This window comes from Pistacia vera, unplaced genomic scaffold (assembly GCF_008641045.1).
Source record: "Pistacia vera cultivar Batoury unplaced genomic scaffold, PisVer_v2 Contig854, whole genome shotgun sequence".
In the NCBI taxonomy this organism is placed as follows: domain Eukaryota; kingdom Viridiplantae; phylum Streptophyta; class Magnoliopsida; order Sapindales; family Anacardiaceae; genus Pistacia; species Pistacia vera.
The window spans coordinates 26,703-98,791 of NW_022196728.1; the positions used below are offsets into that span (position 1 = coordinate 26,703).

Here is a 72,089-nt window from a genome sequence, read left to right on the forward strand (position 1 = left end):
CACCATTGTAGGAAGCTGATTGGTATTTGATATAATGACACACTACTGGCTGAATATGACCGGTAGTGCATCGATCTAGCTTTTCTCGACTAGATCCACAGTGGATCTGACGGAAAAATGCCAAATCTACGACCAAAGATTTGGTCGTTAATGGCCAGAGCTTTGGCCATAGCCAGTCGTCAACGACGGCCAAGATATGGTCGTCATTAACGACCAAATACGGTCAGATTTGGCCGTCAATGGCCAAATCTAGCCATAGATTTAGTCGAAAAAGGTCATATCGGCGCACGACCGGCAAAATCCAGCCAGTCATGCGCTGATACGGCGACTCAGGCCATCCTCCGGTGGTGGTGGCCGGCTTTCCATATTTAATAGGTGGGTTAGAGGTGTTTTTGTTAACTTTTAATATTTTATTATATGGGTGTTTAGTAAATAAATAAACATAGAGGATATTTTTTTTAATTTTTAAATCTTACATCGTAATACCCACCAAATTTAACTTTATATCAAAATATTATTCTAAAAAGTATAAGAATAATATACCAAATGGACCCTTATATTTTTGACAAATTTTTTTTTGTAATAAACACCAACTGGTTTATAAAAATATCATTAATTTAACCTTCAAAAAACATATTAGCCTCTCAACATTTTTAACAAATTATGGTAAAAACGTGATTCCCTCCAAACTTAAATAGAATAATTTAGCGATTTGTAAAAAAATAAGAGTTAAAGATCGTATTTCTTAAAGCAGATGAGATGATACTTACTACAAAAAGGTCAAACACACTACTAGTTTACTATAAAAAAAAAAAAAAAATCTCATGTTATTAAAACATTTTACTGAAATAAAGTGTTAATTAAATTTGTTAGACCTTTTGTTATTCATGTATCAGCTCATTTTGTTTTCTCACATGACGTCTTTTAGTATAAATTCATCTATTTTGTGTCGAAAGTGTTGAAAACGCCTATATTAGATTTTTTATTTATAATTTTATAAGAGGATATTTTTAAACAGGTTTCTAATATTTACAGGGATATTTTTAATACTTTTTAAACAAAGTGGATGAGATTGTTACTAAGCAATAGTAGAAGAATGAAACGAATCCTTCACTTAGTGTCTCAAAGAGGGTCATTCTAATTGACTCTCGGTTTTCGTTGTATATAAATCTAGAGGGTATAAGGTCATTTCAAGTTTTATAACCTCAAGGTGATTATTGAAATTAAAAAATTAATGTGTACCTGTAGGTAATATCCCAAATTTCTCGGGTAAAATGGTTATTTAATTTTTGTAATTTCAAGGTGATTGCTGAAATAAAAAAATATGGATTTAATGCGGTACAGCTTTCACAATTCGCCGTCACGTTCGATGCAAGCATTTACTGAGTCAAATGATAATGGCCACCATGTGATGGTGCTAATTATCTCGAGACCTTCATATTCTACCTTCGCTCTTTCCATCTTTATCTTCATCATTCACTTCTTCTCTTTCACTTTATTTCTCTCTCACCCCATCAAATGGTTGAACCAGAGGATCTGATTCACGATTATTGGCCTTTCGAATCAAGAAAATCCACTGTGAAAAACATGTGGGATGCGTTGAAAGATGTCAATACCTCCATGATGGGAGTTTCCGGCATGGGTGGAGTGGGGAAGAATACGTTTGTGAAGGGAGTTGGTAGGCAAGCCATGGAAGATCTCTTCGTTGAGGAGGTGGTTTTTGCAGAGGTAACAGAAACTCCAGACGTGAAAGCCGGTCAACCAGATTTGGCAGATAAGTTAGCAGTTGAAAGATTTAAGAAGGGGAAGAAGATCCTTTTAATTTTAGATAATACTTGGGAAGATCTTGATCTGAAGACTGTTGGAATTCCTTCTGGAGCTTGGAGCCTCTTCGGTCAGACGGCAGGTAATTAAATTAATTATAGGATTTTCAATTTTTCTTATATATTTAATTTGTATTGTTGCTTTGCATGTATTTACTATAAATGGATCTTATAATTTATATCTGTTCACATATTTATGATAAAAATTAGATGAAACTTTGGAATATCTATTCATAGGATTTATATTGTTGCTCAATATGTAGATACTGGTCTTTGTATTAGCTCTATAAAGTGTTACAATTGTATCAATTATAGAAAATATTATAAATGAATATAAATATTTTAGTGCATGTTACAACCAATATTTTGTTGTGATAATGATATTGTCTTTTTAAACTTGAACCACTGTATTAAATTCCTGGCTATGTTCCTCAATTTAGGCCTTGACAGAATGAAAAATTTGAATGACCCATGGCTATGTCCCCAAATTTACTCCACATCCTTTGTGAAAACTTTATATTTTTGGGAGCTCTTAACTTATGGTTTTGCATTCCTGTGCAGGTGATGTTATTGAATCACTTGGACTGAATAGACTACATGATGTATGCAAGGAATGTGGAGGTTTGCCCATTGCTATTACTACTGTGGCAAGAGCATTGAAGAACAAGACAAATCGGCTTGAATGAGAAGATGCCTTGCGAGAATTGAGAATGCCTTCCCCAACAAAGTTCATACCATGGCTGGAAAATGGATATTCAAATATTTGGTTCAGTTACAAATACTTAACAGGTGATGAACTCAAGAAAACTTTTTAAATCTCTAGTCTAATGGAAATTGATACTTCATGTCAGACTTCTTCAAACATATCGTGGGTTTGGATATACTTGAAGGAGGTTAACCTTACAATGGAACAAGCGCGAAATAGACTAGATAAAGTGGTTGGTGAACTCAAAGACTCTTGTTTGTTACTTGTAATAATTCATTAATAGATGAGAGATTTTTGTTATTTAAAAATTTTAAGGAGATTTTGTTTTATAACAAACCTTAGGGGTCGATTTTAACCCCCAAGAAAATACTAAATTTGATGAGGAGTGTTATGTAATTTAACGAAAATAAATTTCTGTGCTTTTATTATTTTATTTCAAATGATCAGAATATCACGTGGAACTGGCATTAGCCACTGAGATTGAATTAAAAGCATCAGATATCTCTATGTAACAAATATGAGTCGTTGATCTCCATGTCTCTTTTTCGTGATTAAACGATTACTGATTGGTTGTCGAAACTTGTGACACAAAACAATTTCTTTAATTTGCAGGTGAAAATAAATTTCATAATATTACTCTTTTTTTTTTTTTTTTTTTAACTCTAAGCCTATACCAGGGAAAGTTAAACAGTGAAATTTGCTTATTCTCAAAATATTATTTAATTTCTTTTAAACCTTCTAAATTTATTAATTTACTAACACCCTCAATATTTTTTTATAAATTACAAAAATACCCCAGCAACCCACATTTACCAAATTCCAGCCACCATTGTAGGAAGCTGATTGGTATTTGATATAATGACACACTACTGGCTGAATATGACCGGTAGTGCATCGATCTAGCTTTTCTCGACTAGATCCACAGTGGATCTGACGGAAAAATGCCAAATCTACGACCAAAGATTTGGTCGTTAATGGCCAGAGCTTTGGCCATAGCCAGTCGTCAACGACGGCCAAGATATGGTCGTCATTAACGACCAAATACGGTCAGATTTGGCCGTCAATGGCCAAATCTAGCCATAGATTTAGTCGAAAAAGGTCATATCGGCGCACGACCGGCAAAATCCAGCCAGTCATGCGCTGATACGGCGACTCAGGCCATCCTCCGGTGGTGGTGGCCGGCTTTCCATATTTAATAGGTGGGTTAGAGGTGTTTTTGTTAACTTTTAATATTTTATTATATGGGTGTTTAGTAAATAAATAAACATAGAGGATATTTTTTTTAATTTTTAAATCTTACATCGTAATACCCACCAAATTTAACTTTATATCAAAATATTATTCTAAAAAGTATAAGAATAATATACCAAATGGACCCTTATATTTTTGACAAATTTTTTTTTGTAATAAACACCAACTGGTTTATAAAAATATCATTAATTTAACCTTCAAAAAACATATTAGCCTCTCAACATTTTTAACAAATTATGGTAAAAACGTGATTCCCTCCAAACTTAAATAGAATAATTTAGCGATTTGTAAAAAAATAAGAGTTAAAGATCGTATTTCTTAAAGCAGATGAGATGATACTTACTACAAAAAGGTCAAACACACGACTAGTTTACTATAAAAAAAAAAAAAAAATCTCATGTTATTAAAACATTTTATTGAAATAAAGTGTTAATTAAATTTGTTAGACCTTTTTGTTATTCATGTATCAGTTCATTTTGTTTTCTCACGTGACGTCTTTTAATATAAATTCATCTATTTTGTGTCGAAAGTGTTGAAAACGCCTATATTAGATTTTTTATTTATAATTTTATAAGAGGATATTTGACAGTTTTAAACAGGTTTCTAACATTTACAGGGATATTTTTAATACTTTTTGAACAAAGTGGATGAGATTGTTACTAAGCAATAGTAGAAGAATGAAACAAATCCTTCACTTAGTATCTCAAAGAGGGTCATTCTAATTGACTCTCTGTTTTCGTTGTATATAAATCTAGAGGGTAAAAGGTCATTCAGTTTTATAACCTCAAGGTGATTATTGAAATTAAAAAAATAATGTGTACCTGTAGGTAATATCCCAAATTTCGGGTAAAATGGTTATTTAATTTTGTAATTTCAAGGTGATTGCTGAAAAAAAATATGGATTTAATGCGGTACAGCTTTCACAATTCGCCGTCACGTTCGATGCAAGCATTTACTGAGTCAAATGATAATGGCCACCATGTGATGGTGCTAATTATCTCGAGACTTCATATTTACTTCGCTCTTTCATCTTTATTTCATATTCACTTTTCTCTTTCACTTTATTTCTCTCTCACCCCATCAAATGGTTGAACCAGGGATCTGATTCACGATTATTGGCCTTCGAATCAAGAAAATCCACTGTGAAAAAAATGTGGGATGCGTTGAAAGATGTCAATACCCCATGATGGGAGTTTCGGCATGGGTGGAGTGGGAAGAATAGTTGTGAAGGGAGTGGTAGGCAAGCATGGAAGATCTCTTCGTTGAGGAGGTGGTTTTTGCAGAGGTAACAGAAACTCCAGACGTGAAAGCCGGTCAACCAGATTTGGCAGAAATTTAGCAGTTGAAAGATTTAAGAAGGGGAAGAAGATCCTAATTTTAGATAATACTTGGGAAGATCTTGATCTGAGACTGTTGGAATTCCTTCTGGGCTTGGAGCCTCTTCGGTCAGACGGCAGGTAATTAAATTAATTAAGGATTTTCAATTTTTCTATATATTAATTTGTATTGTTGCTTTGCATGTATTTACTATAAATGGATCTTATAATTTATATCTGTTACATATTATGATAAAAATTAGATGAAACTGTGGAATATCTATTCATAGGATTTATATTGTTGCTCAATATGTAGATACTGGTCTTTGTATTAGCTCTATAAAGTGTTACAATGTATCAATTATAGAAAATATTATAATGAATATAAATTTTAGTGCATGTTACAACCAATATTTTGTGTTGATAATGATATTGTCTTTTTAAACTTGAACCACTGTATTAAATTCCTGGCTATGTTCCTCAATTTAGGCCTTGACAGAATGAAAAATTTGAATGACCCATGGTATGTCCCCAAATTTACTCCACATCCTTTGTGAAAACTTTATATTTTTGGGAGCTCTTAACTTATGGTTTTGCATTCCTGTGCAGGTGATGTTATTGAATCATTGGAGTGAATAGACTACATGATGTATGCAAGGAATGTGGAGGTTTGCCCATTGCTATTTCTATGTGGCAAGAGCATTGAAGAACAAGACAAATCGGCTTGAATGAGAAGATGCCTTGCGAGAATTGAGAATGCCTTCCCCAACAAAGTTCATACCATGGCTGGAAAAGGATATTCAAATATTTGGTTGAGTTACAAATACTTAACAGGTGATGAACTCAAGAAAACTTTTTAAATCTTAGTAATGGAAATTGATACTTCATGTCAGACTTCTTCAAAAAATATCGTGGGTTTGGATATACTTGAAGGAGGTTAACCTTACAATGGAACAAGCGCGAAATAGACTAGATAAAGTGGTTGGTGACTCAAAGACTCTTGTTGTACTTGACGAAATAGGCTAGATAAAGTGGTTGGTAAACTCAAAGCTCTCGTTTGCTACTTGACGAAATAGACTGGATAAAGTGGTTGGGAAACCAAAGACCTTGTTTGTTACTTGACGAAATGACTAGATAAAGGGGTTGGTGAACTCAAAGACTTTTGTTTGTTACATTATGAAATAGACTAGATAAGTGGTTCTTGACGAAATAGGATAGATAAAGGTGGGTGAACTCAAAGACTCTGTTTGTTATTTGATGAATAGGCTAGAATAAATGGTTTGTGAGCACAAAGACTTTGTTTGTACTTATGGTTCTAGTAAACAATTTTGATGTTGCCCTAACGGTTAGCTTTTGGCCGATGGTTGACTGTTGGACCTTGAATTTTTCTGAGTATGGAGGTTCTTTAAAAGTCCGGATAACTTTTCAAGGTTTGCCTACCATTGTTGCAGTCCTCGATTGGTCTCTTGATAAACCTTCAAACATTATGTTAATGCTTGGATTCTAGCAGGATTTAAAATGTTGCTATTATTGGAGAAATGAAGATACTCAAGTCATTTTCCTTAGCCTGCGAGATTCTTGTTATATAGGAGGTGAGTGATAGGCCAATTGACTCCACTAGTCTCGTTAGATTCAAGCAATTGGGGCAACTAGAAGCTTTTGCAGAAATGTAATATCAAGCTTATTTCGAATTAAGTGTATCAGGGGATGTCTATTTAATGGAAATGTAATATCAATGTTGAATGCTCTGCTAGATTTGCATTTTTGTTTATGCACATTCTAATGTGTAACATGTAGAAGTGTTATTGATTTAGTTCTATTTGCATCTATTTTTTTCTTGACTTTATCTCTTTGATTGAAAGAGGGATTGGATTTGATTAGGTCTGTGTTGAATCTATTGACCAAATGAATTGAAAGAAGTGCAACTAAGAATAGTTTCTTCAGAGTTTCATAAAATGATTAGTAAAAGACAGTAATAAGATTGATCAAGTGGTCAGCCCTCATTTATCAGTTAAACGTAGACTTGGGGGTTGGGTGGGTACGGCTAGGTAATCATGAGTAGGATCAAAGGGTAAATTTTTTGAACGGCTAAGGAATTGCACTACCAGTACGGGTACGGACACGTGGGTCACCCGTTTTACATATATTTCACTATTTTTCTCCAAATTTGTTTTAACTTTTTAATATTATGCAACACAACATAAATACTAAAGTAAATTAGAAAAGGGATAGATTCATTGTTTTTATTAAGCCTCACAGCTTGTAAACCATCACACATCAAGTAGAATCAAGTTAAAACAAAAAGAATTGTAGCCACATTACAAATGATAAATAAAATTACGCCAATGCATAAAATAAATAAATAAAAAATCAATTCAAAGGGATTGAACTGATTTTTTCATTCCTTACCAAAGCTCAGTACATTACAAATTTCTGAAGATATTCCACAAAAAAGATGGTGAACATTTTTTAGACATCTTTTTTCAGAAGGAAACACTATCCACAATTCCAGAATTAAATTAGTGGTTGGCAGTGAGTACAAACAGGAAGAGGAGGCAGGGAACAGACACTGCCACGAGAATCCCCACATAACTTCTCTTTACAGGAAACTGAAGAAAACAAAGATGATATGTACAGCGGTGAGGACTTGCTAGCTGTAAGTCTTGGTCACCAAAGTCTACAAGTAGATTCCAAACATAAAGCAATCAATTTGATAAGAACAATCGCAACGTCCAGGAAAACATCAAAATGGAAGGAAAGCAATACATATCTCAGAAGGTGAAAGCAATTGGAGAAGTAAAAGTTGATAAGACCAAATTAATAAGCAGCAACCATTTTATCTACGTGAGAGAGATGCAGAAGCAGACGTTGGGGGAGTTCAGTTCTTGACTTGAGAATGATCCTAATTGCTGAAAGGGACGCAACGTAAATCCCTATTGCATTTTTGGTTTTTTCCCTTTTTTTTTTAATTTACTTGCAATATTACTTGGGTACCCGTGGACCCGTTGGTACATACCGGTCTTACTTTGCCATATTAGTTAAACATTTGTGAGTGAGATGACAACTTAACACACAATTTTTTAAAGGTGTTCATAGAGGGTTCAAACCCCAAACTTATATAATGCCTTCTTGAGTTCAACCAAACCTTCCCTAACTTTGTGGAAAATTTTAAGCTATGATAAATACAGATCGAGCATTAATATTAATCTTTCCTACAAGTTCTTGTTATATTGGGTTGGTACTACATCATTTTGCTTTATTATGCTAAGCAAGCTAAGACAAGGCCTGCTTAGGGAGGATGTTAATGATGTATGACTTCAAAGTCAAGATTAATTAGAGTTAGTTTTATAAACTATAGTTAGTTAATCATAATTAAAGAAATATGTATAAATAGACAACACTCTGTCTATTTTCATTAAGTGCAAAGATTAATAAAACAAAATTCTGGTATGAAAATTTTGTTTTCTTTAGAGACGGCCTGATAACATCACATCATCCTGCATGACACTCAACTACTTTGAAAAAACCCAATGTCTTTGTCGTTTTTATTTTGGTCCCTCTACTATCCGTAAGAGCTTACTTAAGCATAACATCACCCTGCGTGTTCACTCAACCGTTAAATAAAGGGATAAACATACGAAGAGTCAAAGACAAAGCAGTCCACAACACCACTCATTAGCACAACTGTCAAGCTCACAGAAATTAATGGCAAGTTGGCAACAGTGAAGAGAATCAAGCTTGGCCCACAAGGGCTGGAGGTTTCAGCCCAAGGCTTAGGCTGCATGGGCATGTCTGCCTTCTATGGCCCTCCAAAACCTGAACCTGAAATGATCGCTTTGATCCACCATGCCATCAACAGTGGCATCACTTTTCTTGACACTTCCGATTTGTATGGACCTCACACCAATGAAATTCTTCTCGGCAAGGTTCACTCTTTTTCTCTCCTTCTTTACTTTCTTGTGTATGTTGTTCAGTTCCATCACGCTTAACTTGATCATACACCAAATAGGTTTAATTGCGTACATATCCATATATCCATTTGGTTAATTAGCCAATATATATTCTATAAGTATTGGACAAATCTTGGGGAGTTACTGAAGCTTTGTTATGCTGTTTTAGGCTATGTTTTTGGTTTAATATTTGTTTTCTTTGGCTTCGTAAAGGGTTTTAAACTTGATTGGTTTGCTCTTTGGTGTGAACGTTTTCCAGGCTTTGAAGGGAGGGATGAGAGAGAGTTGAATTGGCCACTAAATTTGGTGCCCGCTTTGAGGATGGCAAGTTGGAAATTCATGGCAAACCTGCTTATGTGAGGGCTTCCTGTGAGGGGAGCTTGAAGCGACTAGATGTTGATTGTATTGATCTATACTATATACAACGCATTGACACTCAAGTTCCTATTGAAGTCACGGTATGCCCTTTGTTATATATAAACTTTCAATTACTCTGCTTGTCGATTAGTATTGAATGTCTGAAATCATGTTTACAGTAACAATCTGATGTGGTAATGCATGAGTGTCTTTGTTACAAACTCACATCGGCAAACTCACTCTTCAAAATCGGATTTGTTATGAATTCACTGGATAGATATTGAACTCACCTCTTATAAGGCACCTTTAGAATACTGGCTTACTCTGACAATATAGATCGACGCCAGAAAAGATAATTTTGTATCTAGACCATCCTTCTTGCTCTGACGTGCACTTAGGCGTCGGTGTCCGCATCTGAGCAGGCCAATATTCGGATGATAAGGGGAGGATTAATAAACTACTCACTAATCCCAACTGTTTATTTGTTCTTTGTATGGATCCCTTGTTCTAAACAAGCTTTTTGTTAGGCACACATTTTTGTTCTTTTCTTGTGTGTTTTGAAAGACGGGGAACTGAAAAAACTAGTTGAAGAGGGTATAATAAAGTATATAGGTCTATCAGAAGCATGTGCTTTAATAATTAGACGAGCTCATGCTGTTCATCCGATAACAGTTATGCAGTTGGAATGGTCCTTATGGGCAAGAGACGTGAAGGAAAAGATTGTTCCTACTTGCAGGTAAGGCATATACATATTTTAATGGGGATAATTGAATTTATAAGAGTCAAATAGAAAGAGAGATTATAAAAAATAACCATATGAATTCTAATGCAATTTGGCTGATTAATTTCTTTGGGAACTTGGAATTGGTATTGTTGCATACAGTCCTCTAGGATGAGGATTCCTTTCATCAGGGCCTAAGTTGCTTGAAAACATTTCAAAGGATGATTCTAGACAGGTTTCTAAACAACAATACAATTCTTAATCTTTGTAATGTATTACATATCATTATAGGAAATACAACCTTCCTTGACGTGGAAAACTCGTCGGAATAGATCTTAATTAAGTTGGAATAATACATGTATTCCAACACAAATGGCCTAAGGAAAACGTTGCAAGGGCACATTGGGTTGCATGTTTTCCCAGTACTGTATCGTAACTTGATTTTTTATTCCGACACGATACTAACGTCTAAATAAGCATTTTATTGTGGCTTGTGATTAGGAATAGACCCACGTTGGACTCAATGGGAATTGATGCCCGCACTAAATCCAGTGTAGCCTCAAATTTTTTACTAATTATAAAGTATTTTTACATGTGTAATCTATGTTTGACCCCTTAAATTATTCAAGTTAAATCTAAGTTAATCAACTTTTATATTCCAAATTTTGCAGAAATTACCCAAGCTGCAACCTGAAAATCTTGATCATAACAAGAAGTTATTCGAGTGTGTTACTGAGATAGCAGCAAAGAAAAGATGCACCACATCACAGCTTGCACTAGCCTGGGTTCATCACCAAGGGGCTGATGTTTGTCCAATTCCTGGAACCACCAAAATCGAAAACTTCAATCAAAATATTAAAGCGTTGTCTGTGAAACTAACTCCAGAAGAAGTGGCTGAACTGGAATCTATTGCGGCAGCAGATGCTGTAAAGGGTGAAAGATATATGAGTGGCTTTGCTACGTACAAGAACTCCGAAACTCCGCCACTGTCTTCATGGAAAGCTTCTTGATGCCATGCATTTAGATAGGAGTGTTCGGTTCCGGGTACCCTGCACTTTTTGAAGGAATCAGAACCGGAACCAACGGTTCCTTGAAATTTGGAACCAGAACCGGAACCGACGGTTTCGGTTCCTAGGTACCCAGAACCAGAACTTGTAACAACGGTTCCGGTTTTGGGTACCCTGTAAAATTATATGACCTCCCAAAAGTTTTTAAAATCGTAAAAAAACCCTTAAAAACTTACAAATACCCCCCCACCTGACACTTGTTAACAAAAATAAAATTACAAATTATAAATTTAAAATTACAAACTCCATTACTTTGTAAATGTAGATTCTCAAAAGTTAAACCAACTTACTTTAAATGTTATGAAATATAAATATAAATGTATTCACATTACTTTTTCTACAAAAGTTTTTATTAACCCCCCTAATATTTAATTTTATTTTATATTAGTCTCGGTTCCTGGTTTCTGGTTCCGGTTCCGGTTCCGGTTCCTAACTATAGGAACCGGAACCGAAACCACACAATAACGGTTCCAAAAATTTGAAACCAGAATCTACCTATTGACGACTGGTTCTGGGTAGGAACCAGAACAAAACCCATGGTACTTGCTGGTTCCGGTTCCAACCGGTTCTTTTGAACAACCCTACATTTAGACATGAAAGAGAAGAAATTATTTTACTGTGAGGATAAGTATATTATGTTAAATTACTATGTTTGATATGGATAAGAAGCAGAGTGCAATATTTTTTTATGCAAGTTATAATCATAAACACTTTATCCTGTCCTTTTCACATTTTTATAATGAGTACTCGTTCATTTAAATAATGTAACCCTCTATCATCAATTCAATTTTCAAATTTATTAGTAATTTTATCAATTTAATCTCAAAAAAATAAAAGCTCAAACACACGACGAGTTTACTATTAAAAAAAAAAAAAAAAACCAGTGTTATTAAATTATTTCATTAAATTAAAGTGTTACTTAGCTAGACCTACTGTTCTCCTATTATATATATATATATATAGTTTTTTTTTTGCTATCAAGTTTAAAGTTTGAACGAAACAATTAAAATTAAATATAAGTTTTTGAATATTTAATAGGATTTTCTTTTCAAAGTTTAAAACCGTTGAATTTTGAGGTTTGATTTAATAATAAAATTCTCTTTAAATTTTCTATAAATAACAAAATACTTTAATTATAAATTAATAAATACTTTTTAAATGATCTATTTATTGTTTATTTCTCATGTGAGATAGTTTAGTGTAAATTCATTCATCTTGTTTCGAAAGTGTTATATATATAAGAGGATGATATTTTGAAAAGGATTTATGATATTGGCGGGGATATTTTTTAAATAAAATGGACGAAATTATTAGTAAGCAATAGTGAGAAAATGAAATAAACCCTTCTCTTAGTATCTCAAAGAGGGTTATTCTATTGATTCTTAGTAGCACTAGGGGCTCACCAATTGGTCGTGAGCGTTGAGATGCTTCTGAGTCAAATGAGTCGAGTATACCCATACTCAAAATCCAGCTCTATGCGCCAATCAAGCCCAAATTAATACTCGAACTCGCCCCTGACTCATTAGTTACAAGTCGAGTCTGGGCTCATGACTAGTCAAGCGTGAGCTACTCGACTCGACTACAACCCTATATAAATCTAGAGGGTAAAAAGTCAACTCAAGTTTTATAATCTCAAGGTGTACATTTAGATTAATTTCCCAAACTCAGAGGATAAAACAGTTATTTCATTTTTTGTAATCTCAAGTAGACCTCGCAAAACGGGTGGGTACAACCTAGTCAAACAGGTACAGGTCAAAACGGACTAAGTCTATACGGGTCCAAAATATTGGACCCATACCCTACCCTATGCGGTTACAGGACGACCTGTGGATACCTGTTTTTTCTTACTCCAGTTTTCAAATTTTGTAGTGACACCCTCACAATTTCTACAATTTTCATTTTTTGCAGTTACACCCCCACGATCAAATACATTATACTTCATATTCAATTCAATTCACCAAAAAAATTCACAACCAACTCAATTTCTCATCAATTTAAAACCAACAAACATATAGAAAACAAATACATAAAATCATAAACACTAAAACACAATAACACAAATACAATATTCTAATTACAAAAACACCCTAGACTAACATACAGATAGGGTCGAGGACAGTTCACATGAAAACGGGTCCTAAAATGACCGTTTTCAAAACGGGTACCGCGGGTATACGCCCGTTTTGCCGGGTCTAGATCTGGTTCTCAAGGTGATTGCTGAAATAAAACAAATACAGATTTATTGCGGTCCGATTCGTCGTTTACTGTCAATAATAATGGTCACCATGTGATAGTCACAATTATCTCGGAGCCTTCATATTCCACCATCACTCTTTCCATTTTCATCTTCATCATTCACTTCTTCTCTTTCACTTTATTTCTCTCTCACCCCTTCAAATGGTTGAACCAGAGGTGCTGATTGACGATTATTGGCCTTTCGAATCAAGAAAATCCACTGTGAAAAACATGTGGGATGCGTGGAAAGATGTCAATACCTCCATGATGGGAGTTTTCAGCATGGGTGGGGTGGGGAAGAACACGTTTGTGAAGGAAGTTGGTAGGAAAATGTGTTATGAGATTATTCTCTCTTACTGTCAATTTCAATCTGATAGTTTTGATTTAGAATTTTTTTTTTTTTTTTTTTTTTTTTTTTTTTTTTTTAACACCCCAAAGAACTTTTTGTTTCATCTCTCTGTTTGATGCTTTATAAGTTTGCCTGTGCAGGGATGATGATTATGTCTCAAATCTTCTTCTGTTAGATAACAGCACGCGTATGTTAGCATCCCGACTCACCACTGTAATTTCTTTCCCTCACCATGCTTCACTTATTATTATCTTCCAATTCTTCATTTTAATTTCTTATTTTGTCTAATTTTGTGCAGTATCTGTGTAGAAGAAAACCCGGACATGTTCAATACCGTAACTTCTCATCCCACAATGCCGAAGGTGGATTTTTTATTTTTGTGATTTTCTGGGTAATAATTTGATTCGCTAATGCTCTCTTTGGTTGCAAAGAAATTAAATTTTTTCTTTTTAACTTGATTGATTTGTAGATGAGCTCCCCTTATTGAGCAAGAAAGGGATATATTCTGAAATAATGTGCGGGGGGGTTTGGATCGCTGAGATTGCAACTTATTTTGGTTATACCTTTCATGGGTATGAGAATTGATTGTCGACTAGCTTATGGTATTAAAAGTTCCTGCTATGGAAGGTTTCTTAACTTAATCTTATGATTTGCTAAAATTAGGAGATGATTGGAATATGCAACACACTGTCTCACTTTTGAAATCCAATTATAAACAAATGGGAGCTCATAAATTAGCCCGTTATACAACAGATGGTAAAGATTTGTTTTTTTTTTTTTTTTAATGGCATTATTGTTATGATTGGAGATTGTTTATGGACTGCATCTGATTTTGTAATTTTGGTTTGGAGTGGCAGAATTCTCCTTATGAAGCATTAGTATCCTGGAATTCATGACCCCTGACCAGCAGAGATCCTTTCCAGCATAGTGGGGATGAGTTACCTCAAAGCATTCTGATTGTCGATTAGGAGGTCAGGTTCAATGGTTTGGTGAAGCTACTCAAAATCAAAAGTCAAAACAGAGTGTAAGTGTGCATACTGTTTGCTTCTTGCTCTATAAAAAGGTGGAGAAAGATTAGACATTGTTTAGTGATGTTATCAGTCCTAATTGGTATTATTAGAATGATGTTATAGGTAGCATTGGATATCCAGATTGAACTGTCTGGATTTTGATTTTGGATTTATTGTATTTGTTATAGTGTTCTTTGGATTTCAGATTTTATTTTGTTATAGGGTTTATAATTTCCAATTTTTTCAGGTCTGATGATGTCATGCTTATGTCAGTATGTCGACATCACTGGTCTGACATGCCAGTCAGACGGTTCAAGGGGCCGGGTTACACGAATATTGTTAACGAATATAAATATTTTAGTGCATGTAATAACCAAAATACTGTTGTTATAGTTATGCTGTCTGTTTTAACTTGAAATTTGTATTAAATTCCTGGCTATGTTCCTAAATTTAGGCCTTGACAGAATGAAAAAAATTGAATGAACCATGGCTATGTCCCTAAATTTACTCCACATACTTTGTAAAAACTTTATATTTTCGGGCGCTTTTAACTTATGATTTTGTATTCCTGTGCAGGTGATGTTATTGAATCACTTGGTTTGAATTTACTACATGATGTATGCGAGAAATGTGGAGGTTTGCCCATTGCCATTGCTACTGTAGCAAGAGCATTGAAGAACAAGACACATTGGTTTGAATGAGAAGATGCTTTGTGAAAACTGAGAATGCCTTCTCCAATAAAGTTCACACCGTGGCTGGAAAATGGATATTCAAATATTTCGTTGAGTTACAAGTACTTAACAGGTGATGAACTGAAGAAAACTTTATAAATTTCTAGCCTAACGGAAAATGATACTTCCATGTTGGACTTGCTCAAACATATCGTGGGTTTGGATAAAATTATTTAGAATAATGATATATTAAGTTACCTTTTTTAATATTCCATTTAAAAAAAAAAAAAAAAAACTATTTAGTCATACTTTTTATAGACCAAAATGCCCCTATCTAAAACTATTTTCAAAAATTATTTTAAAAGTACACTAAAAATCCTTAGCTATTGAGTAGGTTTTTTTTTTTTTTTTTTTTTTTTTTTTTTTTTTTTTAAATGTCGAAATTGGGAGATTACAATTTTATGAAATATTAATGGTATTAGCACACCAAAAGGCATCTACTATTTTGTCTCATAGATAGAGTGCATGATATAATTTAATTTTTTTATTTTCCGAATGAAATTAACATGATCTCTAGAAAACATATTCAAACCATACATATAAAAAAAATGAAATTAGTGTTATGTTATGTTTTGCTTTTCTTTTTGTATTATTATTATTCTCTTTTTATTATTTTGGATGTAATAAGAGCTTACATAAGCATAGCATCATTCTCCAAACAAATTCAACCATCAATTTTCTTTTTATATAAATTCTTTTTACGGGGGTTTAATCTACAAGAATGGGAAACTATTCTTACCATAAGTCAAAGTTGATGAATTATCTCCTAAAAACCCTCAAATTGTTTATTCATTTACCTAGCTCCCTTTACTAATAGTAAGTGCTTACTTAAGCTGTCTTCTCAAATTAAAGAGGATCCACAATAACGTAACATAATTTGGATAAACATTAGATACATTCTAGCGTAATGGTTCGAATCCACAATGAGAAATTCTCAAAAGAAATATTTTATAAATTTTATTAATCAAAATTTCAAATAACTTAAACATAATAAGTCTATTTTTAATAACCCTAAACAAATAAGAAATTCAAATAAATAAAAAGAAATAAATTGTGATTATAATTTACAGAAAATTTGTCCGATGTCAAAAAGTTTTACAACGAAGATTAGTCATTTAGATTCGATGCGTCAAAGTTGGATTATTAATGCCAAATATTGGGATAATAATTTTTTGCTAAATATATTTTAGATAAAAGGATTAATTTATAATAATTTTTTATATAATAAACTTTTTGTTACAATGGGTCCAAAGTTGAGGAGAACACAAGAACATTGACGTCGATAATTTTTTAAAAACTCTAAACTCTTTGTTTTTCTTACTTCCGTCCCTGTACTATCCTAAGAGCTTACCTAATCATGTCATCACCCAGCCAACCCACTCAAACACTATAGAAGGCGATGCAAAGGCAAAGCAATCCACACGACACAACCCCACTTCATAGTCTCACTCTCACTCTCAAACTCATTTACTCTACCTCAAAATTCAACCAGAAACACAGAGAAATTAATGGCGACAGTGAAGAGAATCAAGCTTGGCTTACAAGGCCTGGAAGTTTCAGCTCAAGGCTTAGGCTGCATTGGCATGTCTGCCTTCTATGGCCCTCCAAAACCTGAGCCTGAAATGGTCGCCTTGATCCACCATGCCAACAACAGTGGTGTCACTTTACTCGACACTTCTGATGTATATGGACCTCACACCAATGAAACTCTTCTCGGCAAGGTTCACTCTTTTTCTCTCTTTCTTTACTCTCCTGTGTGTTTTGTTGAGTTTCTTCAGGCTTGACTTGGTCATACACCAACTGGGTTTGGATAATGAACAGAGAATTTTTTAAAGTTTGTGTTTTTTGTTTTAGTCTAATTGCTTAGAGTCCATGAAACCATATGGTTGGGAAACGAAGGGGAAAAGATGGATGAGATGATGTTTTCATAATTTAGACGAGGTATTTGATGAATTTTTTAAGCCAATATGTTACATTTTTGGGAAGTTAGTGAAATTTTGTCATGTTGTTTTAGGTTTATTTTTTAGTTGTGGATTTGTACAGGGTTTTAAACTTGATTGTGGTTTGTTATTTGATGTGAATTTGAGCAGGCTTTGAAGGGAGGGATGAGAGAAAGAGTTGAATTGGCCACTAAATTTGGTGTCAGCTTTGCGGACGGCCAGATGGAAATACATGGTGATCCAGCCTATGTGAGGGCTGCCTGTGAGGCGAGCTTGAAGCGGCTAGGTGTTGATTGTATTGATCTTTACTACCAACATCGGATTGACACTCGAGTTCCGATTGAAGTCACGGTTTGCCCCTTGTTAAACTTTTACTCTGCTTGTTAATTAGTATTAGTAATTGAAATCACATTTAGATTGTTATTTGTGCACATTATGATGCTGTTAAATCAGTTTGACCAATTGAACCGCCTGCAGGTAACAAGGTTCCTTTTAAGTTTCTTTCAAATTGAATGAATGAGTGTACTTACACTGATCAGAGGTTCTTCCTCTTTCTCTTGTTCTGTATTGGAAATGTGTGGCCTGTATCCAGGCCTTATTGATGTGTACTGGAGACTACAAGTACTCTATTTAGGTGAGTGTCGATACGGTAGAGATCTGGCCTGCAGCGGAGAATGCCTTTATGTCTGTTTGTTGGTAAGACGAGGGAGATGTTTATATATCATTTAGTTTTGTTCGAGGAATATTACAGACACTATAATTAAAAGGCGGTCTCGCATGAGGGTTATAGTTCATTGAAGGGAGATAAAATATAGTTATAAATGGGACAGTCATTAGGAGTTTCTCCCTTAACTCAGACCCTCTCCTAATCTAAGCTTACTGAAACATGTCCATTCTTGTGATATTTTAATTCGCAGCCGAGATGCTTTTAATTGTCATTCCTTTGTGTTGTTTATAAAATAAAAGCTCATATCAAGAAATTATTCTCTAGTGAAATATTCGTGGGGAAACTCAAATCATCATTGGATCATTATTGATAGCATCTGAACTCACAGTGTAATATTTTTTGGGTTGTGAGCATCAATCATTGTTGACTTTCACCTATATTTTTTACACTAACAATCTGAACTCACAGACTTCAACACTGTGTCTTTTTTTTAACAATTGGCTCTGTTCCTTCTATTGATCACATCTTCTGAACAAGCTTCCTGTGAGGCATACACTAATTTTTGTTTCTTTTCTTTTGTGTTTTGAAAGATTGGGGAACTCAAAAAACTAGTTGAAGAGGGAAAAATAAAGTATATTGGTCTATCTGAAGCATCTGCTTCAACAATTAGACGAGCTCATGCTGTTCATCCAATAACAGCCGTGCAGTTGGAATGGTCCTTATGGTCACGAGACGTGGAGGAAGAGATTGTTCCTACTTGCAGGTAAGGCATTAATGGGACTAACTAATTGCTTTGGGTGGAATAAAAAAGAGATTATAAAAAATAAATAACTATTTGAACACTAACACAATCTTGCTGATTTTTCAGGGAACTTGGCATTGGGATTGTTGCATACAGTCCTCTAGGACGAGGATTCTTTTCATCGGGGCCTAAGTTGCTTGAAAACATTTCAAAAGATGATTCTAGACAGGTTTGTAAACCACAATTAATTGTTAGTATTTGTAATGTATTACATTTATATTCAACACACGTTTTCTTGCACAACGCTTTGTGCAGTGCGGGGCAAGCAGGCTAAGTCTTGTGGGGAAAGGGGTGGTAATACTATTGTTGTTCTCATGTGACCTCTCCTCTAACATAACAAACTTTATATTCCGAATTTTGCAGTATTTTCCCAGGTTGCGACCTGAAAATCTGGAGCATAACAAGAAGTTATTTGAGCGTGTTAATGAGATTGCAACAAAGAAAGGATGCACCACATCACAGCTTGCACTAGCCTGGGTTCATCACCAAGGAGATGATGTTTGTCCAATTCCTGGAACCACCAAAATTGAAAACTTCAATCAAAATATTAAAGCGTTGTCTGTGAAACTAGCTCCAGAAGAAATGGCTGAACTTGAATCCATTGCTGTAGCAGATGCTGTAAAGGGTGAAAGATATATGAGTGACTTTGCTACTTACAAGACCTCCGAAACTCCAACGCTGTCTTCATGGAAAGCTTCTTAAAGGGATGAAGACATGGATATTATGCCTTCTCCATGCTTTTATCTACTTTCTGCAAGCCTAGGAGTGTGTTGCATCCCTCCATTTTGTTGCGATATAAGTATTTTGTGTGAAATTATTATGTTTGATATGGATAAGAGCAGAACCGTGTAATGTTTTTGTTAGAAACTAAATAAAGATGCAAGGGCGACTATTATATAGCACCATAGAGCATATTATAAGTTTCACATTGTAAGGTTTCATATTTTACATTGTGCTTCATTTTGAATTATTTTGCATTTATTTCATTTGCCCCATGTAATATAAATACATCTGTTGTTATTGAAAAGTATTATATACTTTGGTTGTGTCACGCCCCGCACAGGGTGTCCCTACCCCCATCGGATTCGGGCGCTCCTAGGGACTTGGGATCCCAAAAGGAGGGTGATCAATTTTGAAAGCAAAACTGGAAACAGAAATTTGAATAAATCCAAGTACAAAAATTGCATCAGAGTCCTCTAGAGTTTTACAAATCATGCAGATGAATATGCGCCAGTGGGCCAACCTAGAGAGTAGTTAGAGGAGGCGATGGGCTGTGCTAGTAAGGCCCACAATTTTTCATATGGGTCGTGCCATGGGTTTATGATTTGGCACGTGGGTCGGCATGACACAACCCATGAATTAAAAAAAATAAAAAAAATTAATACATCTATTGCAAGCCCACGAAGGTACGACACAACGAGGCCCACCTGGTCATGAGCCGTGTTGTGGGCGTTGAGTTTTGGTTGTCTTGCACAACACCACATGACCCCTATTTTTGCATGCCACGGCCCATGATACGGTGGGCCTTGAAAATTTGGGCATAGAACGGCCCACTGCCACCTCTAAGCATACTGTAAGCCCCTCGAAGCCATGCATTTAGACATGAAAACGAAGAATTTATTTTGCTGTGAGGATAAGTATATTTTGCTAAATTACTATGTTTTGGTATGGATAAGAAGAAGAGTGCAATGTTTTTGTTTCAAACTAAATAAAGTCAGATGCAGTTATAATAATGGTTTTGGTAATGTCTCAATTGTTATTTAAAAATTTGTTGTTTTATCCTTCTTCAGTTAAAGTTAGCTCTGGATGGGTGGAAAAGTTTCATTTTTGAAACTTTTCAGGTGAGAAAGTGTCTTTAGGGCAGACCTTGGGTGGGAAAATGTCGTTAACTCAAACTTTATAGTAATCTACTAAAATGAAGACATAACCAAGTTAATTTAAAATTGGATGGAATAAAATCAATTTGTTTCCTATTTTTTTCTTAAATTTAAACTTTAAAGCCATTTGAAATTGTATATATAATGTAATCTGACTAGATATTGTTATGATACTAAAACTCTTTTCACCATAAGAAAATTAGTATTTAACAATCCAAAAAAGAAAAAAAAAGTTTGAAAAATAAATAGGCATTTTATGGGAAACTAAAATATATAATCATTTATATGGTTTCAGGACTATCTAATTTTAACCACTATAGTTTCTAATTACTCTGTTTCTGCTTAATCAAAGGTCGTATAACTGAGACCATGGTCAAGAGCAATTGACCACAGGGTTCTCGTTATTTGGCTACCGGATAAGCTTACTTTCTTTGGTTGCTTTTTTGGAACTTAAAGCTTAGTAATCTCTTAGGGGTAGAATTACATTACTAAAATGCTCCTTCAAATGTATTCTTCATGTATGAACGATTTAAAAATAAATAAAAACACTCTTTAGGTTTGTTAATTTAGTTAAACACCTCTAATAATAAAAAATTTACAAATTAATAAAAACACTCTCACCCACCTATATTTATCAGATTTTAAACGATTTCGAACATTTTTCAAACAGCTTGTTTTACTAATTGAACGATTTTGAATGGTGATTCTATGTTCGTTTGTGTTCGAACACTATTTCAAACAACTCATTATGTTTATCGAACGATTTTCGAATGGAGGTTTTCGTTCGTATTTGGTTTGTTTGCAGCCCTACCGTTGGTCAATCACTCAGCGTAAATGGGACTGACTCTGATACTATAACAAGATCAATCAAGATTACAAAGAACTGTGAACTATTACTTCAGAGCAAGGGCAATCTGTAGCAAGAAAACAGAGAATCGAAAATAATGTTTGTTCTTCTTATTCAACAAACTGGAGTACATTTCTTTTATACTACAATATCAGTAATCCGGGTAAAAAACAATCACAGCCGGTAGCTCACTTTTTTTAAGAAACACAAATTGAGCATGTGTAGTCCGTCAGATCTGCTATCTTTTTTTTTTTTTTTTTTTTCAGTTACCAGAGCTTTACACAAACAAGACACCAATTCTTTTGAGCAGGAAACTTTGAGTTAACGTCTTCAATAACTGAGCTTTGAATGAATCAATCTTTGAAGTTTTCAGCTTTCATAAAACTACCTGCTTTATTTCTAACAAACCTGAATTTCTTCAGGACTTGGAGTTTGCGCATTATCCTTGATAGGTAGAATTACATTACTAAAATGCTCCTTCACATGCATTCATCATGTATGATTATAATCAGATAGTTAATAGTTTCTGCTTATACTTTTAATATGTTCAAAATGTCGTGAAAGATTCGGTAAACTTCCAATGAAACCATCTTACGAGTTTGACTAACTGATCTTATAATGATATCATTGTTTCATTTTCATTTGATTCGCTTCTTCACATGTCATTTTCAATCTGTACTACTGTGTAGTTTTTGCAGTACTCTTCTTGTCCTTGTGTCTATGTTTCATCTCCATTTGGTTTTCTTGACTCAGTTTTTAGGAAATTTGAAAGAGGGTTTGGGTCTGTGTTTTTTATTTTAATATCTCTCATGATTCATTGGTTAAAAAACTCTCTAGTTTCAAGTTTTCTTGACCTTGAAATTGGTCAAATCCATTCCCAATGTGTTTGTTGTTTTACTTTGGTCACTTTATTTATTACCAATGTCTTGTTGTTTTTACTTTGGTCCCTCTACTATCCGTAAAAGCTTACTTAAGCATAACATCACATCACCCTGCACGTACATTCTACATTGTACACTCAAGTAATATTAGAAAACCCCAATGTCTTTGTGGTTTGCACTTTGGTCCCTTTACTATCCGTAAGAGCTTACTGAAAGCATAACATCACCCTGCGTGTTCACCCAACCACTATATAAAGAGAGAAACATACGAAGAGTCGAAGACAAAGCAATCCAAAACACAACTAATTAGCACAAGTCTCAAGTTCACAATCACTTTAATCACTATCGAAAGTCAATCCAGAAACACACAGAAATTAATGGCAGCAGTGAAGAGAATCAAGCTTGGCTCACAAGGGCTGGAGGTTTCAGCTCAAAGCTTAGGCTGCATGGGCATGTCTTTCTTCTATGGCCCTCCAAAACCTGAGCCTGAAATGATCACCTTGATCCACCATGCCATCAACAGTGGTGTCACTTTTCTTGATCCTTCTGATGTGTATGGACCTCACACTAATGAAATTCTTCTCGGCAAGGTTCACTCTTTTTCTCTCTTTCTTTACTTTCTTGTCTGTTTTGTTGAGTTCCACCATGCTTAACTTGATCATACACCAAAATGGTTTAGTTGCATACGTATACGTAAATCCATTTGGTTAATTAGCCAATATATATTCTATAAGTATTGGACAAATCTTGGGGATTCAGTGAAGCTTTGTTATGCTGTTTTAGGCTATGTTTTTGGTTTAATTTTTGTTTTCTTTGGCTTCGTAAAGGGTTTTAAACTTGATTGGTTTGCTTTTTGGTGTGAACGTTTTCCAGGCTTTGAAGGGAGGGATGATAGAAAGAGTTGAATTGGCCACAAAATTTGGTGCCCGCTTTGAGGATGACAAGTTAGAAATTCATGGCGATCCGGCTTATGTGAGGGCTGCCTGTGAGGGGAGCTTGAAGCGACTAGATGTTGATTGTATTGATCTATACTATATACATCGCATTGACACTCATGTCCCTATTGAAGTCACGGTATGCCCTTTGTTATGTATAAACTTTCAATTACTCTACTTGTTTACTAGGATTGATTGTCTGAAATCATAAGTACACTAACAATCTGATATGGTAATGCATTATTAGTGTCTTTGTTTTTTTTACGAATTCACTGGATAGATATTGAACTCACCTTAAAAACCGGCTTATGAGTCACCTATAGAATACTGGCTTACTCTAACGATACAGATCAGCTCTAGAAAAGATTAGTCTGTATCCTGACCAACGTACCATCTCGCTCTGACGTGCACTTTGATGTCGGTGTCTGCATCTGAGCAGGCTAATATTCAGGTGATAAAACCTCTCCCCTTTTGGCCGGATGGTAAGCTCTTCAACCACTGGATTAGTTATATCCAAGAATCTTGTGTTTGAGTCACGAAAGAAACAATTACAGGATTTACCCAAAAAATATTTGGGTGATAAGGGGAGGATTAATAAACTACTCATTAATCCCATAGTTAATAAATGTTGGATCCTAAAAGTCTTGCATTCCAATTGTTTATTTTTTATTTTTATGGATCACTTGTTCTGAACAAGCTTGTTGTTAAGCATACATCTAATTTTTGTTTGTTTCTTGTGTGTTTTGGAAGATGGGGGAACTGAAAAAACTAGTTGAAGAGGGCAAAATAAAATATATAGGTCTATCTGAGGCATGTGCTTCAACAATTAGACGAGCTCATGCTATTCATCCGATAACAGCTGTGTAGTTGGAATAGTCTTTATAAACAAGAGACGTGGAGGAAGAGATTGTTCCTACTTGCAGGTAAGGCATATATATATTTTAATGGGGCTAATTGAATTTAGAAGAGTCAAATAGAAGGAGAGATTATAAAAAATAACCATATGAATTCTAATGGAATTTGGCAGATTAATTTCTCAGGGAACTTGGGATTGGTATTGTTGCATACAGTCCTCTAGGAAAAGGATTCCTTTCGTCAGGGCCTAAGTTGCTTGAAAACATATCAAAGGATGATTGTAGACAGGCTTGTAAACAGCAATTCGATTCTTAGTCATTGTAATGTATTACATATCACTACAGGAAATACAACCCTCCTCGACATGGAAAATTCATCTGGATAGACCCTAATTGTGTTGGAATAATACATGTATTCCAACACTCACATGGCATAAGGAAAACGCTGCAAGGACATATTGGGTTACATGTTTTCAAGTGCTATGTCGTAACTTGGATTTTTTATTCTAACATGGTACTTACGTCTGAATAAGCATTTTATACTACCACTTGTGATCAGGTTCAGATCTACCACGGATCTGGCCGGAAAATGCCAAATCTACGTCTGGCCTTTTTCGGACTCGACGGCTAGATCTGGCATTTTCCAGTCAGATCCGTTTTTCAGCAAGATTTTGGCCTCGATGACCAGATCTGGCTGTAGATCTGGCCTTTTCCGGCCAGATCCGCCACGGATCTTGCTAGAAAATGCCAGATCTACATGTTACGACACAGATCCGATGGGTATGTGTTGTAACGCAATTTTTAGGCCAAATTCTAGCGGTAGTGGCCGGAATCTGGCACTGCGGGTGGCGGGGGTGTTTTTGTTATTTTATAAAAATTTTATATATTGGGGTATTTAGTCAAATTAGCAAACCTAGGGGGTTTTTTAGAAATTTTTAAATTTATAAAAAACTAAAATATTAAACTTTCAAGGGCATTTTAGTCTTTTCACTATTATCAAATGAAAATCACTAACAGAACATGACGGAAGGTACCTATTTGTCATTTCAAAACTTTTTGGATACCGACTTGTCGTTTCAGCAAACCTTGGGTATGCGCAAGTCATTCGGCCTTTAAAAAAAGCATGGCATGAAAGTTTTCGAGTCATGCCAAGGCCTTAAAAAAGGAAGCCTAGGTTGGCATGGCACGACCTACTAAACAAGGTAAAAAAAAAAAAAAAAATCGTGTTGTTGAAAACATATTTAAAGATTTTAAGAATTTAAGAATTAATGAAAATAAAAGTGTATGATATTTTTTTGATCAATCATTTATTTGAATATTTGTAAACTAGAATCAAAGTTGAGATAATTGTATTGTATTTATATCCGTGTATTTCTAATGAAAATGTAATTGTTAATGTTAATTCTTAATTCTTAATCCTAATTTCTAAGTTTGTATTTGTAATTTATAATTATAAATAATAAAAAGTGTTGAAATTCAATTAATATTTCAATGTCTCAATATTTTATTATATTTCATAGTGACTATATATTTTTTTAATTAATACAAATACAAAATTTCATTAAATATAACATATAAAAATATTTTATAATAAATCAAAATTACCATAATTTATAAATATTAAATATTAAAAAAATTGTAGGTCAGCCCACAAAGCATGTAGGCGGCCCGCGTGCTAGACCTACGACACGACACGCTATATAGCAGGCCTTTTCATGGACCTTTAGATTTGGTGGGTCAGCATGACACGACAAGGTACGAATTTCTATGGGCTTTAGCACGACACAACCCATTGCATGACAATCTTTGAAATTTTAGGCATAACACGGCCCACTGCTGGCTCTAATTATAGCTATCGAGTGATAAACCAACTAACTCTTGAACCTTGATTTGAACCCCACTAAAACTCTTTTTACCATAAGAATTTTTGTATTTAACAAGTTGCTTTGGTTAGTTTAATTAATTAACTAATTTATTTTTGTTATTTGGGTATTATTATAATTTCCATAATTGATCAAACAGTTATATCCCATGAATCCAGCCACCAAGCACACCCTTCCTTTCACTTCTTTTTATATCACCAAAATCACTCCACTGAGTCACTGACAAAAAAGAAATGGGACGGTTTTGGAAGTTATTTAGAATAATGATATGTTGAGTGAATTTTTAATTTATTTGATTTTCTTATTTGTTCATGTTATTCGAACTTTTGATTAATAAAATCTATAAAATATTTTTTTTTTTTTTTTTTTTTGAGAATTTCTTATTGTGGATTCAAACCACTACACCGGAGCGTATCTAGTATTTATCTAAATTCTATTACGTTATTGTAGATCCTCTTTAGTTTGAGATGATAGCTTAAGTAAGTGGTAGAGGCCAAAGGGAGGTAAGTTAATCAGCAAAAAAATTGTGGGTTTTAAGAGATAATTCATCATGCTTCTTCCATCATCCAGTCATCTTTGAGTTATGGTAAGAATAATTTATTGTAAAACTCCTCCCTAGTTGGGTATTTCTTAAGTATCTCTTGGTCATTGAGAACCTAGAAAACGCACGTCTAGGAAAGAAGTTTATTTTAAAATCCTATTTAAAGAACAAACTTGTAGTTTATAAACATATATCTATATATTTATTAATTTAATTTCTAAACTATAATAAGTTCATTGTATAAGTAAAAAAAAATATAGTTTGCTTTCTTGGAGTAAATTATGAAATCCATAGCAATACTTACTAGAACATACACACTTTTACAAAATTTACTAGCAATTTGATTTCCTTTATTAACACAAACATATATACTCCATTTTAACATGGACATATTTACTGCATTATGAGATATATATACATAATTACTGCACTAAATACTAGCAAAACCATTCAAAAGTCATAATTAAAACATCCATTCGTGCTCATAGTGTCCCTTGGAATCCTCTCCCAGCTTCATGCCTTAATCTTTACCTGCAAAACATTTTAAAACATTTCAAAACATTTCGTGGGGTGGGCGCTAATCGGTCAGTAAGGAATATGATCATTTATAAACTATTAAGGTTCATTATACAAGTATATTACTTAGGACCTTACTTACCTACAAAACATGACCTTCATTTTTTAACATAACAAGTTCATAAAACATATCATACATTTTAGACTTTTCTCATAAACATAAGTCATAACATAACCATACATAATATAACATAGAACATATATGACTTATAAAATATTCATGTACATGGCATGCTTATTTGTTTTGTCTTTATACTTAACGGTTTCATTAGTATTTGTTATCCGATCGGATTCATTTGAACCATTACCTTGTTCTTGGTCGTTACCTCAAAGGACTCATGGTTTCCATAAGAATTTCATTCCTCTGATCTTGGTTTATACCTCAAGAGACTCATGGAATTCATTCTTTAACATTTCATAAATTTTTCATAAGACAACTAAATAAGCTATATGTATTACCATTATGAATGCAAACGTATGGACTAACATCTCCCATGCTCAATCATACTATATTCTCCTACTAAACTTCTTAACTTAATTTATTCAATTTCTCATACAATACAAGGAATTTTAGTAGTAAGATTATTCAGGGGTTTATTAGAATTAGAAACAAATGGGAATTTCCATTAAGAAGTTAGATGCCATATAGTTCGTCACTTTTCAAGAAATTTTTTCCTTATCTTCCATTTCGAATTGGTTCTTGGCTAAACCATAAAAGGTTTAGGTCTGTTTCTCAACTTTTTAAAACTTCAAGAATAAACTCAATCGGACTTCTATAACTCCAGTTATGACTGATTCAGTGAAGCATGTACAGTATAAGTCTCAAAAAGCCAAATCCGAATTCTATTCATTTTAACCATGCCACCTTCATTTGCACATTCATATCATTTACCATGTCATTCTAAGTATAAAAGGTCATAAAAACCTCCATTTTTACAAAACCAAAAAGTGCCAAAACATCGTCCAACTACAAGTCTCTTAATTGGCATAATCATCCTCCATATGCACACATACACCAATCAACACACCCATTTAAACAATCCATAACCAAAACATAGCCTCACCCTCATATTAACATAAATAAATGTAAGTTTCATAAACCCTAGGTGTTATCAATTGTAGTCATAAGGGAGATTTTTCCTTACCTTAGTAGTCAAAGCAAAAGACACTCCTCCTTGGCTCCAAAGGTTCACCCTTTCTACCTTATACACATAACCACTTATAAATTTCTCTTTTAACTAAAAGAACAGAAAAAACCAGGGTTTTGAAACTCACCTTAAACCCTGAAATTGAAGTTCTTTAAGTGTGGATGGTGATCTCCTTTGAAAATCAACTTGAAATCCTAAGAAAATTTGAGAATAAAATGCTTGGATTAGTGGCTTTTATGGTGGATTTGAGAGATGAAGAAGAAGATGAAAAAATTGGGGTGTAAAAGGCCGACTACTCTCACTTAAAAACTTGTAAATATTTATTCCATTGTTGCTCTAATGTGATTGGTCAATAAAAGTTAGATATAAGGGTCATTTGGCATAAATTTTTCATATAAGGGAGTTTTGGTCATTTCCACCACAACATAAAGATAAGCACTCATTTAATGCCATTTGACTTCTTTAAAACACTTAACAATTAAGTAATCCCATTAGGTAAACGACTAACTTACCCTTAATGCACTTTTATGGATACTTATCTCATATGGATTTGTATGAAAATACTAGTATACCCTTGGTTACCGTTTACGCCATTTAACCTTATCAATCAACTTTATGACCATTCTACCCTCATTTCTCTTCAATGACATCACCCCTTACACTTTATAATGGCCACATCTCAAAATACATGTAAATTGACCATTTTACCCTTCCATTCAAAAAAGAAAATTACTTGAAAAGGTAAATTTCATACCTTAGGGCATCAGAATAATAACGCGGGTTTTACATTTATACAGTAAAATATCTCTACAGTAAATATCTCTATAGTGATACTCTATATAGGAATAAACTCTACATGGTCATAAAAAATTATTGTCCAAATTTGAGATAGTTATAAATAAGAATAAACTCTACATTGTAATAAGTTATAATTTTTTTAATTCGCACCTTAAGGAAAGTCATCTCCACATAGTAATAATTATCTGTATCTTACAAAAATATATATTGTATGTTACATTAAAAGTTTAAGATGAAATAAAATATTTATCTAAAATTGTTTAAGATAATGATTTATGTTTTAGAGTTGTTACCACATCTTTTAATTTGTGAGTACGTAATAACTCGTTAGCATTGACACTTTCTTGTTGAAGCCAAAATATTTTTAGCTTCTCAAGCATGTTTAAAGCATCATAGCACGAAACTTTTTGTATTTCCATACTATCATCCTCAAGATTATTTTTTTTCTTTTCTTATTAAATTGCAGTATTGATTTCTTCTTTAGTTTAAACATACATGATTTGTTGCTCAGTTGAATGATTGAGGAAAACATTAATATCCATTTAATTAGTACAATGAAGTTGTCGAATCTGATCACTCAATTCTGCAATGACTCTTTTATTCTCCTCATCCACTTCATTGACGTCGAAGATCCCAATTTTGCAGTGCTTAAAACCATTGACAATTGTCTGTAGCTTCATATCAATTGACCGTGCTTCAACTGCATTTGCAATTCTATCAATGACACTTATTTTTGCTAGTTCCAAGACACGATCTTCTATCCATTTTAAAAGTAAACAATTGAAGCGCTGAATTAAAATCCTGATACTACCAAAACATGAATTGAAATCCTAATATTGTAATACTAAACATGAATTATAAAATAAGAAATCAAAACAATAATTTTTGTAACTACACCTCCATTAAGTTATAATCTCCTCACAGTAATAAAATTATTTCATCCCACTATTATGACTATAGAGAGGTTTTACTGTATATAAACCTATTCTTATAGATTGACCCTCTAAAAAGAATGTATTAAAAAAAATTATGGTTGAATTTGTTTGGAAAATGATGTTTTGCTCAAGTAAGCTCTTACACATCTATAATAATAATAATAATGATAATAAAATAACAATAATTTGGTATTTTAGAAAAATTCTTTCATTTATATTTTTTATATGTGTGGTTTGAATATGTGTTCTTGAGATCATGTTAATTTCATTGAAAAAAAATAAAAATTAAATTATATCGTGAACTTAATCTACGAGACAAAAAGAGTATATGTCTTTTGGTATGCTAATCATAAATATGTCATCTCCCAATTTCAATATATGAAAAAAAAAATAACTATATAGCTATGTTTTTAATTGTATTTTTAAGTAAAATTTTGAAAATAGTGTTAGATAGGAGTATTTTAGTCCAAAAAAAAGTATGATTAAATAGTAAATTTTTTTTTTTTAAATGGATTATTAATTGTAAGAAAATGTGTTGTGCATTAAAAAGTTTTACAAAAAAGATTAGTCTTTTAGATTAGATATCAAACGTTGAGATAAATTATTTCACAAGAAGCTTAAATAACTTCTGTTAAAAGGATTAATTTATAAAAAAATCTTATATAATTAACCTTTTTTTTTTTTTTTTTTTTTTTTTTTTTTTTTTTTTGGTGATATGGGATATCTGAACTAGCTTACAAACATCTGGATTAATCCTTCAAAACCCTAAAATAAAGCATCACCCAAACAACTCAGTCAAAACACTACTTTCATATAATTAACTTTTTGTTACAAAGAGTCCAAAGTTGAATGGCAATGGACAACAAACATTGATATGAATTATTCACTTTCGTCCCTTTACCTAAGTATGTCATCACCCAGCCAACTCACTCAAAACTCTTTAAAAAGTGGCCTGCCATTAGGGATGACAATGGGCCTGATATTTTTGGATACCCGGCCTGGCCCGTCTAAAAAGGTTGGGCTTTACTCGGTGTTTGTGGGCTTGGGCTTGGGCTTCGACCTAATTTTAAGGCTCGATCTCGGGTTTAGGTCGGGCCTGGGTGTATCTTCAGGCCCGGCCCAACCTGACAATTTTAGTATTAATTTTACTAAATTATCTTTATACTATATATTTAATTACAAGATTATCCTACATATATATACCCATTTTTTCCGAACCCTAATCTCATCCAATTTGGTAAGTATTAAAAAATAAATTAATATTTAAAAATTGTTTCTAGAATTAAATATATAAAAAAAAATTGAAATTTATAATATTTAAAAATTCATATTATAAAAATGACCAGGCTTAGGTTAGGCCTGAGGTTACAAAAAGCTCATTGGGTCGAGCTTGGACTTTATCTTTCATACCCGTGACGGGCTCGGGTTGGGCTTAGACCTTTGTCATGAGGTCAGGCTTAGGCCTGGGCGAAGGGGTACCCAGTGCCGGTCCCAGCCCATTGCCATCACTATCTACCATACAAAGACAGAGCAATCCACACAACACAACCCCACTTTAGAGTCTCTAACTCTGTTACTTTACCATCAAAATTCAACCAGAAACACAGAGAAATTAATGGCGACAGTGAAGAGAATCAAGCTTGGCTAACAAGGCCTGGAAGTTTCAGTTCAAGGCTTAGGCTGCATGGGCATGTTTGCCTTCTATGGCCCTCCAAAACCTGAGCCTGAAATGATCGCCTTGATCCACCATGCCATCAACAGTGGTCTCACTTTTCTTGACACTTCTAATGTGTATGAACCTCACACCAATGAAATTCTTCTCGGCAAGGTTCACTCTTTTTCTCTCTTTCTTTACTTTCTTGTGTGTTTGCATTGTAAAGTACATAGATTAATAAAAGATGAATTAAGAGGTTGAAGATGAACTAATTTATATAATTTCTAATCAAAACTATAAAAGTGAATGAATAAATAAAAAAAAATCCACAGTTTTAAGAATAGTTAGCCCGTCTAAGCCCATCCAATCCACTAAACCCGCTTATGTTGAAAAAAGTAAGCCCGGCCCAATCCCTTAAAACAAATGAAGCTACCGGCTAGCCCATGGATATTGATCATTATTATTCAATATCTTGTGTGAAATGCAACAAAGCTTAAATCAATCCAAGTGGATAGAGCTGGGCCAAACCAAAGTACATAGAAATCCAACTTTGATAACACAATTTGGATAGTACCAGAAGCTTCATTTGACCAGCAAAATAGTCCTTTTGAAAAACATGATTTTATTAATATACACATGTTTTTTTTTTTTTTTTTTTTTTTTTTTTTTTGAGAACCAAAGTTGCGCCACTGGTCAATCCATTTTCTTGCTCTCAAAATTCCTTAAATAGTTTGGTGGTCAAAAGTTGAGAAATTACATATTTATCCCTTAGTTTTTGTCTACTATTGAGGACATTTGTTTTAAATTCTAGCACTTTGGTCCTTTAACTTAATAGACCTTTAGTTGACTGTTTACTGACGTGAAAATTATATAAACCCATTCTTGCAGATTGACCCTTGTAAAAAGAATGTATAAAAATAATAATAATAATAATTTGGTATTTTAGAAAAATTCTCTCATTTATATTTCTTTATATGTGTGGTTTGACTATATGTTCTAGTCTTCTAGAGATCATGTTAATTTCATTGAAAAAAATAATTAAATTATATCGTGCACTTAATCTACGAGACAAAAGAGTACATGTCTTTTGGTGTGCTAATCATAAATATGTAATCTCCAAATTTCGATATATGAAAAAAAAAAAAAAAAAAACCAACTAAATAGCTATGTTTTTTATTGTACTTTTTAAATTAATTGTTGAAGATAGTGTTAGATAGGGGTATATTCGTCCAAAAAAAAAGTATGACTAAATAGTATAATTTTTTTAAATAAATTATTAATTTTTAGAAAATATGTCGTACATCACAAAGTTTTACAACGAAGATTAGTCCTTTAGATTAGATGCAAGTAGGAAAAACCTCAACAATCATTTAATGAATCAAAGTTGGATTATTAATTACAAATAAATTATTTCACAAGAACCCTAAATTATTTTTGTTAAAAGGAATAATTTATAAGAAGTTTTTATATAATTAACATTTTTTTTTTTTTTTTGGTGACTGGGGCTGGCCTTACGCATTATCTCTATTCTCCACTAATCCTCAAAATCCTGAAGTTAACGATTGGATAAACCTTTTCGTGGCCATCCCTATTTTTATATAATTAACTTTTTGTTACATGAGTACAAAGTTGAATACTTGAATGGACAATACACGAAATATTGACGTGACTAAAAAACCCAAACTCTTTGTTTCCCCCACTTTCGTCCCTCTACTATCCGTAAGGGCTGACCTAAGCATGTCATCACCCAGATAACTCACTCAAACACTATCCGCACAACATAAGTTACACAACTGCACTTACTTTACCATTAAATTCAACCAGAACACAGAGAAATTAATGGCGACAGTGAAGAGAATCAAGCTTGGCTTCCAAGGCCTGGAAGTTTCAGCTCAAGGCTTAGGCTGCATGGGCATGTCTGCCTTCTATGGCCCTCCAAAACCTGAGCCTGAAATGATCGCCTTGATCCACCATGCCATCAACAGTGGTGTCACTTTTCTTGACACTTGTTATGTGTATGGACCTCACACCAATGAAATTCTTCTCGGCAAGGTTCACTCTTTTTCTCTCTTTCTTTACTTTCTTGTATGTTTTGTTGAGTTTCTTCAGGCTTGGCTTGATCATACACCGACTGCGTTTGGATAATGAACAGAGAATTTTTTCAACAATATTAAGTATGTAATATAATGCGGAATTTAATCACTACCTCCGGCCAAATTGTTTAAGTGCTGCAAAAAGCCAAACGTGAATGATCGGTGAGTGAGTGTTTGATAAATATCTTATAACTTATGCCTCCAGAACCTTTTTGTGTTTTAATGATATCTTTTTGATGGAGAAGATGATATCTTTATATATGGTTAGGCTAGAAACTAAGTAACTCTCATCAACTACCTTTAACCTCCCATTAAGGATCAAGAGAGGCAGTTGAGTAACTCCTCTAAACCACCTTGAAATGCATAATTGTGGCATATGGCCACATCAAGTCTTACATTTTTTATTTTGCTCTAATTGCAAATGTGTCCATGAATCCATGTGGTTGGGAAATGAAGGAGAAAAGATGGATGAGATGACGATTTCATAATTTAGACGAGGTTTTGATGAATTTTTTAAGCCAATATGTTACATTTTTTGGGAAGTTAGTGAAATTTTGTCATGTTATTTTAGGCTATGTTTTTGGTTTTGGATTTGTACAGGGTTTAAACTTGATTGTGGTTCGTTATTTGATGTGAATTTGAGCAGGCTTTGAAGGGAGGGATAAGAGAGAGTTGAATTGGCCACTAAATATTGTGTCAGCTTTGTGGACGGCCAGATGAAAATAAATGGTGATCCGGCCTACGTGAGGGCTGCCTGTGAGGCGAGCTTGAAGCGGCTAGGTGTTGATTGTATTGATCTTTACTACCAACATCGGATTGACACTCAAGTTCCCACTGAAGTCACGGTTTGCCCCTTGTTAAACTTTTACTCTGCTTGTTAATTAGTATTATTAATCGGAATCACATTTAGATTGTTATTTGTGCACATTATGATGCTATTAAGTCAGTTAACCAATTGAACGGCCTGCAGCTAACAAGGTTTCTTTTAAGTTTCTTGCAAATTGAATGAATGAGAGTAGTTACACTGATCAGAGGTTTTTCCCAGGTTGCAACCTGAAAATCTGGAGCATAACAAGAAGTTATTTGAGCGTGTTAATGAGATAGCAGCAAAGAAAGGATGCACCACATCCCAGCTTGCACTAGCCTGGGTTCATCACCAAGGAGATGATGTTTGTCCAATTCCTGGAACCGCCAAAATCGAAAACTTCAATCAAAATATTAAAGCGTTGTCTGTGAAACTAACTCCAGAAGATATAGCTGAACTTGAATCCATTGCTGCGGCAGATGCTGTAAAGGGTGAAAGATGTATGAGTAGTGACTTTAGTAGTTATAAGGACTCTGAAACTCCTCCGCTGTCTTCATGGAAAGCTTCTTAGAGGCATGCAGCCATGGATATTATGCCTTCTCCACACTTTTATCTAGAAGTGTGTTGCATCTCTTCATTTTGTATTTTGTTGTGAGATAAGTATTTTGTGTGAAATTACTATGTTTGATATGGATAAGAGCAAAACTGTGCGATGTTTTTGTTAGAAACTAAATAAAGATGCGAGGGCGACTATTATATAGCACTGTAGAGCATATTATAAGTTTTACATTATAAGGTTGCATATTTTACCTTGATGTATTGATACTTCATTGTACTGTAGCAAAAGCCTGATGGGAGTTATAAATAATTATTTTGGATTTATTTCATTTGCCCTATGTAAGATCGCTTAATATAAACACAACCGTTATTATTGAAAAATACTATATACTTTGGTTGTGTGACGTGACTCACGTCACCTCACAAGGTGTCCCTGCCCCATCGGATTTGCGCTCCTAGGGACTTGGGATCTCGAAGGAGGGTGATAAATTTTGAAAACAAAACTGGAAATTGAAATTTGAATAAATCCAAGTACAAATATTGCATCAGAGTGCTCCAGAGTTCCACAAATCAGCAGATGAACATGAGTTAGTAGGCCAACCTGGAGCGTAGTGTAAGCTCCGCACAAACCCTGTACTCAATCTTGGGTCATGGAAAGCTTCTTGAAGCCATGCATTAAGAGATGAAAAAGAAGAATTTATTTTGCTGTGAGAATAAGTATATTTTGCTAAATTTGTTCTTTGTTTTTTTGTTCCTAGTTTCTAGTTCTTTTTCTTCTTTGTAGAGTTTGTGTGGTCTCTTTGGACGTTTGAATCTCTTTTTGTGTTTCTGTTTACGAGCCTATATGTTTCTTTGTGGGTGTCTGTGCCTTTTTTGTTTACCCTTAAGAAATTTAGTATGTAAAAATAAATCCAGAAAATAAAAATAAAAAAGTTTGAAAAATAAAGAGCAATTCACGACAGGGTTCATGTTTTTTGGCTAGCGGATAGGCTTACTTTCTTTGGCTGCTTTTTGGGAATTAATGAGTTTGAATAATTGATCTTATAATAGGTCTATAATGATGTCATTGTTTTTGCACCATTGTTGTTCTTGTGTCTATGTTTCATCTCCATTTGGTTTTCTTGACTTGTATTTTTCAAAACCTAGGAATATGAGAAATTTGAATTTGACTCAGTTCTAGGAAATTGAAAGAGGGATTGGATTTGGCTTTCTTTATTTTGATATCGATGTCTCTTTCTTTCCTTCTTTCTCCTTGTTTCCTTGCACTCACCACCAAATCTGACGCTGACAACTTGCCTAAAATGGTTTGGTTTGGTTTTAGGAGAAAGGATTTTAGTCGCATTTTTAGGGATTTTAACATCGGGGTGTTCTTTATCATTTTTACAAACTTTTTTTTTTTAAATTTTAGTTTAATCCCCTAAACTTAATAAAACCCCTAAAACGCCTCTAATAATTCGAGCCTAACAAGCCGAGCCAAGGCAGGCTTGAACTTGGCTCGTGCTCTCTCACGAATCGAGCTGAGCCGGCTCGATTCTAGACGAGGCGAGCCGTTAACGAGCTGAGCCGAGTCGGCTTGCGAGTGGCTCGCTTTGTTGAACAACCCTAGTTATATCGGTTGGACCGGTTTTTTTCCAACAAACCATCGGTCCAACCGGTATAACCTGGGATTGCTACAATAAAATATTAAAAATAATAAAATTAGAAGTAACCCTTTTCAGCTTTTCACTTCTTCCTTTCCCATTTTTATTAGACAAAACCAACGCTAGTAGAGAAGAAAAAAAAAAAAAAAACCATTAAAAATTAAAATCTGTATTTTTTTTAACATTTCTATTTTTGGCATGATGTTAATATGATGATGTCACGGTCCGACCCGTATGGTTGGACATTTCTATCCGTAAAACCCGTGACCTTGTGGCTTGGCCGGGTTGCCCCCAGGGTTGGGTTTTAAAACCTTGATAAACATACGAAGAGTCAAAGACAAAGCAATCCACAGCACCACTCATTTGTGTACCTTCAGTAATTTCCCAAATTTAGAGGCTGAAAAGGTTGTTTCACAATTCGATGCGAGCGTTAACAGTCAATAATAATGGCCACCATGTGATAGTCACAATTGTCTGGAGATCTTCATATTCCACCATCACTCTTTCCATCTTCGTCATTCACTTTATTTCTCTCTCACTCCTTCAAAAGGTTGAACCAGAGGAGCTGATTGACGATTATTGGCCTTTCGAATCAAGAAAATCCACTGTGAAAAACATGGGGGAAGCGTCGAAAGATGTCAATACCTACATGATGGGAGTTTCGGGCATGGGTGGAGTGGGGAAGAATACATTTGTGAAGGAAGTTGGTAGGAAAGCCATGAAGATCTCTTATTTGAGAGGTGGTTTTCGCAGAGGTAACGGAAACTCCAGACATATTTTTTGAATTGAAAAATCGTTTTCGACTGTGAAGGTTTAGGGTTTGACTCTGTGAGTTGATATTAGAAACAAAATCCCCAAATGTGTTATGAGATTATTCTCTCTTACTCCCAATTTCAATCCGATAGTTTTGTTTTTAGAATTGTTTTTTACCAAAGAACTTTTTGTTTCATCTCTCTGTTTGATACTTCGTATGTTTGGCTGTGCAGGGATGATGATTATCTCTCAAATCTTCTTCTGTTAGATAACACCATACGTGTGTTAGCATCCCGACTCACCACTGTAATTTCTTTCCCTCACTGTGCTTCACTTATTATAATCTTCCAATTCTTCATTTTAATTTCTTATTTTGTCTAATTTTGTGCAGTATCTGTGTAGAAGAAGACCCGGGCATGTTCAACCCCGTAACTTCTCATCGCACGATGTCAAAGGTGGATTTTTTTATTTTTCTGGGTAATAATTTGATTCGCTAATGCTCTCTTTGGTTGCAAAGAAATTAAAAATTTTATTTTAACTTGATTGACTTATAGATGAACTCCCTCTTATTGAGCAAGAAGGGATATATTCTGAAATAATGTGCGGGGGTTTTTGATTGCTAGGATTGCAACTTATTTTGGTTATCCACGTTTTGGTTTACCTTTCATGGTTATGAGAATTGTTTTTCTACTAGCTTATGTTATTGAAAGTTGCTGCCTTTGAAGGGTTCTTAACTTAATCTTATGATTTGCTAAAATTAGGAGATGATTGGAATATGTGACACGCTGTGTCACTTTTGAAATCCAATTATAAACAAACCGAAGCATATATTAGCCCGTTATGCAATAGATGGTAAAGATTTGTTCTTTCTTCTTTAATGACATTATTGTTAAGATTGGAGATTGTTTATGGACTGCATCTGATATTTTAATTTTGGCTTGGAGTGGCAGATTTCTCCTTATGAAGCATTAGGATCCAAGAATTCATGACAAGCCGAGTATTTGGCTAACCGAACTTGGTCGAGTATGGCATTCCTTGTTCGAGCTCGAACTCAAGTACAGGAAGGCATACTCGGACTCGAGTTCGAGCTTGTGTTATCAAACTTGAGCTAATTGAATTCGAGTATTGCTGGATTAGCTTCAAAATTCTGGATCTAAATTATACTCAACTCTCATTCTCTCCATCCATTTCTCACTCACAAAATCCAAACCTGCATTACAAGAAGCTGTTAAAACTGCCAAAAAACTATATTCATCCAGTACAAAACTTCTCGCATCAAATAAACGAAAAAGCTCAAGTACTGAATTTTCTTGTCGCGCATAACTAGCTATCATAGCATTCCACGCAACGATATTTAATTCGCTCAAATTCTCATAAAAAGCCCTTCTTGCATCAAACACAAGCCCAGCTTTTCCATATCCATCAATCAAAGCGGTTCCCACAATCACATTCTTGTCCAAACCCACAACAACAGAATGCCCATGAACCACCCTGCACTGCTTCATCACCGCTAGCTCTAGACACGCTGTGCATTGTGGACCCCAGATCACAGCTCCTCATATCAGCAAACACTGATAAAGAATCCAACAACGAGAGTTCTGCGTGAAACACACGATCATTGCCGTGTAACAGACCTTGTCTCTGTTTTGAATTTCATCGAACCCCTGTTGGCATCGTCCGGGGAGAAAAAGTGAGAGCAGAAGTTAACGAGAGCGGTGCCGCAGAAGGGTTTGTTTTGGAGGGAGAGTTTGAGAGAGAGTGGAGGGAAAGGCCAAAGGAGAAAGCGTGAGAGAGAGCTGCAGGTTTTGAACAGGGAGGCTAAGGTGCGCTGATTGTTGATTAGGAGGTCAGGTTCAATGGTTTGGTGAAGCTACTCAAAATCAAAAGTCAAAAAAGTGTAACTGTGCATACTGTTTGCTTCTTGCTTTATGAAAAGGTGGAGAAAGATTAGACATTGGAATAGTGATGTTAACAGTCCTAATTTGTATTATTAGTATAATGTTATAGGTAGCCTTGGATATCCAGATTGCACTGTCTGGATTTGGATTTTGGATTTGTTGTATTTGTGATAGTGTTATTTGGATTTCAGATTTTATTTTGTTATTGGGTTTATAATTTTCAATTTTTTTCAGGTCTGATCAGCATGATGTCATCATACGGAGGTCAACATGATGACATCATACTGAGGTCAACATGATGACATCACTGGTCCGATGCACTAGTCGGACGGCTCAATCGCTCGACCTGGGACTCGGCCCCTTGGCTGGGTTACACCCAGGGTTGGGTTTCAGAACATTGATAAAGTGTTACAATTGTATCAATTATAAAGAATATTAAAAATGAATATAAATATTTTAGTGCATGTTATAACCAGTATACTGTTATGATAATTATATTGTCGTGAACCCCTGAATTAAATTCCTGGAATTGTTCCTAAATTTAGGCCTTGACAGAATGAAAAAAAATTGAATGAATCATGGTTATGTCCCTAAATTTACTCCACATACTTTGTAAAAACTTTATATTTTTGGTAGCTTTTAAGTTATGATTTTGCATTCCTGTGCAGGTATAGTTATTGAATCACTTGGTTTGAAATTACTACATGATGTATGCAAGGAATGTGGAGGTTTGTCCATTGCCATTGCTACTGTAGCGAGAGCATTGAGGAACAAGACAAATCAGTTTGAATGAGAAGATGCTTTGTGAGAACTGAGAATGCCTTCCCCAACCAAGTTCATATGTGGTTGGAAAATGGATATTCAAATGTTTTGTTGAGTTACAATTACTTAACAGGTGATGGAACTCAAGAAAAATTTTTAAATTTCTACTCTAATGGAAAATGATACTTCTATGTCGGACTTCTTCAAACATATCATGGGTTTGGATATACTTGAAGGAGGTTAACCTTACAATAGAATATGCACGAAATAGACTAGATAAAGTGGTTGGTGAACTCATAGATTCTTGTTTGTTACTTGATGAAATAGACTAGATAAAGTGGTCGGTGAATTCAAAAGACCCTTTTTTGTTACTTGACAAAATAAATTAGATAAAGTGGTTGGTGGACTCAAAGATTTTTGTTTGTTATTTGACGAAATAGACTAGATAAAGTAGTTGGTGAACTCAAAGAGTCTTTTCTGTTATTTGATGAAATAAACTAGACAAAATGGTTCGTAAGCTCAAAGACTCGTGTTTGTTACTCAGTGGTTCTTCCAGTAAACGATTGTGATGTTGCCTTAACGATTAGCTTTTGGCCTAATGTTTTAGACTGTTCAGACCTTGAGTTTTTATGAGTATGTTGGTTCTTTAAAAATCCTGGATAGTTTTTTCCAAGGTGTGGCTACCGTTGTTGCAGTCCTCGATTGGTCTCTTGATAAACCTTCAAACATTGTGTTAATGTTTGGATTATAGCAGGATTTAAAATGTTGCTATCATCTGAGAACTGAAGATACTCAAAGTCCTTGTCCTTAGCCTGCGAGATTCTTGTTATATAAGAGTTGAGTAATAGGCCAATTGACGCCACTAATCTTGTTAGATTCAAGCAATTGGGAGCAACTAGAAGTTATTGCAGAAAATGTAATATCAAGCTTATTTCGATTAACTGTATAAGGGAGTGCTCTGTTGAATGGAAATGTAATATCAAATGATGAATGCTCTGCTAGATTTAGATTTTTGTTTATGCACATTCTCGATTTTTAACATGTAGAAGTGTCACTGATTTTGTTCCTCTTTTTGCATCTATTGTTTTCTTGTGATAAATTTTTTTTTATCGGAATTTCATTTTGTAATGGTGTGTTTCCATCTCTGTTCAATATTATTTTGTTATGCAAGGTGTGATTAAGAAGAAAAACAATGAACAAAAAACTGAAAGGATAATATGAAATCCAGAATCATCAGGGAAATATAAAGGTTTTAACCGTTGTGTAAAACTGCAGAAAGTAAAAAATACTATGAAAGAATGCAGTAAACAGAGTATTGATTGCTAATTTTCATTCACTACATCTACAAGATGCATGACTTTAAGAAGCTTCCCATGAAGACAACGGCGGAGTTTCAGAGTTTTTGTAAGTAGCATGGCTATACATATCTCTATCGCCCTTTACGGAATCCGCCGAAGCAATGGATTCAAGTTCAGCCATATCTTCAGGAGTTAGTTTCACAGACAACGCTTTAATATTTTGATTGAAGTTCTCAACCTTGGTGGTTCCAGGAATTGGACAAACATCATCTCCTTGGTGATGAACCCAGGCTAGCGCAAGCTGTGCTGTGGTGCATCCTTTCCTTTCAGCTATTTCATTAACACGCTCAAACAACTTTTTGTTATGCTCCAGATTTTCAGGTTGCAACCTGGGTAAGTTCTGCAAAAAGATGAAATTAAAAAAAAGTTAGGACGCCATTTTGTGCATCGGAATAGAGTGATTCCGGTGCATTTTTGGCTTTTCTAATGCCAGATTGGAGTTTGAAATACCTAATATTCATGTTTTGCTTCCGAATGCATATGTAATACATTCGAAATACTAAGAACTGAATTGTTATTAACAAACCTGTCTATAATCATCCTTTGAAATGTTTTGAAGCAACTTAGGCCCTGAAGAGAAGAATCCTCGTCCTAGAGGACTGTATGCAACAATCCCAATGCCAAGTTCCCTGAGAAATTAATCAACAAGGTTTGCATTAGAATTAATTCATATGGTTATTTTCTATTTGACTGTAAGCAATTCAATTAGCTCCATTAATGTATCGATTGCATTACCTGCAAGTAGGAACTATGTCTTCCTCTACATCTCGTGACCATAAGGACCATTCTAGTTGCACGGCTGTTATCGGATGAACAGCATGAGCTCTTCTAATTGTTGAAACACACGCTTCAGATAAACCTATATACTTTATTTTGCCCTCTTCAACTAGTTTTTTGAGTTCACCCATCTTTCAAAACACACAAGAAAAGAACAAAGAATTAGATGTGATCCGTATAAGGAACAAATGGACAGTTGCAATGCAAGACTACTATTTTCATGCATTGAGAAAGGGTAGTTTTTGCTCTGTACATGTTTGCTAAATATTTCCTTTAACTAAAGACAATTACCCAAGTCCGAGTACATGTTTAACATAGACAAAAACATATAAACAGGGGACTTTAAAATTAAGAAATCTGCACGCTAACAACAAACACGAATTAACAAGCAGAGTGAAAGTTTAGCAAGGGGCAAACCGTGACTTCAATGGGGACTCGAGTGTCAATCCGATGTATGTAATAAAGATCAATACAATCAACATCTAGCCTCTTCAAGCTCCCCTCACAGGCAGCCCTCACATAAGCCGGATCGCCACATATTTCCATCTTGCCAATGCCATCCACAAAGCGGGCACCAAATTTAGTGGCCAATTCAACTCTTTCTCTCACCCCTCCCTTCAAAGCCTGCCAAAATTCACATCAAAGAGCAAACCAATCAAGTTTAAAAACCCTAAACAAAGCCACAGAAAAACAAAATTTAAACTAAAACAACGTAACAAATTGTGACGATCCTAGTTGAGTCCCACATCGGTAAAGCTTGGCATGTTTAATAATTGCTTGGACACTCCCCTTACAAGCCTGTTTCAAAGGTGAGTTCTACCCTTTTGTGGTTGTTATAATTGGTATGAGAAGAAGACCATCCTCTGGGCAAACCTCGTGGGATTGGCACTCACTTGGAACGACCATCGTCGGACATGAGGTGACTGGAGATATAAAGTAAATCCTGCCAGCTGGGCATATCAAGCTGATGTCATCTTAACTGAGTCCTTAGAATTTGTGGTTGTTACACAAATTTCTCTAACCCCCTAAGATTTGTTTAATACGTATAGAACCAGAGTTTTCTGTTCATTATTTTAAACCCAGTTGTTGTATGATCAAGTTAAGCCTGATGAAACTCAATAAACTACAGGAGAAAATATAAAGAGAGAAAAAGTATGAACCTTGCCAAGAAGGATTTCATTGGTGTGAGGTCCATACACATCAGAAGTATCAAGAAAAGTGATGCCACTGTTGATAGCATGGTGGACCAGAGCGATCATTTCAGGTTCAGGTTTTGGAGGGCCAAAGGCGAACGACATGCCCATGCATCCCAACCCTTGAGCTGACACTTCTAGGCCTTGTGAGCCAAGCTTGATTCTCTTCACTGTCGCCATTAATTTCTGGGTTTTTGGGTTGAATTTTGATGGTGAAGTCAATGAGTTTCAGGCTTGTGCGAATTAGTGGGGTTGTGGATTGCTTATTTGCTTTGTGTTCGACTCTTCCTATGTTTTTCACTTTATATAGTGGTTGAGTCATGCACGGTGATGACATATGCTTAGCTAGGCTCTTATGGATTAAAAAAAAAAAAAAGAAAAAAAAAGAAAAAAAAAAGCCTTTGGTGTTTTTAAGAATTCAACACAAAGTTTTTTTTTTTTTTTTTCCTTCACGACCAGGGGTGTCCAGACTAACTTCTGCACACATTCACTAATCTCCCAAAACCTTGGGACTACTTATCGAAGTAAGAGTTCCAGTGACTATCTTTATTAGCAATCGATGAGAGATTCAAACTCATAACCTCTTGAGTAATATATTTAAGAGTCCCTATCAAATCACTCGGTCATCCAGATGTAGTTTGCTCTCTATAGATTCTAAGTCTTAAGTCTTATCCATTTAAAAAACTTATTAAATACCTCATTTTAGAGTCTGACTAATTGATCTTATAATAGGTCTAGAGGTATGTCTTTGTTTCATTTTCATTTGATTTGCTTCTTCACATGTAATTTTCAATCTGTAATATTGTATAGATTTTGCACCCTTGTTGTCCTTGTGTCTATGTTTCATTTCCGTTTGGTTTCCTTGACTTGTGTTAGCTTGCTTTTGTTGAAGATTCAAGGTTATGAGAAGTTTGAATTTGACTCAGTTTTTAGGAAATTGAAAGAGGGATTAGATTTGACTAGGTCTGTTGTGTTGAATCAATTTGACCAGATGTATTTAAAAAAGGTACAACTAAGAATAGTTTCTTCAAAGTTTCATTCAATTGATTAGTAAAAGAGAGTAGTAAAATTGATTTTGATATCTCCCATGAACTTTCTAATTTCAGGTTTTCTTGGCCTTGAAATTGTTTTTTCATCATTTATTAATGGACTTTAGATAAAAAAAAATTCAAGTGGTTTGTTTGGTTTAATTTTAAAGAATAAAAAACATTTACTCACCCAAGGTTTGACGAATCTGCAAGTTTTCACTTGTGTTTTATAAATTGCAAATTCTCACCCAATTTTAAACTTTGTTAAGGTAAATTGTTCTTTGACCAAGTTTGACTAGTCAAATACCCTTTATCCCTTATTATAATAATGACTAAATAAATAAATTACTTTCTAAACCTCAAATTAATAGAATTGGCAAAATAACAATTTTCTTTTCAAATTTATTTCAATAACACCCTCTTCTTCAACCTTCATTTTCTCCGTGGCGGCCAAATTTGGCCGTTTGGATCTTCTCCGCCTCTCTCTCTCTCTTCTCCACCTTTTTATCTCTCTCTCTCTTTCTCCTTTCCTTTTCTTCGTAGTCTTTCTCTCTTTTGTTTTCTCTCTCTTTCTCCTTATCTCTTCTCCATAATGGAGTCAGATAATGCTAGACTAGAGTAATCATAAAGTTTGTGTAAGAGTATATGATAATTTAGGGATATTAATTAAATTCATAATGTTTTGGGGTCGAAGTGAAAATGACCACCTTTTGAAGCTCTAAGCTAAAAATAACACCCTAATATTTCTTCATTGCTCTCTTCCAAACACAAGTGATCTTAACTCAAATCTGAAATCTAAGAATCCTTTATGTTCGTGACTGTGTTAAAATCTATGTTAATGTTCATGATTTATTCTTATCTAGACTAAGATTTGAATGTAGTGAGCTGGAATTAGATTGATGTACACTCTAATTCTATTAAGAACCACTATTAAGCATTACATCTCATGTACACTTTCAACCACTATTAAGAACCCCAATGTCTTTGTTGTTTTCACTTTGGTCCGTCTACTATCCGTAAGAGCTTACTTAAACATAACATCACCCTGCATAACTCAACCTCCGAAAAAACCCCAATGTCTTTCTTGTTTTCACTTTGGTCCCTCTACCATCCGTCAAAGCTTACTTAAGCATAACATCATCCTGCATGTACACTCAACCACTATATAGAGTGATAAACATAAGAGGAGTCGAAGACAAAGCCATCCACAACACCCCTAATCAGCACAACTCTCAAGCTCACAATCACTTCAATTAGCATCAAAATTCAATACAGAAACACAAAAAAATTAACGGCAACAGTGAAGAGAATCAAGCTTGGTTCACAAGGGCTGGAGGTTCCAGCTCAAGGCTTAGGCTGCATGTGCATGTCGGCCTTCTATGGCCCTCCAAAACCTGAACCTGAAATGATCTCTTTGATCCACCATGCCATCAACAGTGGCATCACTTTTCTTGACACTTCTGATTTTTATGGACCTCACACCGATGAAATTCTTCTCGGCAAGGTTCACTCTTTTTCTCTCTTTCTTTACTTTCTTGTGTATTTTGTTCAGTTCCACCATGCTTAACTTGATCATACACTAAATGGGTTTAATTACATAGGTATCCATAAATCCATTTGGTTAATTAGCCAACATATATTTTATAAGTATTGGACAAATCTCGGGGAGTTAGTGAAATTTTGTTATGTTGTTTTAGGCTATGTGTTGATACTTTATTTTGACACCAACGACTAATACGTGTAAAGTACTAAAAAAGCTTAAAAATTATACGTGATGGATTCATGAGATTTGAATATGGTGCTAAGATTATATATGTTGCAGAAACATAAATAAAAGATTGGCAAGAGGGGTTTTTAAAGTGGTTCAGATGCTTAAAGCGAATCCTACATCCACTGTTATTTTGCTATTCTCTAACTATTTCTATGATATTGCCCATAAGGCATACAAAGATGGAGAACGCCTTTGTTTCCTGAGAAAAATAATAAAGCTCAAATATATTCCAAACTCTCATATGCACAGCCTTCTTTTTTTACGAAGAGAGGTGCCCATTTATACACCTTTGAGGTCAATGTAATTAGTATTTTTGCAAGTTACCTTGACACATGGAGAACTCTCATTCATCCTTATCTTAAAATGAGGTAGGGTTGGTATAAAATATCTTTGAGGCAATATGAGCTTAACAGCTAGTACACTTTGTCTTTTAGGTACTTGTTGAGTTGACATCAGTATAACTTTTTAGGGATAACACTATGTTTTTGGTTTAATTTTTGTTTTTTGTGGCTTCTTAAAAGGTTTTAAACTTGATTGGTTTGCTTTTTGATGTGAATGTTTTCTAGGCTTTGAAGGGAGGGATGAGAGAAAGAGTTGAATTGGCCACTAAATTTGGTGGCCGCTTTGAGGATGGCAAGTTGGAAATTCATGGCGACCCGGCTTATGTGAGGACTTCTTGTGAGGGGAGCTTGAAGCAGCTCGATGTTGATTGTATTGATCTATACTATATACATCGCATTGACACTCAAGTTCCTATAGAAGTCACAGTATGCCCTTTCTTGTGTATAAACTTTCAATTATTCTGCTTGTTGATTAGTATTGAATGTCTGAAATCATGTTTACAATAACAACCTGATGTGGTAATGCATTATGAGGCATCTTTAGAATACTGGCTTACTCCAACAATACAGATCGGTGCCAAAAAAGATTAATTCTGTATCCTGACTAGCCTTCTTGCTCTAACGTGTACTTTGCCGTCCCTGTCCGCATCTGAGCAGGCCAATATTCGGGTGATAAGGGAAGGATTAATAAACTACTCATTAATCCCATAATAAATGTTGGATCCTAAAAGTCTTGCATTCCAATTGTTTATTTGTTCTTTGTATGGATCACTTNTAATGATCATGGCATCTTGGAGAAGGTAGTCCATGAGGCTCCTTGAATATATCTTCGTAGGGCTGTAAGAGTTGCTCTAGTTTTTCATTAGAGGAAATCAAATCAATTTGGGAACCATGTTCACCTTTTGAGTTATTGGTTGTAAGGGAGTAAATATGTAGCAGAACTCATTCCTTCTTTTGTAATTCCTTAGATATCTCTAATGCATCTATAACTTTATCAACTGGAGCTGCCAAACCCTTCAGAATAATCTTTTTCCCATTAAGATTAAATTGCATTTGCAATTTAGAGAAGTCACATACAATGGGTACTAACGTGCTCAACCATTGTGTTGCTAAAACAACATCATAACTAACCAAGGGGAGTAAATAAAAATCACCAGTAATCAAGATACCTTGAATGGTAACACATACTCCTTCGTAGAGACCAGAACTTGAGTTTTTCTCCTTTAGCCACTGTAACTTCTATTGAGTATGAGCAGATGGTGAAAATAACACATAGAGAGTTTAGTTCAAGGGAAGATATTGAGTATGAGCAGAAGGTGAAAAAGAGAGTTTAGTTTAAGAGGAGATATTGAGCAAAGTTGATTTGTTTTTAAATGTAATGATTGGGTTTAGTTTGTAAACTTTACAAAGTTTATGTCTTTAGTATAAATGTACTTAATTGAAACGACTGAGTATTGGTGTAATATGGGGAGTGTATAAATTAGCTACCCCTACTCTGTTTTCACTTAATGAAAGAATTTCAGTTTACTAGAACTTTCTTCATCAGTTTTACTCTTTCTTGATTTCTTGATTTCTTTACTTTTTATTCTTAAATTCTTCATGGTATCAGAGCCCTAGACACACGTTTATGGTAAATCTTAGCTTTGATTTGGATAACTCTCACTCAAAATCAGTAAAGATGAACATTGAAAGTGTAAGTTTTAGCATTCCAAGCAATCCTCCTACTTTACCCCCCCTTTCCGTGAAATTGTTGGAAAGAAACTACTCATTCTGGAAGTCGCAGATCCTACCCGCACTTACCTCACATGGAATTAAAGTTTTTGTTACTGGAGAAAGAATGTGTCCACCAATGTTCGTTCTTGAAAAGTCAGATGAACTTGGACAGACGGTTAAGAAACCGAATCCAGATTACTTTGCATGGAAGAAGATAGATCAATTCTTGGTAAGTTGGCTATTTTCTACAGTATCAGAGACAATGTTTCGCCATATAGCCAAGTGTGTTACTGCTTATGAAATTTGGAATACTCTTGAATTGCATTTTCAATCTGCCTCTAAAGCTAGAACCCTACATCTTCGCAATTTGTTACAAACTACCAAGAAATATGCTAGCACTGTTAATGAATATGTATTGAGAATGAAAGAACTAGGGGATGAATTGATTGCTAGTAGTGTCAATTTAACTGATGAAGAACTGTTATTGTATATCCTGGATGGCCTTGGGCCTGAATATGATGCAGTAGTAGGCAACTTAGTTTCAACCAGTAGCCAAACCACACTGCAGGAGGCACAATTTTTGCTCCACAAACATGAAATTAGACTAGAAAGGCAACATGCGTCCTTTACTAATTTTCATGAGGCACTTATGGTTTCAAAGCAAGGTCTGAACGATTCTAATACAACCTCACAGGTCTTTAACTCTCACACATTTGATGTTGCTAATACCAGACTATATACACAAAGTGGTCACCCACAGCCCCAACCCTTACAATCATTTCCTAGTAGTCCTTACCCTGCATCTCAAAATCAGCTGGTCAATCCACTGCAAAGCCAGTTTTCCAGACCTGAATTTGGCCTCATACAACAACATCACCCACAACAGATAGCTCCAGGGGATAGTTTTACTCCTTTTAGTCAATATCAGGTTTACAATTCTCAACTGGTACATAGTAAAGGCAAAGGCAGAGGTTATTTTCGATCAAGGTTAATTTGTCAAGTATGTGGTAAAGAAGGTCACTCAGCATTGCAGTGCTATCACAGATTTAATCATGAATACCAAGGATTTGTCAATTCTGGATCAGGCTATAATACTGGTGGTGGATACAATACTGGAGGTTTTAACAATACTGGACAACCTGTTTACAATGCTGGACAGCCTACTAGGTTTAACAATGTCAACACTCCACAGAACTCCTTGGTTGATATGGACTCTCATGAATCACCACAAGCTTTATTAGCAAGTAGAGTTGGGCCAAGTCAGTTTAGTACTAATGTGGCTCCTACTTCATTTACCTCAGCAGGGACAAGCCGACCAATTAACTCTCAAGTTGAGTATTCTAGAAATCATGCTCCTAATGCACAAAGTGCCTATAATACTGGATACCTTCATCAGTCTCAGTATGGTCTGTCTCCTGCTTCAGATAGAGAATCACAGCAACAACATCCCGCCTCTTCATCTTTTGGTACATCAATTCTGATCAACCCATCAGTTCTGTAACTTCTTCTTTAGGTAAGGAAGACAAAACAATCAGTTTCTCTTTAAGAAAATGAAACCTATGTGCTGCAAGTGCCTTGGTCAGAACATCAGCAACTTGATATTCCGAAGGCACATATTGAACTGACAGTCTTTTTTCAGTAGTCAACTCCCTCACATAATGCACATCAATTTCGATGTGCTTTGTTCTAGCATGAAACACTGGATTGGAGGACAAAGCCCCTGCACTCATATTGTCACACCAAAGAGTAGGAACAGAATTGATTGCTATTCCAAGTTCTTGAAATAAGTTCTAGATCCAGACTAATTCAATAGTTGCCTGACTAAGAGCCCTATATTCAACCTCTGTTGAAGACAATGCAACCACCTTTTATTTCCTAGAACACCATTGAACCAGGTTGCCCCCAAGGAAGATACTGTACCCTGTAGTGGATCTTCTATCACCTAAGTCACTAGCCCAATTTGCATCAGCATATCCCTCTAACTGAAAGTGCTGCTGTTTCTTAAAAAATAAACCATGCTGAATTGTCCCTTTAATATACCAAAGAATCCTCTTACAGGCTGTCCAATGATTGATGGCAGGATGCTGAAGAAATTGACAGCAAAGGCCAAATCAGGTCTTGACAAAGTTAGATACTGCAGGCCACCTATAAGACTTCTATAGAGTGAGGGTTGATCAAAAGCTTCACTATCTTCTTTTAGAAGTATTGTACCTGTTGCCATAGGAGTATTACAAGGTTTGCATTCCGAGAGACCAGCTTTGATTAGAAGATCTTGTGCATATTTGGCTTGAGTAAGTAACAGAGCTCCTTTGTTCCTATACACTTCAAAGCCTAAGAAATAGCTAAGATCTCCTAAGATTTTTAATGCAAACTTCCTGTTCAGTTCAAAAACAACTTGCTTGATAAGGGTGGAATCATTCCCCGTGAGAAGAATGTCATCTACATAAACCAATAAGTAAAGAACTTGACTTCCCTTCTTATAGAAAAACAAACTGGTGTCAGATACACTGCTGTGAAATCCCCACTCAATGAGAGCAGTTTTCAACTTATCAAACCAGGCCCTTGGGGCCTGTTTTAAGCCATATAAAGCTTTGGACAATTTACACACATGTTTGGGGTACTGTTGATCAATAAAACCCTCAGGTTGTAACATAAACACTGTCTCTGTAAGCTCTCCATTCAAAAATGCATTATTGATGTCAATTTGTTGTATTTCCCAACTATTATGCACAACAAGAGAGAGCATAATCCTTATAGTTACTGGTTTAATTATTGGGGAAAAAGTGTCAAAGTAATCCAACCCAGAGGTTTGCTGAAACCCCTTGGCAACTAACCTTGCCTTATATTTCTGTAGGGTACCATCAGGCTTCAATTTTGCCTTAAAAACCCACTTACAACCTATTACATTCATGTTTGAAGTAACAGGTACTAGTTCCCAGGTTTTGTTTTCATCAAAGCACCAAATTCCTCATTCATGGCTGTTTTCCATTCAGGAATTGTGACAGCTTCTGTAGCATATTTTGGTTCTGGTAAAGGGGACAGAATTGTAGTATAGGCTTGACCTATAGAATGTTGGGAATTAGACTTCGATCTAGTAATCATAGAATGACTATTGATGACAGGTTTGGGTTGTTGAATGGGTAAAACCACTTCTAATTTTATTCCGGAAGGTGCAGTCTGATTAGCCACTGAGGAAGATTGTTGTCCATCACAATCTGAGATATTCTGAGCTGAGTTTGTTTTATCAGAAGGGTGGCAGGGTAACTCAGCTGTATTAGAGTTTCTTAGACTACTAACTAATTCTGGCGAAGAAGACTCAACACTAAAATTATTAACCCTAGCATCAGCAATATCAGAATTATTAACACCAGCATCAGCAACATCAGAATTATTAACACCAGCATCAGCAACATCAGAATTATTAATAGCAGCAGCAACACCAGAATTTATCATGCTTTCTACATTAGAGTTTTGACAATGAGACAAGTTCTAGGATGAGTGTAATCCTTCAATATTAGAGTATAAGTTAGACTCTGTAGAATCCAAATCTTTGAATAAAAAACACCTAAAACCAGTCTTGTAGGGAAAGACCTCTTCATTGAATTTAGCTTGTTTTACAATGTACATTTTGCCTGTAGAAGATAGACACTTGTATCCTTTATGAGCTGAGCTATACCCAATAAAAACACACTACTCAGTATGATAGGATAGTTTATGTTTTTGGTAGGGTCTTATAAAAGGATAACAGTAGCACCCAAACACTTTCAAGGCAGTATACTCAGGCTCCTTTCCATATAATTTTTGATAAGGAGAAATATCTTCTAATGCTGAAGAGGGTTGTCTGTTTACAACATACACTGATGTACTAAAGGCTTGCCACCAAAGACACAATGGCATACCAGCATGTGCTAACAAAGTCAAGCCAAATTCAGTGATGATCCTATGTCTCCTCTCTACCCGACCATTTTGCTGGTGCAAATAGGGACAAGGGTGCCTAAAACTAGTACCATGCTGTTGCAAATATCCAGTAAAAGATCGAAATTCACCCCCCAGTCAGCTTGCAAACACTTAAGCTTAGCATCTAACTGTTTTTCAGCAAATCAATGAAAGTATGTAAAAACCTTAAATGCTTCAGACTTAAACTTCAGGGGGTATATCCACATGTGTCTACTATAATCATCTACAAATAACATATAGTACTTAAAACCCTCAGAAGAGTTCACGGGTACAAGACCCCATAGATCAGAGTAGACCAACTCAAGGGGTTTAATAGTTGCAGAGTCAAACTTGGGAAAAGAGGCTTGAGACAGCTTGCCAAATTGACAGGACTCACAAACATCATTATTATCAAAAGAAGCAGTTACATGAATCTTATTCAGCACACTCTTAAGAGTTTTGGCTTGTGGATGCCCAATCGAGCATGCCACAGCTTTGTCAAACTAAGAGGTACATTGGTTTTTTGTGAAACAACAAGAGCTTTATTAACACTACAACCATTAATGTTAGAACTGGAAATAGTTTCAGCAGGAGACAACTTATTTGAACAGGAGGTGGATGATGCAGTAGTGGGTAGAGAAACTTGCAGTCGATATAGGCCATCTTTGAGAGATCCTTGAAGCAATATCTCACCAGTCCACTTATCCTTTATAAGACAATGGTTAGAGTGAAACTCAACTATCACACCATTGTCTTTTGTAATTTGAGATATGCTTAATAAATTCTTAACAATGTGAGGGACACATAGTATATTTTTGAGAAATAAAACTCTAGAGGAAGTATTTTAGTTTAGAAAGGACACACCTGTGTGTAAGACTGGAACTGTTTGGCCATTTCCTACTTGGACAGTTGCTCCACCATGATAATTGTCCTGAATCACCAGATTCTGCTGATCAGAGGTCATGTGATTTGTGGCTCCAGAATCTACATACCATGTTTGATCTTTCACAGTATGTGGAGTAGCAATTGTTTGCTAGCTATTGTATGCAATTGTTTGCTAGCTATTGTTTGCTATAATAGCTAGCAAACAATTCAATAAAAAACAATCAGTTGGCTGCTAAAAAAAGTCTATCAGTTCAATATGTGCCTTCGGAATATCAAGTTGCTGATGTTCTGACCAAGGCACTTGCAGCACATAGGTTTCATTTTCTTAAAGAGAAACTGACTGTTTTGTCTTCCTTACCTGAAGAAGAAGTTACAGAACTGATGGGTTGATCAGAGTTGAATTGTTTGCTATACTGAGACTAATTTTTTATTTATTGAATTGTTTGCTAGCTATTGTAGCTATTCTGCAGGATATTAAGAGCTGGCTATTGTGAGGTTTGTTTTGTGTTTCTTACCTGAAGAAGAAGTTACAGAGTTGATGGGTTGATCAAAGTTGAATTGTTTGCTGTGATGGGTTGATCAGAGTTAAATTGTTTGGTGTACCGATTTTTGTTAAACCTGAAGAAGAAGTTCAGAGCTGATGGGCTGATCAGAGTTTTGATTGCTGTACTGTTTTTTTGTTTTGAGCCTTTGTAGCTATTCTGCAGTGTATTAGAGCTGGCTTTTGTGAACTGGAGTGTTAGTGTTGGTGATTTCTTTAAAGCTGATGGGTAGCTGGTGTAGTGGAGCCGTTGTTTGAATTGTTGTTAAAGCTGGCTATTGTGAAGTTCCTTTAAAGCTATTGTATAAGTTGGTGTAGTCTGAGATAGCTTGTGTGTTTGTTTTTATTGTGTGATAAGCTGGTGTAGTCTGAGATAGCTGGTGTGTTTATTTTTATTGTGTGATTCTCTTTAAAAGCTGTTTTATAGCTGGTGTGTTTTGAGGTGGTTTGTACGAAGATTCTTGAAGCTGCAGTATATTAGAGTTGTTGAGAAAAACTGATGTAGTTAATGAAAGAAGATATTGAGTATGAGCAGATGGTTAAAATAACACATAGAGAGTTTAGTTCAAGGGAAGATATTGAGTATGAACAGATGGTGAAAATAACACATAGAGAGTTTAGTTCAAGGGAAGATATTAAGTATGAGCAAAAGGTGAAAAAGAGAGTTTAGTTTAAGAGGAGATATTGAGTAAAGTTGATTTGTTTTTAAATGTAACGATTGGGTTTATTTTGTAAACTTTACAAAGTTTTTGTCTTTAGTATAAATGTACTTAATTGAAACGATTGAGTATTGGTGTAATATGGGGAGTGTGTAAATTAGCTACCCCTACTCTATTTTCACTTAATGAAAGAATTTCAGTTTACCAGAACTTTCTTCGTCTGTTTTACTCTTTCTTGATTTCTTTACTTTTTGTTCTTAAATTCTTCAACTTCAAACATCCTTTATGCGTTAGGATGGATCCCCAATCTGTTGGCTATTTTGTTGTTCAAGAAGTTGTGGGCACTTCCTGAATCTACCAAGATTATAATTATGCATTGTGCTAACCAAGCATGGACCTTCATGGTTTGTGGTGCTCGTGCTCCATAAATGGCGTGGATAGAAACTTCTAGGGTATTCGCCTTTTCTATAATCACATATTCCACTTCCATGTCCACATCATCATCATATCCATCAGAGCAACAACCTTCACTAAGAAATAATTTTTACATCGATGCTCGACCTAATGTTCTCATTGCAATTGAAATAAAGGCTTTTTTTTCTTCATTTCCCTTAGTTCGGCGGGGCTAAGCTTTTTTATAGGCACATGACTTGGGTGGATGCCTTTGAATGATTAGGAACTGCCCTTCGCACCTACGATGACGTGACTCATCAAGAAGAGCTATTACGAGCTCCATACAATCTTGCTAAATTGATTACAAAGGAAAGTGAGGTTGGAGTGCTAGCTTGTATGTCTATTTTGATGTTTTCCTTGAAACTGCTAACAAAACAGCCAACTTGTTGTGCTGGTGTCAATCGCCCCACTCGGATTAGTAGCTTTTCAAACTATGTCAGGTAGTCTCTCACTATTCCAATTTGCTGCAACTTTGTTAGATCACCAAAAAATCTTGATTTGAATTGGACCATATCTACTATGAAGTTCTTGCTTGAAGTCTTCCTAAGTGATGATTGGAGTTTCTTCCTTCATGAGTTGATACCATAATTGTACGTCTCCTTCTAAATTGAATGAAGCTAGGGGAACCTTTTTAGCATCAGGAGTTTGATGGAAGTCAAAAAATTGTTCGGCTCTGTAGATCTAACTAGTTTGGTCTTCAGTTTTGTTGAACTGTGGGAAGTCGAGCTTTACTAGTTTAGGCGGATAAGAATTGGTGGAGCCTTCACGGTTGGTTCTTTTGTTACCATTGCTACGACCGCTAATGTTCCTCTATTGATTTTGAGAACTCTCACCAACTACAGCACCATTAATTCAGTCAAACCGAGTGTTGACTACTACAATTAGTTTTTTCAGCCAAGGGCGGACCCAACATCATTAAGGGTAGGCCGTGGATCTTTTTTTTTTAAAAAAATTGCAAATATACATGGCCCACAATAAAATTAATTGTTATTGCAAATATGTTGGTGCCACAATTAGCTCTATTTTTTGCTTTATCAATTTTAGGTACGTATATTGCTTATTTCAATTTAGTTTATTTTAAGTTTGAATCATGCTTGTTTTTTGGAGGTTTTTTATTCTAATTTGATGGAAAAATGCATGAATCTTGCGATTTTGCTTTGTGTTTGTTTGATTTTGTAATTGGTTGAAAACATTATTATCAATTTGTGACTTTAGATATCACAAATACATTTATAAAACTAATTTCTTATATAATTAAAGGAGAACTTGATTTGCACCTATCATTAATATATCAATAATGGTATTTTTATTATTTTATTATTTAAATAATTTTTTACAAGTTTTTTATTTGACAGCTATGATATCAAATTATTTCAAGAGATTAAAGAAAATTCCAGCGGAAATTGTTGATGAAGAATCAACTGATATTGAGGTTAATCAAATCCTATTAGAAGAAGAAGCCTCACAACATCGGCAACAACACCAAGTAAAAGAAGTTCAACCTTCGATCGAGGTGCTCAATTTAGATGAGTTTGAAACTGATCCAAGATTGAGGATACCAATTAACGAGATTTTTTGTACTGACAAGCAAATGGAGGAAGTTTGAAGAGCATACTTACTGAAAGGACCTTGCTAACCTAAAGATCATAACTTTCCTTTCATTCTTTTCGAAGATAAAAAGCGTAGGTTTACATCAGAGTGGTACGAAGAAGGTCCAAGTTGGATGGAATCTACTGTGGCAAAAGATTGCATCTTTTGTTTGAATTGTTATCTTTTCAAAACCGATTATGGTGACCAAGCAGGTGGTGAAGTTTTTTTGAGTAAGGGATTTAATAATTGGAAAGATAACGCGTGAGTGAAAAAAAATGTTGGAGATCATTCTTGTACTCATAACCAATCTCATGCCAAGTGTGTTGATTTGATGAACCAAAGGCAACACATCGATGTAAATCTTGATTGCGTGTCGAAAAAGGCCAAATTAGACTATCGCGTTCACTTGAATGCATCAATTGATTGAATTAGATTTCTTTTACATCAAGGATTCGCATTTCGTGGTCATAATGAGTCAATTGAATTTTAAAATCAAGGTAACTTTTTGGAACTATTAACGTTTCTATCGAATCACAATGACAACATAAAAAAAATTGTACTAGAAAATGCTCCGAAAAACCATCAAATGATGGCCTCCAAAATCCAGAGGGAACTAACTAGTGTTTGCGCTCATTTAACGACCAAGAAAATTATTGCAGAAATTGTGAGAGATAAACAACCATTGTCTTTACAAGTTGATAAATCTCGTGATGTGACAGTGAAAGAACAAATGGCTATTGTTTTTCGCTATATGGACAAAATAGGTTATGTTATTGAACATTTTATTGGGGTTGTGCATGTTAAGAGTACTTCTACAAAGTCTTTGAAAATTGCAATAGATGCCTTTTTTGTGGAGCATGGATTGAGTTTGACAAGTTTACGGGGCAAGGTTACGATGAAGCAAGCAATATGAGGGGTGAGTTCAATGGTTTGAAGACTTTAATATTGAGAGAAAATAAATCTGCTTTCTACATTCATTGTTTCTCTCATCAACTCCAACTAGCACTAGTTAAAGTTGTAAGTAACCATTCGGCATTGGGTGAATTTTTTCAATCTCTTTCTTTGTTATCAAATACCGTAGCAGCATCTTGCAAGCACATAAATCTTCTACATGATAAACAATATGAATATGTGATATCTTTGATTTCTAATGGCGATCTTCAGACAGGACGAGGTTTGAATCAAGAATGCACTATTAAATGACCAAGAGATACACGTTGGGGTTCATACATAGGGATAATTCATAGTGTCATAAACTTATTTTCTTTTGTTGCTGATGTGCTCAAGGTGATTGAGATTGAAGGAGACGATTGGCAAAGCAAAAGTCAAGCAAGGATTTTATTACGAATCATGGAGAATTTTGAATTCGTCTTTTTGTTATTCTTAATGAAAAGAGTATTGGGAATCACAAATGAATTGTCACAAGCATTACAAAGAAAAGATCAAGATCTTCTTAATGTCATATAGTTTGTACAAATTTCGAAGAGTTGATTGCATAAAATGAGAAATGAAGACACTTGCTTCGACATATTGCTAAAAGAAGCTTTTGATATGTGCAAAGATAATGACCCACCAATCCTGGAGAACATGGAAGATAACTTTAGGAGGACAAAACGAGGGATTGCGCCAATTATGAATAAACATCATTTTAAGGTGGAATTGATGTATACAGATTTAGATAACATTCAAGAAGAACTCAATAATCGTTTTGATGAAGTAAACATGAGGTTGCTTCAATGTATGACATCACTTGATCCAAGTAACTCTTTTGTTGCATTTAACAAAGATAAATTATTTGAATTTGCAAAGTTCTATCCTGCCGATTTTTCTCAACACGATATTTGGTTGCTCGATGATCAACTTGAAAACTATTGTGAGGATGTTAGCACCAACGCCAATTTCACTCGTGTCGAAGGGATTGCTGACCTTGATAAAAAATGGTTGAGTTTAAGAAGGATATTGCTTATGACAAAGTTTTCTTGCTTATTAAATTAGCATTGGTTTTGCCTGTGGCTATTGCAACAGTTGAAAGAGTATTCTCTGTAATGAATCTTGCGAAAAATAGTATGTGTAATCGAATGGGAGACAAGTGGATGAACAATTGCTTGGTGGTTTACATTGAAAATGAAGTTTTTGCTACAATTGAAAATGAAGATATCATTGAACACTTTCAGAATATATCGAAGCGGAAAATTGTGTTAAATTGAAGATCTTCATGTATACCATTCTAACTTGCTTTCATCTCTAAATAATCAATATTCATATATTTGCGTGGAATATTTTTGGTGGATTGTGGTTGTTGTAAACTCTTTTGATTATTTTGGATTTAAGTGGATCATTAGATTCCTGTGATTTTTTGCTCTTTTCACATTGAAGAGGTTTTTCTACGTAAAAAATTTCTAGTGTTTTCTTGTGAATTCGATGTTATTTTCAACATATTTGGTCAAGGTTTTGCTTCTCATAGATTTATTCAAGTAAAAAAGTATAGTGTTATTGCATTCTTTCCTTTCAGGTTCTTGATATTGTATTATTTCGTTTGCTTAAGGTGTGATGGTTTTTTAAAAGTTTTCACTAGTTGTTTGGCAAACAATAATGGAGTCATGGAGGCCCCCCTCGACAAAAATCTTAGGTTCGCCACTGCCTGCATCTCCTTGATAATTTTCTCCTGTCCAAAGGTGAGAAAGTTCACCTCTGCCTCCAACCGATCCAACCGCTACTTCTCCATGCTTGGCTCTGATACCAATTTGTTACGTGCATTTGAAATTGACCAAGTAATAGGACCTTGAGCTTGGGATTGGTGAATGGTGGAGTTGGATTGGGATTTTTTCTTACTCTTCCCTATTGTGGAGTAGAGTAGAATTTGATCAGAATAGAATAGTGATTGGTTTGCTTCGAGGGAAACCTTGAGCCTTAAAAAAAAAAGACAATTTTTAGAAAAGATGATATATTATTTCTTACGGATTGCTTACATTTATAGGAAATAAATAACTATCTTCTCCAAATCTCTCGATAATCAACTGACAAAATCATAAAAAATCTCTAACCAATACTAAAACAATTTGAATCTAATATTAAGACTTATTCAAATTCCTAGAAAATCAGCGGATAACAAAATGATTCTAACCAAATATATATTATTTATTATTATAAAAATAGTAAAATAATTAATAATGCTATTTTGAATAAATGAAGATAAATTAGGTCACAAGAGAGAAAAATTAATCTAAGAATCATAATATATAGGAACTGTTTTCTTAGTTATACTTTATTCATAAGATAAAAAATTGAAACAAAATTAAAACATATTTGAGATTTCAGAAAAATAAAATAAATAAAAAGTGGTAACAATGTTGGGATTTGGACAAATTGATAAAATAAAATAAAGGTGGTGTTAATTAATTGTTAAAACTTAAAACACGATATAAGGGTATAACTAAATTTTCCAAGTTTAGTGGGGGCATGAGCCGCCACTCACCCCTGAGTGGCTCTCTCTTGGGATTTTAACTAATAAAGAGTCCAAAGTATAAAAAAATTATTCAGAAATCTGCATTTAGAGGGGTCAAAAGGTACAATTCATCAAATAAGAGAGGTCAATGAAAGCAATAAAATTGATATATTTATATATATAATGTTAAAATTTTTGCCATATTTCTGAATGGAAAAAGGAAGTTTATGTATGTTGCTCTGAATTTATCATTTAATTTTTTATTGATATGATTAGGATATCAGTTTTCCGTATTTAATATAATATTGCCGCATCAATAATCGCAACTATTGAGATCCTAAATTAGGATCTTTACTTTGTTTATATAATATTATTGTTTATTTAATTTTTTTCGGATGCAAGGTGATTACTTTACACATATAACTCCGCTACGATAAAATTACTTGAATGAATTAAAACACTGACCTTAGGTTTGAATGAGCAACAAAATCTTCCTAAGGTCTCTAAAATAATAAAAATCTTTTTATTGTCAAATTTCAGGTATTAAAATAAGTGATAAGAGAACAATTCTATAACTATTTATTCAACAGAATTAACCAAGTCAAATTTCTAAATATAACATGAATATAGCATCGATGTTTCAAACCTCCAAAATGAATTAGCAAAAACACATCTTATCAGAGAAGCTCAATTTTTAATTGTTTCATAAGCCTGTCTTAAAACAAACCAAATGAGAACGTAAAAGAAAAATAAAAAATTTTGTATACATTCTACTGCTTTTGACGATAATATTTGCATTTCAAATTTGGCTGCATGGGACTACCAAGACTAGAGCAAAATGTCTAGCAGAATTTCCACAGGACATTGCTGGATTAATCACAACCTAAAGTAGGATTTAGAAGAATCAACAACCACAAAATGTTCTTCCAGGACATTGCTGAAAATTCACCCCAAAAAAGCACTAAAAATGGGTATGGATGAATCTAAACAGTTTAGAAAAATCTACACACATCTTCCACGAAAATAATTCATCAAAGGGAAACAAATCATATATAAACAATTTCAAGTCAGGGACCTTAAGTGCTTCCCCTAATTTTGTATCGAAATTTCAAAGATGCTATACAGGTAAAGTAGTGTTATACTTATATCTTAATTTCAGCCTGGATCTTATGCTAAGCAAGTAGATACTACCTATGCAATCATACAATTATTGAAAAATAATTAAGGAAATGGAGAAACAAAAATTTTTGTATCAATTATTTCAAACAGAAATGAAAATGTATCATATGCAATATTTTGGTAGAATTATAAGTGATAAGCTTATATCTAAACAAGGAACAGTTTCGTATATGTTATTTATAAATTGAATAACAGTTTCAGTATAGACGGCTGAAGTGGAGAATTTGTCACCAGTAATCTTGGCAAGAACAAGATCCGTCACTAAAATGATGGAAGCGATTTCGATCTCGTATGATAATTTCTCTGTTAAACTTATGGGAAACATGCTTCATGAAACAATGACAATCACAACAAATTCGAAGATTCTTCATAATCCTGATGGTCTTTCTATCTTTATAATTCAGAAGTGCAAAAGCAAATGCCAACTTTTCGCTATGATAACTTACACTATACTCCTTCTCCTCATCTTCTATATCATGTAACACACTGGATGTACAGGGAATATAACCTTCATCACTGAGACTACGAATAATGGAAACTAAAAAATCTTTAGTATCATCTGATTTGGGAAGAGAATTATCTCCGGATACAAACTCATGAATAACTCCATCCACATTAAGATAACTATACCCAGGTTCCTTGCTGATTCTCTTCTCCCTCATCGAAGTTCTCACCACTGCCTTCTCAACCCATTTACCAATTCCACCATATGCATTTGACAAAAGCACATAATCACCATCATGACTAGGGTCTAGCTCATATATCCTTTCTCTCACTTTCTCTGCCAAGTCAACATTCTTATGATTCACACAAGCTCCTAGCAAAGTCCTCCAAATAACTACATTAGGCCTGATGGGCATCTTTTCCACAAACTCAAAGGCTTCATTCACCAAGCCCGCACGACCAAGTAGATCAACCATACAACCATAATGTTCAAGCATTGGTTCGATGTTATGTTCATTCTTAATGCTATCAAAGACTCGCCATCCATCAACAACTAAACCACCATGACTACAAGCCACCAAAACAGCACGAAAAGTAATATCATCAGGCTGCAAACCCAATTCCTTCATCTCATCAAACGCTCTCAAAGCCTCCCTGCCACGCCCATGCACAGCAAGTCCATTAATCAATGCCGTCCATGTTAAAACATTTCTCTCAGGCATTTCATCAAATATTCTGATAAAATCATCAACCGACCCACATCTTGAATACATATCGATCAAAGCAGTACCCAATGGAACAGTAAGCTTCAAATCACTCCTTCTAACAAAACTATCAATCCATCGCCCCAACTCCAACGCCCCTAAACTCGAAACCGCAGATATTACACTAAGCATGGTAACTTCATCAGCCTTAAAATTCCCAACTATCTGCATTTGTTTGAATAAACACAATGCCTCGTACCACAAGCCATTGTTGTTTAAACAAGAAATCATCGAAGACCACGAAATCAAATCTTTAACAGTCATTTCATCGAACACTTGGCGTGCAAATTCAACATATTTCAAACCCCCATAAAAACTAATCAACCCATTCATCGCATAAATGTCAGAGTGAAAACCCAGCTTCATTATCAAAGAATGTATTTCAAATCCCACTCGGAGACGAGAACCAGCCTTGAGAACGAAGGGGAAAGTGTAGTGATCAGGGGAGACAAAACGACGGCGCATGAGAGTGAAGAAAGAGAGGGCGTGGAGAGGAGAGGAGTGGGAGTGGGCTCTGATGATAGTGTTGAAAGCCAAAGTATCGGGCGAGTGAATGTGGGCGAAGAGGGAGCGTGCATAGGATAAGCTGTCGGGTGCGCAGGCGGCGCACGATAGCAGGAGACGGTGGAGGGAAGATGGATCTTCGTGTAGACCCGTTTTGAGAAGATGGGCGTGGAGTTTGTACACATTGTTCATTGGTGGATGGACGCCACCACCATTGTTGCGAGCCTCCTTCTTCTTGCAGAGGGTTGTACGGTGGAGGATTGAAATTGAAAAAAGAAAAGTATTGGTAGAAAACGATGTCAGTTTTAGGAAAATGAATTGAGGATTTGTTGAGCCCCTCAAGTTTTGGAAATAATGCTGGCCAGTTGAGTAAGGGAATTATTACGATAATAGGATTTGGATAAAATGTGTTTGATGGTGTATGTTGATCTTGTTATTTGTGTTGAATATTTGATTGATATATTTTTTTATAAATAATTTATTAATATAATATTTTGGTGTATTTTGTTAAAATAATGTGTTATTATAACCTTAAAACTTATTAATTTATATTTTAATAATATTAAACATTTTATTGGTAATTTCGTAACCAATAAATATTAAAAAAAAAACCATATAATAATTTTAAGTATTAATCCAACTGTTTTAAAACACAACATTAATACATATATAACAAAAGTACTAATTATCAACCCTTAGAATCGTTGTTACACATATACTCCATTAACAATTACGACATGGTCATATGTGCTGCCCACAGTTCAGTCGTTATGTTATCCCATACAATCGTATGTTGTCTATAATACCTTGCTGCGGTTGACTCGGTCTTTCTCCATTTCCGCCATCTTCTGCCCCGTTTTGGCGATCATAATATACTTGCTCATTACCCCTATTTTCAGTATACCGTTCGAAGATAAGGTCCTCCATATTGTACATTCTGATAAAATTATGAAGTACACAACATGCCATTACAATCTTCCCTTGTTTGTCCAACGGGTAATTGTTCATTCCATTCAGAATACAGAATCGTCTTTTTAAAACACCAGAGGTTCTCTCAACAACATTGCAGAGTGAAGCGTGTCCATAGTTAAACAACTCTTGTGGCCCCCTTCGGTTACGGCGGTGATCAGAAATATGGTAAGCCACTTGCCTATGAGGGGCGAGGAACCTCTCTCTATTTGGATAACCCCCATCAACCAAATAGTATTTCCCTGTAATAAAATCACACATGTTATTTGAATTTCAGGGCCTCAACAGTGGAGCAAATATGCTATAATACGTCAAGAAAAATACTTATACCTAGTGGAGGATGTGGGAATCCAGAATTAGGATCATCAAAAATTAAATTTAAAACTCTTGAATCATGCGCAGATCCTTCCCATCCAGTAACGACATAAGTGAACATCATCCTAAAGTCGCATACAACCATTACATTCTGTGACAACGATCCTTTACGATTCCGGTACCTATTACCAAATTCGTGTGGAACCGAAGCGTATACATGTGTGCCATCAATGGCTCCAATACAGTCCTATCATCAAAATTGAATTTTAGTCATATTAACCGACTATCAACATTATAACACAATGAACTTAACTATCCACTAATAGAAAACATAATGAAGAAGTACCTTAAAGAAAGAGTAATATTTTCAGTTGGTTGATATTTCCCATGGAACATCACTGAAGTCGGGTGGCCTAATAAACTCTGTCTTCAACTCACATAACGTCTTGCAAACTTCGCCAACATATCTAGAGATCGTCTCACCCGAATGTTGGAAATCCTCCATCATCGTTCTGATTGTCTCGTTTTTACCAACGATTGTCAGAAATATTATAACTTGTTCTTCCATACTCGTCCTCCTGGTTGGTCGCAATTTCCCTTGTTGTGCCAAAATGTAACATAAGTATGTAAAACAGTCTTTGTCCATGCGACACTTGTCAAAGATCCTATCAGCATGACCATTGAGTACTTTCAACATGTACTCATGACCAGTTAATATGGATATATGTCGTAGTTGAAGCCCAGTTGTTGCTAACGCGGCAACACCGCAGAGTGCAATGGTTATATCTATCAGTATTTCTTCTTCCTTATCTGCAGAACATCGTCTTCTTCCTGTACGGCTAGACGACGCCGTTTAAACACGCACATTTGCAAAACATTGATCAACAATTAATTGTTATTGTACTACTTAGCAAAATATAACAGTCAATATTTAATTCTAATGACAATCCAAAACTTATATGAAACATGTACTCTCACATAATATAATAGCACAATGAATAAGTTCATATAGTAGCAGACAATTGGGGACATTTTCAAATCAAGGTGCTGAACAGAAGTTTGGTTTAACCATAAAAGGACAAGTGCCCACTGGTGCATACAAAAGTGTTGGCAAACACTTAGGACATACAGTGTCATCTACAAATTGCGAAAGTCGTTATAAATCCAATTAGCCTTTTCTTCGGACGGGAGTTTCACGAATACCTCCTGCCACCCTGGATTTTGATATAAGTACTTGATAACCGGCATGTAAAACTCTGTGGGTACTTGTATGGCCGTCAAGATGTCAATACAATTGCTCATGGAAAACGGATTAGATGGAGCACTAGTGTTCCCTTCGTCCCTCTTGTCTCCACTGCGATTGCTAGCCCTCGATCCTATACTCCGTCTCTCCACAAGCACGTCCGTCAATCTGCCAATGACATCCACAAATGCCTGTCCCGGGCCGCTTCTGTTCCTCTTGTTTATCGGTCTTCCATGACCAGATGTGTTTAGCCATTTTTCCCCTATCATCCGATCTGGATCAGGTTCAAAATCACTATCATCAATGTCAACCGTGCCCTAATTGGAAGAAGTGAAGTTCTCCACCAGTTGAGACGTAGATGTGTACGCATATCTCCCAGTGGCAGTTTGCTTCTCAAATATGATTTCATAAAGCTCCTTGTGAGGAAGTCCCTTGTGGTAGAATTGTTACGCTTGTGGGTTTTGCTGGTAATGCAAAATAAAAATATATTAATATTTGGCAGTCCCAAAAAAAAAATGCGTATAAATACGATGTCGTTGATTAATATTAGTTAAAAAAGTTTAAAATTTACCTTGACATATTCTTGCCAAACCTGTACGAGACACGTTGGACTTTACGACTCATGATCCCACCCGAAGCCCGTGTGTTGCAGAAATTTCCGCCATGCTTGATATACTTTTCGCAGGCAAAAGTACTTAGAGGTTAGTTGTGTCACGTTGAGTCTCCTCCTAGCCAATGATGATAAGTCATCCAACATTTCTTGGTAATCTACTGTTTACTGTGCGAAGTTTTCGCCTGCTTAGATAACAGGATCAGAAATTTGTGGGTCATCTCAGCGGACCAGTTCACAATATCACTCATCTAATCACAATATGGTGAGAACGACAACCAAGATTAGGACACCATACCAATCACCAAACACATTATAAACACACATACGCACATTTAAACGCAATAAAGTAAACACAGATAAATCGTTACCTCGTTCAATCTGACACTGCTTGAAGCCGTCAATGCAGGGGAAGATACAGGCAATGTTGACCAACAGGGTGTATGACGAACTCTAAGTCTGAAAAAATGTCGAAACTTTCGCCTCTGCTGCAAGTAGTAATCAATCCTGCGACGTCGGGACAAATTATACTGACATATGTGCATATGATCGTAATTTGTTCTTACGATCAAATAACGATGTCAAATATGCAAAACAAATATATCAGTTAGAAAAATCCCAAAAAAATATTTCCACTAATCCAACAATTTTTTACTCCCAAAATTCATCCATTACCGATATGTTCTTTTTATTGTTTGTCCCTTTCACGATTTACATATTTCCCTATAAAGATTGAAATGTTAAAAATAATACCAACAAAATAAATAACTTTTTTTTATACTTTTTTTAGCTTTATATATTTACATATATTGATGCAAATTGTCAAAGCAAATACGCCATTACATTTGCGTGGTGATGGGTTGTTCGTATCAGATGGTGGGAGTTCACGTTGAGGCGACGACAGTGGTGGTTCGTGGCAGATCGACGACGGTGGTCTTTGCTTCGTGGCAGATCGGCGACGATGGGAGATTTTAATGGCAAATCGGTGATGACGGGAGGTCTTCGCGGCAGATCGACGACGACGGGAGATCTTTGCTGCAGATTGGCGACGATGGGAGATTTTAATGGCAGATCGGTGATGACAGGAGGTTTTCGCGGTAGATCGGGAACGACAGGAGATCTTCGCTACAGATTGGCGACGACGGGAGATCTTCGTGGCAGAAAAGACCACGATGGGTGTGGTTCATGGCAGAAAAGACGACGATGGTAGTGGTTCGTGGCAGATCCTGATCGATGGTGGTGTTCTAAGGTGGCAAACAATGAATGATGGACGATGGTATTGTGATGATGATTTGCTTTTGTGATGATGGTAGCAATGGAAGATGGTTTATGATGGTGGGTTTTGTTTTGTGATGATGGCGGCAAATGGTGATGGGTGGTGGCGATGCGTTTCTGTTGTGATGATGGTGGAATAATGTGTTTAGGTGGTGCTGTGGGATTGTTTTTTGATTCAGGTGGAAGGTCGTTTGGACAATGTGCAATGGGTTTGTTTTGTATTTGCAGGTGAAAGATCGTTTGCAGGTGGAAGGTCGGACAATGTGCAATGGGTTTGTGTTGTTGGAATTGAGAGGAAGATGGTTTCTGACAGTGGTGAAGCAGTGAAAAGAGAAAGTGAAATAAAAGAAGACAGCATTGCAAACTCTGTCTTCAACGGTAAAAAATTTGTCGGAATCCTGTTTTCAGGATTCTATTATCTAAATAATAAACCAAACTGCATTCTGAAAATTGGATTTAGGGTAGGGTAGGAAATAACAAACCAAACGCACCCTAAGATATCCCCTATAGTTTGAGAATCATAGATGATCTCCCTTTATTAAAAAGAAATCTTTTGGAAAATAAATAATTTATTGTTATAATTTTAAAGGTGCAAGTATAATAGACTAAGAGGGATAGAAATTTAAGATAGTAGAATTAGAGGGGGCTGTAATACTTCTACACTTTCTCCATTAATTGAGTGTCAAAATGAAGAGGAGATGGCTTTTTATAGCCAACACCCCTTCCCCCATTCACCGCCTCATAGTTCAGGTAGTGGATGGCCAATTACAACACTCCCCCTCGAACATCCACCGCTTACAGATAATTGTATTTAACCTTACTGAAGAAAAACCCAATGAGAAAAAAACTTAAGTAAAAAAATACAACTCTATTGTAATGTGAAATTGGACATGCTTCATACTGCCTCATTAAAAACCTTGTCAGGAAAACCTAGTGAGACAAAACCTGATCAAGGAAAAAAAAGTACAGTGCACATATGTCCAATATAACAAATAGTGTAATAAACTTTTCTAAAAACTTCCCCTAATCGATACTCCTCTTAATCAATTCTCCCCCTCATAATGGTAGAATTAATTTAATAAATTATTGAGTGACCACATACCGATGTTATACACTAACTTTTCAAATGTTGATATCAGTAAGGCCTTAGTGAATAAATCTACAAGATTATCACTGAAACATATTTGTTTGACATCAATCTCTCGACTTTGCTGGAGTTCGTGAGTGTAAAAGAACTTTGGTGAAATGTGCTTGGTACTATCTCTTTTTATATATCCTCCATTGACTTGAGCAATACATGTTGCATTGTCTTCATTTATGATTATGAGAGTATCTGAGGTACGTGGCAATTTGCATGTACTTTCAATATGATGGATGACAGATCTTGACCATACACATTCTCGGTTGGCTTCATGAAGCGCAAAAATCTCAGAGTGGTTTGAGGAAGTAGCAACCAAGGTTTGTTTTGTATAGCGCTATGATACTGCAGTACCATTATGAGTGAAAACATATCCCATTTGCGAGTAGACTTTGTGATGATCAGAAAAGTACCCAACATTTGTATAGCCAACTAATTTAGGATCATTAACAAATTTCTTTGGATAAAATAATCCCAAGCTTTTTGTTCTACTGAGGTAACGAAAGACATGTTTGATCCCATTCCAATGTTGGCAAGTTGGTGCAGAGCTAAATCTTGCCAATAGATTCACTGCAAATGTTATGCCTAGTCTCGTACATTGTGCCAAATATAATAATGCACATATTACATTCAGATACGGACCAATTATCTTTTCATCATCTTCTTAAGGATGAAATAGATCATTTTTAGGATTAAGAGAACGAACTACCATTGGGGTACTCAAGGGGTGAGATTTATCTATATAAAATTGCTTAAGATCTTTTCAATATAATTTGATTGATAGAGCAAAACTCCATTTGAACAATGCTCAATTTGCAGGACGAGACAATACTTTGTTTTCCCGAGATCCTTCATTTCAAATTCTTTTTTTAAGTACTCGGCAACTTTTGTGAGTTCTTCAAGAGTCCCTATTAAGTTCATGTCATCAACAAATACTGCCACAATTGCAAATCCTGATTCTGACCTTTTTATAAAGACACACGGGTATACAGGATCTTTGATGTATCCTTCCTTAATCAGATATTCACTAAGACGATTATACCACATTCGTCCTGATTGTTTCAACCCATATAACGATCTTTACAGTTTTATTGAATACATGTTCCTTTTATTTGCTTCTAGCACTTTGAATCCTTCAAAGATTTTCATATAGATATCAATATCCAATGTACTATACAAATATGTAGTGACAACATCCATGAGACGCATATCAAGTCATTCTGAGACTGATAAATTAATCAAGTAACGAAATGTGATAGCATACATCACTGGTGAATACGTCTCATCAACGTCAATTTCGGGTCTCTGCAGGAAACCTTGAGCCACTAGTCTGGCCCTATACCTAGTAATCTCATTTTTCTCATTTCGTTTCCTTGTGAATACCCACTTGTATCCTACGGGTTTCATGTTTTCAGGCGTTTGGACTACAGGTCCAAATACATTACGTTTTGCTAGGAAGGTTAATTATGCTTGAATTGCCTCTTTCCATTTTGGCCAATCATGTCTTTGTCAACATTCATCAATAGAACATGGCTCAAACTCATCATTCATAATTTCAGTAGCTACTGCGTATGAGAATATGTTATTGATAATAGTGTTTTCACAAATCTATATTTCTCTAGAGTGCGCATAGTTCATAGAAATTTCTTCATTTCTATGTTCTTGTATTCCTTCAAGGATTTCTTCCTTTTTAGGGGTTTATGTCCTTTCAGAGACTGTTAACTCTTCTGGAGTTAGTTTAAAAGATGAGGAATTGCAATTATTCAAGTATTGTCAATTTGGCACCTATTTGATTCTGTGCCTTTCGTTTCCTAGGAATAGTATCCTTGGCTCCAACAAGCCTACCACGCTTCTGGCGTATAATAGATGAATCGATCGCTGCCCATATGGGTTGTTCATTGGTAACATCAATCCTTACTGGTGCATTGACAACAGAAATGTATGATCTCGTTATTTTTGCAGCATTTGTAAATGGATCAAGCATTTGGTTGGCAATATTTTACAAATGTGTTATTCTTTCCACTTCAATTTTAGATTGAGATGTGCGAGGATCTAAATGAAACATAGAATTCACTTTCCAAGAAAGTTCAGGCCTTACTTCAGGAGGCTTTGCCTTTTTCCCTAAAGATGGGAATGTTGTCTCATCAAAATGGCAATCCACAAAACGTGTGATAAACAAATCGCCCATCAGGAGCTCAAGATATCTGATAATAGATGGTGAATCATAGTCAACATATATTCCCAAATGACATTGGGGTCCCATTTTGGTACATTGAGGGGGTGCAATTGGAATTTGCACAGCACAACCAAAATTTCTTAAATGGAATATATTAGGCGAATGTCCAAATGCAAGCTATATTGGAAAGTATTGATGATATGCAATGGCTCTTAAGCGAATTAATGCCGCAGCATGTAAAATAGCATGAGCCTAGGCATAAGTTAGTAATTGCATACGTAATAGCAAAGTTCTTGCAATTAATATGATACGATTTATAAATGACTCTGCCATACCATTTTGGGTATGTACATGTGGCACTGGGTGCTCAACATCAATTCCCATTGATGTACAATAGTCATCAAATGTCTTTGAGGTAAACTCACTAGCATTGTCCAGACGGATTGCTTTAATTGGGTAATCTGAAAAGTGTGCCCGTAATCTGATGATTTGTGCCAGCAATCTAGCAAAGGCAACATTATAGGTAGATATAGTAGACAAACATGTGACCATCGTGTTGATGCGTCAATCAATACCATGAAATAGTGGACGGGTCCACTTGTGGATGAATTCCACATATGTCGCCATGAATTCTTTGTAAAAATGATGGGGATTCTACACCAATTTTAGTGATAGATGGCTTAAATGCCAATTTGCCTTGTGAACAAACAATACAAGCACTCTCATTAGATGATAGAATCTTCAGGTTCTTTAATGGGTGCCCATGTGAGTTTTCTATGATCCTACGCATCATAGCAGATCCTAGGTGACCAAGACGGTCGTGCCAAATTTTAAAAAGTTTAAGAGCAATGAACTTCTGGTTTATAACTACATAGACTTCAACATTCTTCAAGAATGTGTAATATAACCTTGATGAGAAAGTAGAGAGTTTCTCTAGTACATGCTTCTGGCATGAAATACTAGTAGTGATGTATAGAAACTCTCCATCCTTTTCACTTAAAGTTTTAATGTGGTATCCATTGAGTCGTATATCTTTGAAACTAAGCAAATTTCTTCTGGATTTACTAGAATATAAAGCATCATAGATACTTAATTTAATTCCACTTGGTAACACAAGTGTTGCTCTTCCGAAGCCCTCAATTATGTTTACAGATCCTGATATGGTATTTATTTTAGCCCCAGTAAAGGTCAAACCTGAGAAATATTTTATATCCTGAAGGATGGTGTTCGTTGTTGCACTGTCTACTATACAAATGTCTCCACCATTACTGGATATCAATGTCTCAGTTTCGAAGTCCATCCTTAAAAAAAAATTTACGTTGGTAAGGATGTTTACAAAACTTCATCTTTATGATATAGAACTTCAGGTCCAATTTTTGTCTTTGTTTTACAAACTTCATATTTGTAATTAGTATTTAG

General features: G+C 35.1%; 5 protein-coding genes, 3 long non-coding RNA genes and 3 pseudogenes across 10 annotated transcripts; 9 read left to right on the top strand and 2 right to left on the bottom strand.

The window, feature by feature from the left end:
- The first annotated feature begins 1,377 nt into the window (after window positions 1-1,377).
- On the top strand, window positions 1,378-2,789 carry LOC116118682 (disease resistance protein At4g27190-like). The gene is made up of 2 exons (XM_031404664.1): window positions 1,378-1,906; window positions 2,385-2,789. Exons 1-2 carry the CDS (start codon window positions 1,519-1,521, stop codon window positions 2,507-2,509), a joined length of 513 nt encoding a protein of 170 aa, XP_031260524.1. The 5' UTR covers window positions 1,378-1,518; the 3' UTR covers window positions 2,510-2,789.
- Window positions 2,790-5,791: 3,002 nt separating this feature from the next.
- On the top strand, window positions 5,792-6,909 carry LOC116118686. Its single transcript, XR_004126199.1, has 2 exons — window positions 5,792-5,930; window positions 6,607-6,909. It is a non-coding gene; the product is annotated as an uncharacterized LOC116118686 (long non-coding RNA).
- Window positions 6,910-7,844: 935 nt separating this feature from the next.
- LOC116118671 lies at window positions 7,845-11,220 on the top strand (annotated as a pseudogene).
- A 2,720-nt stretch (window positions 11,221-13,940) lies between these two features.
- LOC116118685 lies at window positions 13,941-15,557 on the top strand. The gene is made up of 6 exons (XR_004126198.1): window positions 13,941-13,988; window positions 14,074-14,137; window positions 14,245-14,347; window positions 14,439-14,531; window positions 14,633-14,799; window positions 15,362-15,557. It is a non-coding gene; the product is annotated as an uncharacterized LOC116118685 (long non-coding RNA).
- A 1,319-nt stretch (window positions 15,558-16,876) lies between these two features.
- Window positions 16,877-19,915, top strand: LOC116118680 (probable aldo-keto reductase 2). The gene is made up of 5 exons (XM_031404663.1): window positions 16,877-17,237; window positions 17,607-17,807; window positions 18,714-18,886; window positions 18,992-19,094; window positions 19,289-19,915. Exons 1-5 carry the CDS (start codon window positions 17,025-17,027, stop codon window positions 19,625-19,627), a joined length of 1,029 nt encoding a protein of 342 aa, XP_031260523.1. The 5' UTR covers window positions 16,877-17,024; the 3' UTR covers window positions 19,628-19,915.
- Window positions 19,916-22,831: 2,916 nt separating this feature from the next.
- On the top strand, window positions 22,832-24,635 carry LOC116118675 (annotated as a pseudogene).
- A 9,049-nt stretch (window positions 24,636-33,684) lies between these two features.
- LOC116118683 lies at window positions 33,685-35,000 on the top strand (annotated as a pseudogene).
- Window positions 34,880-35,347, top strand: LOC116118676 (probable aldo-keto reductase 2). Its single transcript, XM_031404656.1, has 2 exons — window positions 34,880-34,889; window positions 34,980-35,347. Exons 1-2 carry the CDS (start codon window positions 34,880-34,882, stop codon window positions 35,321-35,323), a joined length of 354 nt encoding a protein of 117 aa, XP_031260516.1. The 3' UTR covers window positions 35,324-35,347.
- Window positions 35,348-37,445: 2,098 nt separating this feature from the next.
- LOC116118684 lies at window positions 37,446-38,645 on the top strand. The gene is made up of 4 exons (XR_004126197.1): window positions 37,446-37,705; window positions 37,937-38,009; window positions 38,095-38,158; window positions 38,258-38,645. It is a non-coding gene; the product is annotated as an uncharacterized LOC116118684 (long non-coding RNA).
- Window positions 38,646-41,662: 3,017 nt separating this feature from the next.
- Window positions 41,663-43,912, bottom strand: LOC116118678 (probable aldo-keto reductase 5). 3 transcript variants are annotated; one of them, XM_031404657.1, is made up of 6 exons: window positions 43,659-43,912; window positions 43,392-43,448; window positions 42,916-43,122; window positions 42,457-42,629; window positions 42,248-42,350; window positions 41,663-42,061 (listed from the first exon to the last, which is right to left on the bottom strand). In XM_031404657.1, exons 1-6 carry the CDS (start codon window positions 43,869-43,871, stop codon window positions 41,723-41,725), a joined length of 1,092 nt encoding a protein of 363 aa, XP_031260517.1. In that variant the 5' UTR covers window positions 43,872-43,912; the 3' UTR covers window positions 41,663-41,722. The 3 variants fall into 3 exon arrangements, with proteins under 3 accessions (XP_031260517.1, XP_031260518.1, XP_031260519.1); XM_031404658.1 differs by lacking the exon at window positions 43,392-43,448; XM_031404659.1 differs by lacking the exon at window positions 43,659-43,912 and having other exon boundaries at window positions 43,372-43,446.
- Window positions 43,913-61,459: 17,547 nt separating this feature from the next.
- On the bottom strand, window positions 61,460-63,136 carry LOC116118687 (pentatricopeptide repeat-containing protein At4g21065-like). The gene has a single exon (XM_031404666.1). The coding sequence runs from the start codon at window positions 63,134-63,136 to the stop codon at window positions 61,460-61,462; it is 1,677 nt and encodes a 558-aa protein (XP_031260526.1).
- Window positions 63,137-72,089: the final 8,953 nt, after the last annotated feature.

Coding starts and splice junctions, on each gene's coding strand:
- LOC116118687 (XM_031404666.1), bottom strand. CDS start 63,136: ATGAACAATGTGTACAAACTCCACGCCCATCTTCTCAAAACGGGTCTA.
- LOC116118678 (XM_031404657.1), bottom strand. CDS start 43,871: ATGGCGACAGTGAAGAGAATCAAGCTTGGCTCACAAGGCCTAGAAGTG. Junction 43,123..43,391: donor TCCGACGATGGTCGTTCCAA/GTGAGTGCCAAT, acceptor GAATTTTGGCAG/GCTTTGAAGGGAGGGGTGAG. Junction 42,351..42,456: donor GACATAGTTCCTACTTGCAG/GTAATGCAATCG, acceptor TTAATTTCTCAG/GGAACTTGGCATTGGGATTG.
- LOC116118682 (XM_031404664.1), top strand. CDS start 1,519: ATGGTTGAACCAGAGGATCTGATTCACGATTATTGGCCTTTCGAATCA. Junction 1,907..2,384: donor CCTCTTCGGTCAGACGGCAG/GTAATTAAATTA, acceptor ATTCCTGTGCAG/GTGATGTTATTGAATCACTT.
- LOC116118680 (XM_031404663.1), top strand. CDS start 17,025: ATGGCGACAGTGAAGAGAATCAAGCTTGGCTTACAAGGCCTGGAAGTT. Junction 17,808..18,713: donor GAGTTCCGATTGAAGTCACG/GTTTGCCCCTTG, acceptor GTGTTTTGAAAG/ATTGGGGAACTCAAAAAACT. Junction 18,887..18,991: donor GAGATTGTTCCTACTTGCAG/GTAAGGCATTAA, acceptor CTGATTTTTCAG/GGAACTTGGCATTGGGATTG.